A 72,089-nucleotide genomic window follows, 5' to 3' on the forward strand; every position below is an offset into this window, starting at 1 on the left:
ATTTCACACTGTCCTGTGTGAGAAAGTGTAAGAATCACAGCCATTACTGAAGAAAACATGGAATGAGTAAAGACCATTAATATATCAATGCTTCAATACACAGGAGGGAGTCTATCCTATGATGGACATCACTTATACCTATCCATTTGTGTTGCAGCAAATGTGCTCCATCGATAGCCCTATTCTGGTTTACATGATGTGGAGATGTTGGTGTTGGACTGAGGTGGACACAATAAGAAGTCTCACAGCACTAGATTAAAGTCCAACAGGTTGATTTGGTATCATGAGGTTTCAGAGCACTGCTCCTTCCTCAGATGAGTATATATAGACACAGACTCACTTGGAAGATAATGGTTGGAATGCTGGTTGGAAAATCTCTTTAAAACTTCTACTGGTTGAACAGTAAACTATTTTAAATGTGATCCATGCCTTTCCGTGCTGCCACTCCTGAGTAGCAGTTTAATGAACTTATGACACTCTCAGTGTGATGGCCAAAGGATGAAGCTGCATTGAATCCGATGATCTTGCACTTGGGTTAAATTTGAGGAGTCCTCCCTTTTCTGATGGTGGAATGAAAGGCATTTGTTTGAAGCAACGAGTAAGCAACAAATTAGTTTGATTTGAGTACTTGGAGTACTGTGCTCAGTTCTGGTCGCCTCATTACAGGAGGGATGTGGAAGCTATTGAAAGGGTGCAGAGGAGATTTACAAGAATGTTGCCTGGATTGGGTGGCACGCCCTATGAGGATAGGTTGAGAGAGCTCGGTCTTTTCTCCTTGGAGAGACGAAGGATGACAGGTGATCTGATAGAGGTGTATAAGGTGTTGAGAGGTATAGATCAGGTGGATTCTCAGAAGCTTTTTCCCAAGGCTGAAATGGTTGCCACGAGAGGACATAGGTTTAAAGTGCTGGGGAGTAGGTACAGAGGAGATGTCAGTGGTAAGTTTTTCACTCAGAGGGTGGTGAGTGAGTGGAATCGGCTGCCGTCGGTGGTGGTGGAGGCAAATTCGATAGGGTCTTTTAAACACTTCTGGATGAGTCATGGGACTTAATAGGATTGAGGGTTATAGGTAAGCCTAGTAGGTAGGGATATGATCGTGCAACTTGTGGGCCGAAGGGTCTGTTTGTGCTGTAGTTTTTCTATGTTCTATGTTCTAAATATATGATGATTCACATGGCAAGATTCAGCAATTTTCTATCTCTGCTTATATGTAACCATGCTCCTATTGCAAATTAACCATTGAGAGATCCAACTGGAGGTGTCTCCATCATCAAGCAATCTCAACATTTGTGGAGCACAGAATTAGGTCCCTGCAGGATAAGTGAGCAGAATACAAAGCCAGTGCCTTCACCGACCCCTCCAATAGTGGCTTCATCTGGAATACTAGCCATCAGATCTGCCAATCAAGATATAACTTAACATCAAATATGAGATGGCACCAACCTCAACAGCGATCAACAGGTCTCCTTACTAAGCACACACTTGTTGGAGTGACAGGAGAATCCACAATAGTCATCATCTTCATCAGATCAAAATCACAGCTTAACAGCCTGTGAATGAACTGGCACAAATATTTTCTCTCGCAGGTGCTCAGATTTCAGCCTGGAGATTCTCTAAACCTCTGGAGAGTCAGCATAGCTTCGTGAGTGGAAAATCACGTCTCACAAATTTTTTGAGGAGGTAACCAATAAGGTTGATGAGAGCCGTGTAGCTGATGTATTCTACATGGACTTTTGCAAGACCTTTGACAAGGTACTACATGGTAGGTTGTTGTATGAGGTTAAATCTCATGGGATCCATGGTGAGGTAGCCAAATGTATATTAAAATTGGCCTCATGACAAAACATAGAAGGTGGTTGTAGATGATTGTTTTTCAAACTGGAGGCCTGTGACCTGCAGAGTGCCTCAGTTCCTCTGTTATTTGTGATTTATATTAATGATTTGGATGAAAATTGAGTAGGCATGATTAGTAAGTTTGCAGATGAGCCAAGATTGGTGGCATAGTGGACAGTGAAAAGGATTATCTAGGACTGCAACAGGATCTTGATCAATTGGGACAGTGTGCTGACAAATGGCAGATGGAGTTCAATTTAGACAAATGTGAGATGATGTATTTTAGTAGATCAAACCAGGGCAGGACTTACTCAGTTAATGTTAGGGTATTGGGGAGAGTTATAGAATAAAGAGATCTAGGGGTACAGGTTCATAGCTCCTTGAAAGTGGAGTCACAAGTGGACAGAGTGATGAAAAAGGCGTTTGGCATGCTTGATTTCATTGGTCAGAAGATTGGATACAGGAGTTGGGATGTCATATTGAAATTGAACAAGACATTGACAAGGCCACATTTGGAATACTACGTACAGTTCTACTCAGCCTATTATATAATGGATTGTATTAAAGTAAAAAGAATGCAGAAAGGATTTACTCAGATGCTACCGGGACTTGATGGTTTGAGTTATAAGGGGAGGCTGATAGACTGGGACTCCTTTTCTCTGGAGCGTAGAGGATAAGGGGTGATCTTATAGAGGTCTATAAAATAATGAGTAGTATAGATCAGTTAGTCAATATCATTTCCCAAGGTAGGGGAGTTGAAAACAGAAAGGCATAGGTTTAAGGTGAGAGGGGAGAGGTACAAAGGTGTCCAGAGTGGCAATTCTTTCACACAGAGGGTGGTGACTGTCTGGAACAAGCTGCCAGAGGCCGTAGTAGAGGCCGATACAATTTTGTATCTTCAAAAGCGTTTAGACGGTTACATGGGTAAGATGGGTTCAGAGGGATATGGGCCAAATGCTTGCAATTGGGACGAGGTTCGGGGTTAAAGAAAGGGACAAGTTGGGCCAAAGGGACTGTTTCCATGCTGTAAACCTCCAAGACTGTATGACTATGATGATGGAAAGTCAAGTAGTAATGTTTTAATAAATCAGATAGATGGAAATTTCCTTGAAAGAATGATGGGGTTTCACTGTGGTGGTGCAATTATACCAGAAGATTCCGGACCAATCTCTCTTTCAGCCTTCAGTGGACGCATGTCTGTGGGGATTTGCAATGAGTAATGGAGGAAACACCTTCCTTGCAACAAAGGGCAGTGGCCGATTCAATGTCTACATGTGTCATTAATGCTCTGATGCTCTGTGTTACTGACCATCAAAATGGAAGATTATTCATGTACTGGGCAAAGAGAATCCAGATTCCTTGTCCTCATTCCAGAAAGGCCATTTGCAAATCAGTGGTTGGCTGGGTGGAGGGGAAAAGGAAGGTAGTGAAGCTGGAGGATGAAATCATGTTCAGGAGCACTGTTGTGGTTGTCTAAGGAAGAGGTATAGAGGCATGTATGTCTGAACAGTAACTCCTTGTTATAGAACATCAATATATACATATATACAAGATAGTAAGTTTCTTCAGTCCAATCCACAAGCTTCCTCCATTCAAATGCCTACCAGTCTTGTACTAGTCATGTTGTCCCTTTACACCATCATGTGGGCAATACTGTTTCCCATGTTTCTGTCCTGAACACTCAAATATTAGACTTCCCTTCCCCCAAGTCTTTATTCTAATATTTTTACCTTCATATTTACATGCTACCCTCCGCGCCCCCCCCACCACCCCTCCCAACTGTTTGACTGCACTTGAGGTTTCACGAGTCTTCCTGATTGTGTTCTTTTGAAGCTTGGCGGATTGACAATAGGCGACTGCTTACCCCGTTCCACATTAACCCTTTTAGTCTTGGGCATCCTAATTTTGTTTATTCATTTGTGGGACATGGGTGTCGCTGGCTGGCCAGCATTTATTGCCCATCCCTAGTTGTTCTTGAGAAGGTGGTAGTGAGCTGCCTCCTTGAGTCGCTGCGATCCATTTGCGTCTGATTTCATTTTTCTGTTCAGACTTTGTAGCGATTGTTACAACTGAGTGGCTTGCTAGGCCATTTCAGAGGGCAGTTGGGAGTCGATCACATTGCTGTGGCTCTGGAGTCACATGTGGGCCAGACAGGTAAGGACGGCAATTTCCTTCCCTGAAGGACATTAGTGAACCAGATGGGTTTTTCCGACAATTGACAATGGTTTCATGTTCACCAGTAGACTATTAATTCCAGATAATTTTTATTGAATTCAAATTCAACCATGTGCTGTGGTTGGATTCAGACCCAGTTCCCCAGAACATTATCTGTGTTTCTGGATTAATAGTCGAACAATAATACCTCTAGGCCATTGCCTCCCCTGAATGTAACCACAATATGTCATAAGGCACCTTACAGTTATTTAAATACTTTCTTTTGCAGTCCAACACTCTTGTGATGCAAAAAATGTGGCAACGAATTTATGCCATGTGCAAATGCCACAAGGGCAATATGGCAGTGACCTAATCATCTCCTTTAGGAATTGGTTGAAGGGCAAATACTGGCCAGGATGCCATAGAGAATTCCCCGTGCCTTTACAAGATAGAACCATGGACTTTTTTTTATTTTCATTTGCAATGACAGAAGGGGTCTCAGTTTAACACTTCAATATCAGACATCAGCTCGAAGAGTGCAGCACAACAATTACCCTGATTGCTCGTGTCTCCAGATACCAATACACAGACAGTTTCAGGTCTTAGAGAATCCCTGAAATGTACACAGCTCTGAGCTGAGAATTGTCCTTGTTCTCATGACATTGCAAATGGCTTTGGTACAGGTTTTATTCTGCAAAATGAGAAAAAAGTTGTAAAAGAAAATGCCTATCACTAGAAAGGAAATAAAGGAGAGTATTAAATTAAAAGCTGATGCGTTTAGAGTGGCTAAAAGTAGTGGGCGAGTAGGAGATTGGGAGAGGTTTAAAAATCAACAAAGAATGACGAGGAAGTTGATAAAGAAAGGAAGGATAGTTTATGAAGCTAAACTAGCACTAAATATAAAAAAGGACAGTAAGATTTTTTACAAATATATAAAGAACAGGAGGCTGGCTAGAGTGAATGTTGGACCCTTAGAGGATGAGAGGGGGGATTTAGTGGTGGGGAATGAGGAAATGGCTGAGGCCTTAAATAAGTTTTTTGCCTCGGTCTTCACGGAGGAGGACGCGAATAGTTTGCCGGACATTAAAGATAGAAGGATGGTAGAAGTTGAGGGCATGAATGCGATTACTGTCACTAGAACGGTAGTGCTTGATAGACCAACGGGACTGATGGTGGACAAGTCCCCAGAACTGGATGGAATGCATCCCAGGGTTCTGAAGGAAATGGCAGAGGCGATAGTGGATGCCTGAGTGATTATTTACCAAACTTCGCTGGATTCCGGGGAAGTGCCGGAAGATTGGAAAACGGCTAATGTTACGCCGCTGTTTAAAAAAGGTAGCAGGCAAAAGGCAGGGAATTATAGGCCAGTTAGTTTAATGCCTGTAGTTGGAAAAATGCTTGAATCCGTCATCAAAGAAGAAATAACGGGGCACCTAGAAAAGAATGGTTTGATAGAGCAGACGCAGCATGGATTCGTTAAGGGGAAGTCGTGTTTGACAAATTTATTGGATTTCTATGAGGATGTGTCTAGTGCGGTAGACAGAGGGGAACCAGTGGATGTGGTGTTTCTCGATTTTCAAAAGCCGTTTGATAAGGTGTCGCACAAAAGGTTGCTTCAGAAGGTTAAGGGGCATGGGGTTGGGGGTAAGGTGTTAGCGTGGATAGAGGATTGGTTGTCTAATAGGAAGCAGAGAGTTGGTATCAATGGGTGCTATTCTGATTGGCGTTTGGTGATTAGTGGAGCGCCGCAGGGATCGGTGCTGGGGCCTCAGCTATTTACCATTTATATAGATGATCTGGAGGAGGGGGCTGAGTGTAGGGTAACGAAATTTGCTGATGACATGAAGATGAGTGGAAAAGAAAATTGTGCGGAGGGTGTGGAAAGTCTGCAGAGGGATCTGGATAGGCTTAGCGAGTGGGCGAGGACATGGCAGATGGAGTATAATGTTAGCAAGTGTGAGGTTATCCACTTTGGCAGCAATAATAGTAGGAGGGATTACTATTTAAAGGGCGAAAAGCTGCAGCATGCTATGGTGCAGAGGGACCTGGGGGTCCTTGTGCATGAGTCGCAAAAACCCAGTCTGCAGGTGCAGCAGGTGATCAAGAAGGCGAATGGGATGCTGGCCTTTATAGCGAGGGGGATAGAATATAAAAGCAGGGCGGTCTTGCTGCAACTGTACAGGGCACTGGTGAGGCCGCAGCTGGAGTACTGTGTGCAATTTTGGTCGCCGTACTTGCGCAAGGATATTTTGGCCTTGGAGGGAGTGCAGAGGAGGTTCACTAGGCTGACACTGGAGATGAGGGGGTTGGACTATGAAGAGAGACAAAATAGACTGGGTCTGTACTTGTTGGAGTTTAGAAGGATAAGGGGGGATCTTATAGAGACGTTTAAGATAATGAAAGGGATGGATAGGGTAGAGGTAGAGAGATTCTTCCTGCTCAGAAAGGACAGCTGGACTAGAGGGCACAGCCTCAAGACAGAGGAAGTTTAGAATGGAGTTGAGGAGGAACTTCTTCACTCAAAGGGTGGTGAATCTCTGGAATTCTCTGCCCGTTGAAGTGGTGGAGGCTCCCTCGCTAAATATATTTAAGTCACGGGTGGATAGGTTTTTGACAGACAAGGGAATTAAGGGTTATGGGGAGAAAGCAGGAAAGTGGAACTGATCCACTTCAGATCAGCCATGATCTTATTGAATGGCAGGGCAGGCTTGAAGGGCTAGATGGCCTACTCCTGCTCCTATTTCTTATGAAATGAACTGACACACACACACACACACACACACACACACACACACCTGATAGTGCAAACCTGGTGCAGAGATTAAGTTTATTTATTATTGTCACAAGTAGTCTTACATTGAAGTTGAAAATTCCCTAGTCACCACACTCCAGTGCCTGTTCAGGTACGCTGAAGGAGAATTTAGCATGGCTGATATACGTAACCAGGATGTCTTTTGTTCTGTGGGTGGAAACTGGAACACCCGAAGGAAACCCACGCAGACACAGAAAGACAACATGCAGACTCAGCACAGACAGTGACCGAACCGGGAATCGAACCCGTGTCCCTGGCGCTGTGAGTCAGCAGTGCCAATCGCTGAGCCACCATGCCCCCAGAGATGCCGTTAATGCCTGTGATCACATTATGAGCCCTCCAGTGATCATAGAATCTGTACACACGAGTTAGCTGGAAAATTTCACCTGTCGAAGGCAATGAAAATTGGATAATTGCAAAGAATGTATTCCTGAGGCACATAGGCACCATGACAAAACACAGAACAAAATTCGCCAATAGCAAATTGGGTTTCCCACCAATGAACCAGTAACATGCATCATGAAAATTAGATTTACATCATCTAATTATCTTTTGAGAACTTGTTTTTAAGATCACGTGAAATATTTGTGTGTAGTTTGGATGATTGATGGTTGGAACGTGCAGGTGGCAAATTATTTTAATCAAACTAAACAAAGAGAATGCTTCAGGCCCCATGCACTAATTGATGGAATTTGTGAGGCAGTTATTTCATCTTGCTTCTTCTGAGGGTATATAAACCTCAATTCAAACTCCAGTACAACACAACCTGGTCTCAGATAGTTTGTGTCACTGAAGGACCTGAGTTGCCCTTGCGAGGTGAGTAAAATATAACATTTATTCTAACTAATGTGATTGACTGGCAGTAACTCCATTGCAGTGTAAATGTAAGCCTACTTGTGATACTGGTAAATAAATAAACTTAACTGTCATGGCAAATTCAGTGTTAATCATGAGTTTCTGGGATTAATGTATTTACTGACTGGGAACTTTGAGTAAGTCAAATCTGAAGCTAAAGGCAGTTTCGCCTCACCCCAAGTCTACCTTCAGAGTCTACACCAGCCTGGGAACTTGACAGTCCCTGTAACTGTGATCCAAGGTAAGGACATGTTTGGGAATGTGGGACTTGATTATTTTCATGTGCATAATGGGAAGAAGCATTGTAAATTTCACAGGCTTATTCACTCTTCATCCAATGGAATTGGGGCTTTTTTTAACAGTTGTTGATTGAAACAATTAAAAGCTAAATAAGACCATAAGATGTAGGAGCAGAATTAGATCATTTAACCTGTCAAGCCTGCTCCGCCATTCAATCATGGCTGATATGTTTCTCCACCCTATTCTCCCACCTTTTCCCCATAACCCTTGATCCCTTTACCAATCATGAACTTATCCGTCTCTGTCTGAAATATACTCAATGTCCTGGCCTTCGCAGCCTTCAGTGGGAATGAATTCCATAGATTGACCACCTGCTGGCTGAAGGGGGTGACCTCAGCTCCTCGACCTTCTGTGATTCCCTTCAGAAAATGTCTACAGTGGGGGCTATCTATTCTCCAGCCATTCTCCCCGTGCTTAAGCAGAGATGCAATGCCCAGGTATTCAGCTCCTCCTTGTAGGGATTGGGAGCCTTGTTGAAATCTCGACTTCCAAGTTTGACTTTAATGCAAACACACATTAACACAAGAGACATTACCGACATATTGTCTTTATTTACTTGCTAGCATGGGGAGGAGTCTTGACACAATGGACTAGTGACACCACTCCACCAGACAAAGAAAATCATCCTGGTTTATACAGTTCTGCAGCTCACAGTCAGTTGGACACAATCCAACCAAAAGTGTTACAAATGACATACTTTACATATTGATCCAATAGGAAAAAGTACTGAATGATCCTGACCTATAAGATCACAATATCTTGTGGGATACCCCACTGTACCATCCCTAAGCCCGTCCTCTAGTCTCTTAGTCGGATATCATGTCTCTATCTTTGATAGCAGCCTCACAAAGCATCTCACACAGGCATCCTTTAATTGATAAAGGGGGCCTACAGAAGCCATTAGTATTTTATGACCTTGTCAGTGAAGTTAACTGAATCTTTAAGGAATGTGGTTAACTCATCTTGCCTTCAGGATATTTCCCAATTATATCCCTGGTAAGTTTTGTTTATTGCCACATAATGAAACACATGTATATACTGCTTACCAATTCAATGACTGAGCTTTTAATCACCACCTACAGTTTCCAGGGGTATCATTCTGTTACTATTAATTCTTGTCAGTTCCCACTAAGTCCCCTACCATAATTCTTTTGTTAGCTTAGACACTATCTTCCTGTCTCTGTTTTGATTAGAAACTGTGAAGGCAGCTTCGTTAAAACTCACTCTTGTGTCAGTTGTTTCTGATCAGGTGTTTGGTGAGGCTATTAAATCTCCTTTCTGTCCTGTGATTCCAACAGTTGGGTGCTTTAAAGGAACGTATCTAACATCTGTTTGGTATCAACGGGACATTCTGTAACTGTGCATCTAAGTTTCTTTGTTTAAATTCTAAAATGTATAGAAGATATATTTATATGTCTGGACTAAATTAAGGTATTATATGTACCATTAAAACTGCAAAGTATTTAAAACACCTCATTACAATTACTAGCACAATTGCTGTTTATTGATAAAGTGAATTCTGCATCTAAGTTGATTAAACAAAAACCCTAGCAGAGTTTGCCAATCTAATTGTAGCCCTTTTCTATTCTATCTTTCTATATTCCCTCCTCTTGTCCTTCTCAAGGACACAATTTCAATCTAACCGAATCTTGTAATGTCTCTCCATTTCCTTGTCTACTTCATTTTCTGAGAATCCTGAAGTTATTACTGTCATTTTAGTGGCTGCAGTTCCTCGAATAACTGCACTTCCAAGCCATGCACAGCAACGCTTTATCATGGCAAATATCAGACATAGGGTAAAGATAAAGGCCAAAAATATTACCCCGTGTACTAGGAACTTACTTATCGCTCTTAACCAACCCACCCGCTCAACCAAATATTCCCTGAGAATCTGGTTCCTTAAAGTTCTTAACCTCCTTTCGGATATGGTCCACTAAGCTTCCTATTTCCTCAGAATGGTCAGGGACATATGTGCAGCGTTCAAACCCTATCATAGCGCATGTCCCACCTTTTAAAGCAACAAATAATCTCAGGCCATCCTGTTCTGTCAAGTCATTGTTCTTATGGCTGCCATCTCATCACTTAACCCTTTTACAGTTTTTGTTATATCTCTTACCACCACTTCTAGTAATTTAGCTAATTTTTACTATTTTGACTGAGGCAAATCCCACTCCAACAGAGGGATAAAGGATCAAGAGGAATTGTTGTGTTTTTGTAAGGGCTCATTTAGATCTATAAAGGGAGTGATGAGTTAGGGAGGGCAAATGACGGATATAAGGTATTACAGATCCCAGGTAACATGACTCTTCCCAATTTAACGGCAACAAGGGATATGCTTTGTGTCCACACACAAAGAATGTTCCTTTGAACGTTTGTAAACTGATACCATTTCCTTCAGTCACAGTGTTTGCCGATGTAACGATCAATGAATGGTTCCACTTACTTGTTCCTGCGTTCCATCCACCTGTCTGTATACTGACCAGACAAATTGTCCCATTGGGTCTCCCTAGTCCTGATGTGTTAATAAGGAACAAGACAGGGGGCTTCTGAGAGAGGTTATAATTGGGTTGGAACCATCCCTTAAATTTATTCATATTATATCCAGCTGATTCCCAATGTTCCTTGCTATCCCTTAGTCTCTCCTTAAGAAGTACTATTGTTGTTCTGATTTAGGGTGACCTTTTCTGATTCAGCCACCATTCCACTGTTTCTGATTCATTGAAAGGAATTGTTCTTAAAGGAATACCTCCCTTCCAGTGTGTCGGTACTTGTGTACACACCTTACAGCTGGAAGCATTGATATCCTTGACATTATGTGTGTGATGTGTGCATGAAGAAGGTATTTTTGTACAATTCAGACAAAACAGGCATTATACATGTCACAAGAAAATAGAGTCTTAATGTCCAATTTCCTCCATCAGTGAGGCTGATGATTCCTTCTCCTCAGGACCTGGAGTCCTCTTGCAATGAGATCCATGTCAGTCTTTCCTTCACCTTGATCACAGTGTTGGTGGTCAACAAGACTTGTTAGGGGCTCTCAATCTTGGGCAAAGACTATTCTCACTTTTAAACATTAACAAAGTCACCCAGTTCTAAGATGTGGCACTTCCCTTCTCCAGGAATAGTCTGAGCTTCCTTTAGCTGGGAATGGAAACTAGAATTACATTTTGTTAAAGCAATACAAGGTTTAGCATATTTTCTTCCATTCTGTGACCATCCATCTGCTTAACAGTAAGTGGTGCAAAGAAAATGGCAAATGTTCGGAGGTCGTCGCATAACAATTTTGTGTGGTGATAGCCCAGTTGTTCTGTTTGTCACTGTTTTGGAATTGACAAAATACCTGTGTTTTTAAAATATTGTTTGTTGTTCTGTTACCATTAATGCTGGGGGTTACAGTTCAACCCATTTTAGTCCAGTTTCAGCGCATAGTTTTGCCAGCTTGTTCTTCAGCATTCCATTATATCTCTCTACCAGTCCAGGTGACCATGGGTGATAACTGCAGTGAAAATGCTGATTGATTTGCAATGCTCAGCACATTTCTTTCATAACTGTCCCGGTAAAATGTGATCCATTATCACTTGAAAGTGGTAGGGGTATGCCAAATCATGGCACAATTTCTTCTGGCAAATAGTTAGCAATAGTGGTAGCATCATTCTTTTCTCATGGAAAGGCTTCAATCCATCTAGAAAATACATCTACAATTACAAACACATACTTAAAACCCATACATGAGGGTAATTAAATTAAATCCATCAGCAGATTTACAAAGGCTCCTGTTAGATTTGGGTGGGAGGCCGCCTATACATAAGAACATAAGAAATAGGAGCAGGAGTAGGCCATCTAGCCCTTCGAGCCTGCCCCGCCATTCAATAAGATCATGGCTGATCTGTCGTGGCTCAGTTCCACTTTCCCGCCCTCTCCCCATAACCCTTAATCCCCTCTCTTATCAAGAACCCATCAACCCGCTTCTTAAAAATATTTAGCGAGGCAGCCTCCACCACTTCAACGGGCAGAGAATTCCAGAGATTCACCACCCTTTGAGTGAAGAAGTTCCTCCTCAACTCCGTTCTAAACCGCCTCCCTTTTATCTTGAGGCTGTGCCCCCTAGTCCTACTGTCTTTTTTGAGCGGGAAGAGTCTCTCCACCTCTATCCTATCCATCCCATTCATCATCTTATACGTCTCAATGAGATCTCCCCTCATTCTTCTAAACTCTAACGAGTACAAGCCTAGTTTATTCAGCCTCTCCTCATAGCTCAATCCCCTCAACTCCGGTATCAGCCTAGTAAACCTCCTCTGCACTCCCTCCAGGGCCAAAATATCCTTGCGCAGATGCGGCGCCCAAAACTGCACACAGTACTCCAGCTGCGGCCTCACCAATGCCCTATACAGCTGCAGCAAGACCTCCCTACTTTTATATTCAATCCCCCTCGCTATGAAGGCCAGCATCCCATTCGCCTTCCTGACCACCTGCTGCACCTGCAAGCTGGGTTTTTGCGACTCATGCACAAGGATCCCGAGGTCCCTCTGCACCGTCGCATGCTGCAGTTTTTCGCCACGTAAGTAATAGTCCTTCCTACCATTCTTCCTACCAAAGTGGACCACCTCACACTTGCCAACATTAAATTCCATTTGCCAGTTCCTGGCCCATTCGCCCAGCCTATCTAGATCCTTCTGCAGACTCTCCACACCCTCCGCACAATTTGCCTTTCCCCCAATCTTGGTGTCATCAGCAAATTTCGACACCCTGCACTCGGTTCCCTCCTCCAGATCATCTATATAAATGGTAAATAGCTGAGGCCCCAGCACCGACCCCTGGGGCACCCCACTAGTCACCAACCTTTTCTCTTTTTCCCGCATTCATGCTTTGACAGGTAAATACATCTTTCACTAATTTGTTTTGGAATTGACAAAATACCTGTGTTTTTAAAATATTGTCTGCCATCCCCCCCTCTTTTCTGATATCCAATAGCTGACCTTTCTTTTTGGGATCTCTGTTCAAAAGGCATTCTTCCAGACAGATTTTCTCTCGAGGTTGAATGTACCATCAGGTGGGGAAGATTTATTCTTGCCCTTGGTCCATTCTACCCATTTTTCAGGTCACTAATTGGTGACTGACCGCCATTTTAAAATATAAAGTAAGCTGGTGTTCCCTCCTGGGGAATTTTACTCGAACCAGCTCCCGTTCTCATTCCTGGTTGAGTTGGCACAGATTACAGTATCACAGTGCCATTGCTCCAACCGGTGTTCTCTACGCCCATTTCACCTGGCCTTCACGTGACCCGTTTGGGCTCTTAATTCCGGCTCAGTCTGCGTGTCTGAGATATTTGTTGGATACAAGCCACTCGTTTGCCGATCACCCGATGATCACAGAAACTCAATCAGTGAAGGTGATTTATTGTGTAACCCCATTACCTCCCAGTGATTTGATTCCCAGGAGTTTGACAGGAACATAAAGTGCAAAACTCACAACAAATATCACAAACAGTACAAACTTATACTTTAACTAAACATATAAACTATTCTCTGTCTGCATTGTTCACCACTACAGACAGAGCCCTTAACACATTACCTTAAGCTCTAACAGTGCACTTTACTTATTCTCACTTATGATCCTATGACACAACGATCGGTCCTATCAAACCATGATGCTGTCTGTCTCTTTTACCTTTCTCACCCCATCAAACAAGAACTTGTTCCTCTCCCAGAGGGAAGCAGGGATTCTCTCGCTTTATGATGTCTTTCCTTTAGTCTCACTTAGACACTATGCCTGGTCTGTTCAGAGGTGGAATTTCAACAATCTGTCCCTCTTTGTTGTCAAGCTAACAAAGAGGAAACGATTAAAAGAAGTTAACCCATTCCTGAAATAAGTCAAACATCACAGTACACCCTCTGGGACAAACAAACTGCACTTTGAACATCCAAGAGAGGGCCTCTTTAGTGATTAAAATGTCACCTTTTTTTATGTTGGCCAGTTAGAGTCATTCCCTGGAGAGCCACTGTGCTTGCTTACCAGCAAGGAGAAAGCAATCTCGGCGGAACCTCCAAAGACAACTGTCGAAATCTCGACTTCTGAGTTTGATTTTAACACAAACGCACATTAACACAAGAGATTTAACCAATAGATTTTCTTTATTTTACTTGCTAACAAGGGGAGGAGCCTTGACACAATAGACCAATGACACCACTCCACCGGACAAATAAAACCATCCTGGTTTATGCAATTCTGCAGCTCACAGTCAGTTGGACACAATCCAATCAAAGGTGCTACAAAAGATATACTATACATATTGATCCAATGGAAAAAGATACTGAAACACCCTGATCTATGAGATCACGATACCTCGTGGGATGCCCCAATATATCATCCCTAAGCCCGTCCTCTAGTCTCTTAGTCGGATATCATGTCTCTATTTTTGATAGCAGCCTCACAAAGCATCTCACACAGGCATCCTTTAATTGATAAAGGGGGCCTACAGAAGCCATTAGTATTTTATGGCCTTGTTAGTGAAGTTAACTGAATCTTTAAGGAATGTGGTCAACTCATCTTGCCTTCAGGATATTTCCCAATTATATCCCTGGTAAGTTTTGTTTATTGCCACATAATGAAACACACGTATATACTGCCTATCAATTCAATGACTGAGCTTTTAATCACCTCCTACAGTTTCCAGGGGTATCATTCTGTTACCATTAATTCTTGTCTGTTCCCACTAAGTCCCCTACCATAACTCTTTCGTTAGCTCAGGAACTAATATCTTCCTGACTCTGTTTTGATTAGAAACTGTGAAGGCAGCTTCATTAAAACTCACTCTTGATTCAGTTGTTTCTGATCAGGTGTTTGGTGAGGCAATTAAATCTCCTTTCTGTCCTTGTGATTCCAACAGTTGGGTGCTTTAAAGGAACGTATCTAACATCTGTTTGGTATCAACGGGACATTCTGTAACTGTGCATCTAAGTTTCTTTGTTTAATTTCTAAAATGTATAGAAGATATATTTATATATCTGGATTAATTAAAGAGATTACATGTACCATTAAAACTACAAAGTATTTCAAACACCTCATTGCAATTACTGGCAAACTTGCCCATTGATAAAGTGAATACTGCATCTGAGTTGATTAGACAAAAACCCTAGCAGAGTCTGCCAATCTAATAGTAGCCCTTTTCGATTCTATCTTTCTACACTCTCCCCTATGGGGAGCTGTGTCAAATACATAAAGTCTTGAGATTGGTTACAGTCATGTGAACAAAGAACAGTACAGTATGGGAACAGGCCCTTCAGCCCTCCAATGTGCTGGTAAAGGAGATGAAATCCAGAAGAATCAATGACAAGATCATATCAGGAATTTAGATTGTTAACAGGGACTCTGATCAGGCAGGGGACGAGGCTAGCCCATTGCTGGGGGTGTGCTGACACCTGAGGTAGTGACTTGCCTAAGCTCGATAGAGGAAGCTATCAGGGTAGCCAAGGAGGTTAAACCGAATCTTTACCTGATGCATTTTCACAAAACCATCTTGTCTTTTGGCTCAGATAAAGCATCAGATCAAGCCCAGGAGGGGGTGCAATGCTCATCCTGTCAGCTTGGATCTGGTTTCCCCTCACGTGGGAACCATGATTGGACTGAAGTTGAATTGGCTTTATTATTAGAATTAAAGTTTCCAAAGATACCAATTAAAAATACAGGAGCTCTTAATAATGAGGAAAGGACTGTGAGTTTATACACTTACCTCTCCGTGTGCTTCTGATTTTATTGCCCACAGCTTCTCACAAAGCAAACCAGCCCTGTAATAGGTTTGACGGGCTCAACCTTTCACCATGGCATATTTTCTCTTTGTGGTGCACATCCTGACTGTTATCTCCATGGCCGTGACGAAGCCAATCATTGATGAGCAATGGGACACATGGAAGATGACCTATGGGAAGACTTACGCCAGTCTGGTAGGAATCTAGACTGATACTTTAGCAAAGTACTGAAGGAGCATGATATTGTTTTGAACATTTCAATCTGAACTATGACCACACCACCCACCTCAACCTGTTAATGTTGTTCAGTAAACGCCATAATCGAAAAACAAAATATCCTCCCACGGTGATTTAGATATTTAACACCAGCCAGTGACGTGCTAGTTATCGGCCATTTCTTTGATTGAAATTTGTAAGGTTCAAATGATGGCATTTCCCTCCAATTAAATATTGGGAAGACCAAAGCCATTGGCCATGATTTTCCAGCCCCGCCCATCGCCGGGATCTTCCGCTCTCGCCACATTCATCTCAAGGTGGGAGCTGCCACAGAACACCAGGAAAATCCCAGCCATTGTTCTCAGTCCGGCAGTTTAAAGACTCTGTTCTCCAGCTACTTACTCCATTCCCTCTCTCGCTGCTGGCTGAGGCTGAAGCAGACTATTCGTACCCTGAATTGAACTTTTGAGCACATATCTGCTCTTAATGAGACTGCCTCTTTCCACCTCGCCTGACTCCACCCCTGCCTCATTTCATCTGCTGCTGAAACCCTCGTTCATACCTTTACTGCCTCAAGTCTTTGCTGTTGAAATACTCTCCTGGTCAGCCATATTGTACTTTTTGTATAATGGGTGTTATCTAAATCACTGCTGTCTCTATTTCTAACTTGTACCAAGTTGTGTTCAATCATCACCCCAGTGTTCGCTGATCTACTTCCCGCTCTGCATTGACTCCTGCTTAAGTAACGTCTCAATTTTAAAACCTCACCTTTGCTTTCAAATCCCTCCAGAATCTGGGCCCTCCCTATCTCTGTAATCTCCTCCTGCTCCACAACCCTTCTAGATGGCTGTCGCATCCAATTCTGGACTGTTGCACTTTCCCAATTTTATTTGACAAAACCTTGATGGGCGTGTCTTCAGTTGCCTCGGCTTGGCATCCTGGAATTCCCTCCCCAAACCTTGCTGGCTCTCTACCGCTCTTTTCTCTTTTCAGATGCCCATCAAAACCCACCTCTTTCACCTATTTTTTGACCTCCCGCCCAAATAGCACCGAATGCTTTAAAGCTCCTACGATGCGATGAGTGGTGTTTCATCACATCAGACCTACAACATGAATACATATTGTTGCTGTCCATTGGGAAGCAGTGGGACCTAACAAATTAAGATGCTTCAAAATCCTCAAGAGCATAAATTTAGATTTCACCAGGCAGCCTGAGGATATTGGAATTTCGAATCTGCAACCTCGAGTCTGTCAAGGGCAAGAATGGGGTTCTGGGACATCCCTCACCTCCTCTCCTGATGCTTCAGGATCAGAGAGAGCTCCATGAATTGCTATGTGGATGGTAGATTCCCACACCACTAGGGGTGCATTTGTGGTGCCTGTTCATGTAACTCTTGCCTGCCATCGTGACTTGGCTTCGCCGAGTGTCTATTGCATATCTCACATACCGTGTGGGAAATAAATGTGGTACAATATAAAGCCTTCCTTCAGATTTGAGAAGCTGTATTCATCTCCTGGCTTCTTGGCCCCCTGTTTAAAATCCCCAAATTATCCCTATCTTGTTGAAATGAGTCATAACCATTATTTTACTTCCCCCGTGGTGTTTATTTTCTAATTAATTCCAAAACCATCTCATAGAATCTCTACAGTGCAGACAGAGGCCATTCGGTCCATTGTGTCTGCACCGACAACAATCCCACCCAGGCACTATTCCCAAAACCTCACATATTTACCTTGATACTAAGGGGCAATTTAGCACAGCCAGTTAACCTAACCTGCAGATTGTTGGACTGTGGGAGGAAACCGGAGCACCCGGAGGAAACCCACACAAACACAGGGAGAAAATACAAACTCCACACAGACAGTCACCCAAAGCTAGAATTGAACCTGGGTCCCTGGTGCTATGAGGCAGCAGTACTAACCCCTGTGCCACCATGCCGCCCAGTAATGGATGTTATCCAAATCGCTGCTGCCTCTTTCTCTCTGGTTTCTCCTTTCCCTCCTTCACTGCTGACAGTTCTGATGCTGGCTCTGACCTAAAGAGAAATATTGGCCGGAATTCTCTGATCTCATTTGCTCCCCCACCAGCAAGAACGGAGAATTTGGCGCTCAGCCAAAACTTCATTCACTGCAGCAGGACTGGAGAATCCCAGGTGCAGGCGAGGTTGGAGAATTCTGGTCATTATTTCCTCTCCTCCAAATTTAATCTTGATAGTCTTGGCAAAAATGTCCTTCTGCTTCTTAGTTAACGGCAAGTGGTTCAACCTCCACTTGAACATTTAGCTGTCTTCATTCACGGAAGAAACACGTCACTTGCAATTTTGATATCTTCCTTTTACTTGGTGACAAGCAGTAACAAAAGATGTTGGATGCTATTGATATTAGAGGACAATAACCCAATTATCCTTGTGTAGGAGGAAGAACTAACCAGGAAAGGAATTTGGCTGGAGAACCTGAAGAATATAGGATATCACAATGATAAGTTTGACAAAGGACATACTATGTTTGAAATGACCATGAATCAATTTGGAGACTTGGTGAGTTATGCTAGAGCGTAAGAGTTGCTGGTTTGATACCGGTTGTAATGGGGAATAACTTTATCCTGGTTCAGCAAACCCACCTTCCGGGGGCAGGGTTATAACAGCTTGAATGCTTGCTGTGTACATTGGTCGAGTTGTCATCTTCAACGGTATAACTAACTTCATGCAAACAAATCATTCCCATGAAGCAACAATGGCTCAATGTCACTACGCACAACTCCTGGCCTGAGACAATTCCCACCTCTTTACCCTGGAATTATCCCTCTCTCCATTCACACTGTCCGTACCTGCAAAGACTTGATTACCTGCAAAGACTCGCATTCCAAATATTCTTCACATTCCCATCTGTAACTATCTTGCAAATGTGTCTTTGCCTATACGAGCCGCATTTGCGAACCTGCCTCTTCACACACCTGATGAAAGAGCAGCATTCTGAAAGCTCGTGATGCCAAATAAAGTTGTTGGACTCTAACCTGGTGTTGTGAGACTTCTTACTGTTCTACCTTGGTTATTTCTGAATATCCGATTCAACTGTGCCTCTGATTACAGGGGTTTATGGCTAACTGTCCCATGTAGCAGTCCAATTTGTGTCCAAAACCATGTTCTCATTGTAAAAGCCCTTATAAAGATTCCCAAATCTATTCCTGTTAAGTTGAAGCTATCCATGACGGTTGCAGCCGTTCGTGTACACGTTTCCCTTATTTGGCCTCAAATTTCTTGATCCAGTCTCCGCTTCTGACCTGAAGATACGCAACAGATGTCAGTATTTTATTTCCTTTTACTCATGCCTCTTGCCTCTATGGCTTCCATTTTATGTACATTTAGACCAGAAAGCTCCAGCCCTAAATTCAACAATCGTAGCTGCAATTTATTCACTTAATGACATAAGGTGGAGCGACAACAGCACAAACAAGTAGATTTTTAAAAAGGTTTGTTGATTAGTGTCACAAGTAGGCTGACATCAACACTGCAATGAAGTTACTTTGAAAATCCCTGAGTTGCTCACACGGCAACTGAGGGAGAATTTTAGCATGGCCAATGCCGCTAATCGTAGAATCCCTCCAGTGCAGAAGGAGGCCATTCAGCCCATTGAATCTGCAGTGACAACAATCCCATCCAGCCCCTATCCCCATCACTCACCTTATTTACCCCGTTAATCTCTCCTGACCTATGCATCCAAGGACACCAAGTGTTAATTTAGCATGGCCAATCAGTCTACCACTCAAATCTGCGGAATCTTTCAAACTGTGGGAAGAAACTAGAGCATCCAGAGGAAAAGCATGCAGATTCCACACAAGTGACCAAAGCCGGGAATCGAGCCCAGGTCCCTGGTGCTATGAGGTATTTGTGATAACCACTGGGCCAATGTGCCATCTTTTTGCCTTTCCATATCTTGTAATGTGCCTTTAAGGGATTATAAGAACATAAGAACATAAGAAATAGGAGCAGGAGTAGGCCATCTAGCCCCTCGAGCCTGCCCCGCCATTCAATAAGATCATGGCTGATCTGTCATGGCTCAGTTCCACATTCCTGCCCTCTCCCCATAAGCCTTAATCCCCTCGCTTATCAAAAACCCATCAACCCGCGTCTTAAAAATATTTAGCGAGGCAGCCTCCACCACCTCAATGGGCAGACAATTCCAGAGATTCACCACCCTTTGAGTGAAGAAGTTCCTCCTGAACTCCATTCTAAACCGCCCCCCCCTTCATCCTGAGGCTGTGCTCTCTAGTCCTACTGTCCTTTCTGAGCGGGAAGAGCCTCTCCACCTCTATCTTATCCATCCCATTCAACATCTTATACGTCTCAATGAGATCTCCCCTCATCCTTCTAAACTCTAACGAGTACAAGCCTAGTTTATTCAGCCTCTCCTCATAGTTCAACCTCTTCAACTCCGGAATCAGCCTAGTAAACCTCCTCTGCACTCCCTCCAAGGCCAAAATATCCTTGCATATGTGCGGCGCCCAAAACTGCACACAGTACTCCAGCTGCGGCCTCACCAATGCCCTATACAGCTGCAGCCAGACCTCCCTACTTTTATATTCAATCCCCCTCGCTATGAAGGCCAGCATCCCATTTGCCTTCCTGACCACCTGCTGCACCTGCAGGCTGGGTTTTTGCGACTCATGCACAAGGACCCCGAGGTCCCTCTGCACCGTTGCATGCTGCAGTTTTTCGCCATGTTAGTAATAGTCCTTCCTACCATTATTCCTACCAAAATGGACAACCTCACATTTGCCAACATTAAATTCCATTTGCCATTTCCTGGCCCATTCGCCCAGCCTATCTAGATCCTTCTGCGGACTCTCCACACCCTCCGCACAATTTGCCGTTCCACCAATCTTGGTGTCATCAGCAAATTTCGACACCATACACTCGGTTCCCTCCTCCAGGTCATCTATATAAATGGTGAATAGCTGAGGCCCCAGCACCGACCCCTGGGGCACTCCACTAGTCACCATTATAGCATGACCAACCTCTCGCCAGTGATGTCATGCTGCAATCTGTTTCACTTTTGATGTTGAACTGAGCACACAGCAGTTGACTCTGCTGCTCTGGTGTTGCCAAGCTTTGTATTATTGGATACATATTCCTATGTGCCTTGCCTTCATAAATTAACCCATAACATGTTTACCCAATCCCTCTTGAGTGATTAGTGCTTTTATATCTTTACAACCACACGGGCAAGTCTCATAGTTAACATGCAATCCTTTCTACCAGACACGAAAGGAGTTTGCTGATTTGTACATGGGTACACTGATGTCTGGAAGGGAAGCTCCGAGAGACGAGGCGTTGTCGGATGTTGAATTGGAGAAACTGGAAGAAATGATTGAAAAGGGTAGTATTCCCCGAGAGGTGGACTGGCGTGACTACAACTACGTTGGTAGGGTCAGGGACCAGGTAGGTTCCGAGTACCTGAAAGCATGTCTGTTCAATGCAAGACAGCTAATATGGGGCAACATTGCCAATCTGGTGTTGGCTGAGCGGCAACTCTAACTCTGTCGCTTCTCGGCCTTTTGGCTAAGATCAAGCGTAGTATCGATATGCTGCACTTGGTTGAAGTCATTAGGTTACATTTCAGCTTCATTTGAAGCAATTTTTTAAAGCGGCATCTCGGCCTTTTGGCTAAGATGCAAATAAGATCAAGCCCTGGAGGAGGAGCTACACCTACTCCAATCAGCTTGGATCATGTAGGTCAAGCCCAAGACAGGAGGTGAGAGCCCTGTCTTGTCAGCTTGGATCGGGAATGTCCCAACTTGTTGGGACTCTGAATTGGGTTTAATTTGACTTGATTGGATTGGAATAAAGTTTAAAAAAAATAATAAGACAGCTAATATGCATGATCACAGCAATGTGTTGAGTAATAAAAGTGGCTGAGGAACTTCTCTGATGCAGCTTCTCAGCCTTTTGGCTAAGATCAAGTGTAGTATCAACATGCTGCACTTGGTTGAAGTCATTAGGTTATAATTCAGCTTCATTTGAAGCAATTTTTTAAAGTGGCATCTTGGCCTTTGGGCTAAGATGCAAATGAGATCAAACCTTAGAGGAGGAGCTACACCTACTCCAATCAGCTTGGATCATGTAGATCAAGCCCAAAGACGGGAGGTGAGAGCCCTGTCTTGTCAGCTTGGATCGGGAATGTCCCAACTTGTTGGGACTTTGAATTGGCTTTAATTTGGTTTGATTGGATTGGAATAAAGTAAACAAAAAAAAGTCAGCTGATTTGAAAATGTTTTTATTCTGCACTGTTTGCAATTTTTAGACATAGTTTAATTGAGATTTTTATGAATAAAGTATATTTTGAAATAAAAAAAAGTCAGCTGATTTGATTGACTTTGTTGGGGCTGTAGAATGATTCCTGTTCAGTTCTTTTGGACTCCACCAATTATTCATTTCTGCCATAACAAACTTGGAACATTTTTGATGTTTTGTGGGAGGGAGCTGTGGGAAATAGCAAGAGGAAGAATTTGTGGGTGCTGTCCCTCTAAGAGCCAAAAGGTGGAGATACTGAGCACAGCAGCAGGCAATTGGGATTTTCAGGATTCAGACAGGGAACAGGGAAACATATATTTTAGATATTAATAAAGATACATTCAGGAGCTTCTGAATTTTCCAATGCCAATGTTCTGATCCAACACTTTGGATGCCTGGCAGATTGTCAGATGTTTAGACGGGGGAATAAAATAATCAAAGCTGATTTACAATTTGACTTTTTAATACCTCGAAGTAATGAAATCATGTGGTCAATGGTATTGTGGTCAAAGTTCAATGATAAAGGGCAAGAGAGTTCTTATGTGAAGCATGGAACCTCAATGGAGTGTGGATGAATTTTGCCAAGGCTCAGGGTGGGAGTGGATGTTGGCTGGATGGGGTGGGGATGAGTATTTCTTGCCCCCTTGGGAGAAAAGTTGTTTAAAACCCACTTAGTTTAAATAAGGCTGCCCGGAAATGATGACGGGCTGCCAATGGCTTTAATAAGCAGAGAGTGGGAGGTGTCCCTACCTACTCCTCAATGAAGAAAGAGAAGTACAGTCCTTCGGCCCTCCAAGCCCGTGCCAATCATGATGCCCTAACGCAATTAAAAAAACCTTCTGCCCTTACCCGGTCCGTCTATTCCCTCCCCATTCCTGCACCCATCCAGATGCCTCTTAAATGTTGCTAATGTGCCTACTTCCACCACCTCCTCAGGCACCACGTTCCAGGCACCACCACTCTCTGCGTGAAAAACTCCCCCCCGCAGATCACCCTTAAACTTTCCCCCTCATGCCTTGAACCTGCGCCCCCTTGTAACTGACACTTGCACCCTGGGGAAAAAAGCCTCTGACTATCCACAATGTCTATGCCTCTCACAATTTTGTGGATCTTGATTGTAGTTGAAGGATCCACCCTTGATAGCTGCCAGCCAATTAGACTGGCTCTTGCACTGTCAGAAGAGAGGGTTGCAGTTGTTGGAACTCCAGCAAGAAGTGTCATGGACACTGCACAAGCTGATTCCAGGATTGTTTTGTTAGGGAGGAATTGGACAACAGCTCCAACCACTCTTTCACTAGCTTTGAAAAGACAGCCATCCCAATCTCACTTGCCTTCTAACCCCCAATGGGTGCTTGATTGAGGTTTTAATTGCCACTTAATTGGGTAACTAAAGGCCTCAATAGGCCTAGAAGCAGTGACTAGTGGCTGCCTGTATTGTGGAGAACAGGTTGGGGATAGGCAGTAGACTAGCTGTACATTATGCTTCATGTGCCCTGCCCCAGTCTTGTCAAAAAAAAAGCCAGTTATTACTGTGCCCTGCACTGTTGTTTACTTGTGACAATTTCTCCAGAGGACAAGGTTAGTCAGATTTTCATGGGAATTAATTCTTGGATTCAGCAGGGATTGGGGCTCTGGGATGGTAGGAACAATTGGAATTGAAGCCTGGAATCCCATAAGCATGTTGTGGCTTTCCAAATGTCATCATATTTCTGAAGTTGCAAAAGTACAGGGTGTGTGGGTAGGGGGAGAGGGTGCAGGGGAATGGATGAACACCTTGTGATTGTTACAATCCTTGGCCACTTTTGCTTTCCCCTCCTCACCTGCACAATGTTACCTGGTTCCTGAGCCTCAAGCTATGCTGCTGTCTGCAAATCATGGTGAAAGCGAGGGGACTGGACTGTTGTGTTATGTCACTTAGGCAGGAGATGGACAATGAGTTCAAGCTTGGGCACCTCTAAGTGAATGGATAGTGGGGAAAGGACAGTAGTCTGGAATGGAATATTCTGCAACAGAATATTGGGCAGAACAGATTTCAAGTCAATTCTCTCCCTGGGGTGCAAGGCACAGGTATTGTCAACTACACAAAATCTCTATTAGATTTTGGTCATGATGGTGAAAATGATTAAGAAAAAGCTTGAAGATGTTAACATTTGCCAATTGATCTGTTTACTCCTCAGGGACTCTGTTCATGCTGCTATGCGATGGCTGCAATTGGAGCTCTGGAAGGCCAATTAGCCAAGAAAAGGGGCCATTTCGAAGAGCTGAGCGTACAAAACATTGTTGACTGCACCCGTGACTATAGCAACAATGGATGCCATGGAGGCTTCCCATATCATGCCTTCGAATACGTACGAGACTATGGCATTGAAAGTGAAGAAACGTATCCCTACTTAGAAAAGGTACAATTACTACACACCGTACACCCACTGTCCTTCAGTTCACATGGGGCTGTCAGATATAAGCTCTGAGAGATATTCTGGTTTAAGGCACAGCTTCACTTAACTTTTCCAAAATGTGTTTACAGAAGTTCCTGAATCTGAGAATCCTCAGGCACAGTGGCACAGAACAGGATTTGACAGGGTAGACACAGGAAGAGTGTTCCCGAAGGTGGGGGAGTCCAAAACCAGGCACCACACTCTTTGGGATACTGGGTAATCCATTTAGGACTGAGATGAGGAGACATTTTTTTACCCAGAGAGTGGGAAGCCTGTGGGATTCTCAAGCACAGAAAATAATTGAGGCAATCATTGAGAAAATAATTGGGTGAGATTTTCCAGTTGATGGCACGCTCCCACTGTGAGTTTCCCAGTGGTGGGAGGGCGGCGGGGGTGGCATGGGGGTGCAGAGGATCCCACTGCCGGCCGATGATGGATCATCTCCCGCCACCAAGAAACATGCTGTGGGGGAGGGGCTGGTGTTGGAGAGAGGGTGCGGCAGAGAATCCCAGCCTGTACGTTTTCAAGAAGGAGGCAGATATAACTCTTGAGACTCAAGGGACCAAAAGGTATGAAGTGGGGGTGGGGCGTGTGGAGGGGAGCAGGAACAGGTTACTGAATTGGATGATCAGCCATGATCATAATGAATGGTGGAGTAGGTACGAAGGGCCGAATGGCCTATTCCTGCTCCTATTTTCTATGTTTCAAATGATATTTTGAATATCAACGGGAAGAACAAAGAACAAGGAAAATTACAGCACAGGAACAGGCCCTTCAGCCTTCCAAGCCCACACCTACCATGCTGCCCATCTGAACTAAAACCCTCCACCTTTCCAGGGACCATATCTGTCTATTCCCATCCTATTCATGTAAATTGTCCAAATGCCCCTTAAAAGTCACTGTCGTCTTTGCTTCCACTACCTCTTTTACCCTCCCTGTGTAAAAACCTTGCCTCATACATCCCCTTTAAACCGTGCCCCTTGCACTTTAAACCTTTGCCCCCTGGTAATTGACTCTTCCACCCCGTGAAAAAGCTTCTGACTATCCACTCTGTCCATGTCCCTCAGAAACTTGTAGACTTCTATCCGGTTGCCCCTCAACCTCCGTCGTTCCAGTGAGAAAAAAAATGTTTCTCCAATCTCTCCTCATAGCTAATGCCCTCAATATCAGGCAATACCAGGCAACATCCTAGTAAATCTTTTCTGTACCCGCTCCAAAGCTTCCACATCTTTCTGGTAGTTTAGCGACCTGAATTGAACACTATATTCCAAGTGCGGCCTGACTAAGGTTCTATAAAGCTGCAAAATGGTTTGACAATTTTTAAACTCAGTGCCCCAGCCGATGAAGGCAAGCACACTGTATGCCTTCTTGACTACCTTCTCCACCTGTGTTGCCACTTTCAGTGACCTGTTTACCTGTACACCCAGATCCCTTTGCCTATCAATACTCTTAAGGGTTCTGCCATTTACTGTATATTTCCGATCTGTATCAGACCTTCCAAAATGCATTACATCATATTTGCCCACATTAAGATCCACCTTTCTCTGCCCAAGCCTCCAACCAATCTGTATCCTGCTGTATCCTCTGATGGTCCTCGTCATTATCCACAAATCCACCAATCTTTGTGTTGTTCATAAACTTACTAATCAAAGCACTTACGTTTTCCTCCAAATCATTCATATGTATTACAAACAGCAAAGGTCCCAGCACTGATCCCTGAGGAACGTTACCTGTCACAGCCCTCTAATCAGAAACAAATCCTTCCACTGCCACCCTGTGTCTTCTATGACTGAACCTGTTCAGTATCCATCTTGCCAGCTCACCTCTGATCCCATGCAACTTCACTTTCTGTACCAATCTGCCATGAGGGACTTTGTCAAAGGCCTTCCTGAAGCCCATGTAGACAAAATCCGCTGCCCTACACTCATCAATCATCTTCGGCACTGTCTCGAAAAACTTGATCAAGCTAGTGAGACACGAACTCCACTTCACAAATCCATGTTGCCTCCCACTAATACGCCCACTTATTTCCAAGTGGGAGTTAATCCTGTCTCGAAGGATCCTCTGCAATAATTTCCCTAACAATAACGTAAGGTTCACTGGCCTATAATTACCTGGATTACCTTTGCTACTGGGTAGCAAAGAATGTTGTTCCATTCTCTTAATGGAACAACACTGGCTTTTTGCCAATCCTCTGGGTCCTCCCCTATAGTAAGAAGTCTCACAACACCACGTTAAAGTCCAACAAGTTTATTTGATAGTAAACCCACAAGCTTTCAGGGTTCGCCCCTTTGTCAGGTGAGACTCAAAGAACAAAGAACAACACAGCACAGGAAACAGGCCCTTCGGCCCAACGAGCCCGCACTGCCATTTTAACATTATGAGTGCCCTCCTCTATCTATGACCTTTGTCTACGCCTATTGGGGAAGATTGAAGAAATAACACCTATTTGTTATTTGGTGTAACAAATAGGGACAATTTGTTATACCAATCAGCCTAAGAGCACGTTTTTGGGGTGTGGGAGGAAACCAGAGCACCCGGAGAAAATCCACGCAATCACGGGGAGAACGTGCAAACTCCCACAGACACCGGCCCAAATCCATGTAATCTGCACAGCAAACAGTGATAGTCACTGAGCTGTCAGGTTGCCCGTCAGATGGTCCAGTTTAAGCATACACTAACGATATGAAGCACTAGGCAACTCTTGAAGCAACATCTAAGAGCAGCCTTCACACAACCCACCGCATGTGTGCCCCTTGTTGGACAACAAGGCAGACCGAATCACCTGTGAAGTAAAAGAAAAGACATCGATAAACATGCAAAACTTAGACAAACATTTATGGAATCCCCAGAAGCTCAGAAGTAAGACAAGTGAGCCGTGAAATATGTTGGAAGGTCCGTAGGAATCAATTGATTTTTTTTCCCAAAATATACTTTATTCATAAAAATCTCAAATAAACCATTGCAAATCTACATGTCTTTGAATTGCAAACAGTGAAGAATTAAAACTTTTTACAGTTCTATACAAATTACAGTCATAATATTTCAAAACTTAAAACTATATACATGCCTCAAAAATTACTGTGTGCCGTTATTGCTCAGATTGGCACACAGTTACACAGGTCGCGGGTGTTCTGCAGTTCCTGGGCCCTCGGTCTGCCTCCGTTAAAAGGCCTTACAGTGCGGCCTTTCCCCATTGTGCCTTTGCGGCTGCTGCCCCAAGCTTCAGCGCGTCCCTCAGCACGTAATCCTGGACCTTGGAATGTGCCAGTCTGCAGGGACATCCCAAGGCTCTTGATCTTTATTTAGAACAGTTTCCTGTATCCCTCCATCTCTAGTCCGCTCATGTGCCTATCTAAGTAAGCCTTAAACAACTCTAGCGTGCCTGCCTCCACCACCCCACTTGGCAGTGCATTCCAGGCCCCCACCACCCTCTGTGTGATAAACCTCCCTCTAACATCTGGATTATACCTCGCCCCCCCCCTCACCCTAAGCCCGTGGCCCCTCATAATTTTTGTATCCAACCTAGGAAAAAGCTTACCTCCGTTCACTCTATCCATACCCTTCATAATCTTGTACCCCTCTATTAGTTCTTCCTTCATTCTCCGCCTTTCTAAGGAGAACAGCCCCAATTTGCCCAATCTCTCCTCATAGCTCAGTCCTTCCATACCAGGCAGCATCCTGGTAAACCTCACCTGACAAAGGGGCAAACCCCGAAAGCTTTTGGGTTTACTATCAAATAAACTTGTTGGACTTTAACCTGGTGTTGTGAGACTTTTTACTGTGTTTACCCCAGTCCAACACCGGCATCTCCACATCATGGCCCCCCCTATAGCCAGTGAGGATACAAAGATTTCTCAAAAGGCCCCAGCAATTTCCTCCCTTGCCTCTCTCAGTATTCTGGGGTATATCCCATCAGGCCCTGGGGACTTGTCTACCTTAATGTTTCTCAAGACCCTCAATATCTCCTCCTTTTTGATTTCAACATGACTCAAACTATCTACATATCCTTCCACAGACTCATCATCCACCAAGTCTTCTCTTAGGTGAATACGGATGCAAAATACTCATTTAATATCTCGCCCATTTCCTCTGGCTCCACGCACAGATTCCCTTCCCTGTCCTTGAGTAGGCCAATTCTCTCCCTGACTGCCACTTGCTCTTTATATATGCATAAAAAGCCTTGGATTTTCCTTAATCCTGCTGGCCAATGACTTCTTGTGACCCCTTTTAGCCCTCCTTATCCTTACTTAAGTTTCTTTCCACTTACCTTGTATTTCACACTTGCTTTGTGTGTTCCCAACCTCCTAGTCTTGACAAGTGCTTCCTTTTCCTGTCTGACTAGGCTCACACTATCTCTCATTATCCAAGGTTCCTGAAACTTGCCATACTTATCCTTCATCCTTACAGGAATGTGCCTGTCCTGAATTCCTATCAACTTGCACTTGAAAGTCTCCCACATGCCAGATGTTGATTTGCCCTGAGACATCTGCCCCCAATCTACCTTCTACAGGATGTCTTTCGTTCTTAAAGTGTATCATTGAATTCATTAGTCCATCGTCCTTCCCAACAGATCTACTCTCTCCCCAGTGACCATTGCTGAATCGCAATACCTTTCAGTGACGTGTCACTCTTTGATGAATCAAGGGTCAGTGGAAGTATTCACTCGGAAGAGTCAAACTTGTTTGAAAGAAACATTGGTCTAGTGTCAAGCCTTGATTATGAGAGGCCTCAAAGACATCACATGCTTTCCCCATTCAATACCATTGCAAAATATATCTTCCAGGAGGGATTGTGGATAATCATCAGGAGTGAAAGCACTGAATTAATTTCCAGTCGCTATACTGGGCACTGAGGCAAACTGCAGCCTCACAAAGAACTATCCAAGCTAAGGTCAAATAACTCAACACATTGTGGAGAGATTTTTGCCTTGTGCAGCGAAGAGAGAGAGGGGGAGTAATCATAGAATCCCTCCATTTGGCCCATCGAGCCTGCACCAATAACAATCCCACCCACGTCCCATCCCTGTAACCCCACATATTTACAATCCTAATCCCCCCCGACAAGGGGCAATTTAGCACAGCCAATCAATTTGGAGTGTGGGAGGATACGCACGCAGACACAGGGAGAATGTGAAAACACCACACAGACAGTCACCCGAGGCTGGAATTGAACCTGGGTCCCTGGCGCCGTGAGGCAGCGGTGCCAACCACGGTGCCACCGTGCCGCTCACAAGAAGACGAGAGATAGTGAGAGTCAACACAAGGTTTGGGTCCAGATGGGTCTGACACTTCTCAATGAGGGGCAGGGGAATACAGAGGTCAAGTGATGGATGATTTGCTTAAGAATTTTAGGCTGCAGTGGTGTGAAGGGTTTGGGACGAGTAAGGCTTTGAGGAAGGTGAGGAATTTGGCATTGATATGTTGACGGAATAAACGATCGGGGAAGAGAAGGAGGCCTAGGGATGATAGTCGACTGGGATTTTCCATGTGGAAGTTGAAGTTTAAGGAAATTATTACCGGAAAAGTTTCCAACAGATTCCTATTTGTAATTACAGGAGAACAGGAGATGCTTATTCGACAGGTCGAAGAGTGTCACCAGAGTTAGAGGGTTCAAAAGGCTTCAGCACATTAGTGAGAGGACGTTAGCAGCAGCATTGGCAAGCATTGGACCCCTTTCTATACATATCCATTCATCAGTTGATTCCTGGGCATTTTACAAGTCAGGTAAACAAAATTCTAAACTTCTTTTAATTCATCGTGGTTCAGATTCTATCTCACAACCTTACCGTGCAAGATGGGGTAACATAGAAACACACAGTGCAGAAGGAGTCCATTTGGCCCATTGAGTCTGCATCAACCACAATCCCACTCAGGACCTATCCCCACAACTCCATGCATTTACCCTAGCTAGCCCCCCTTGATACTTATGGGGCAATTTAGCGTGGCCAATCCGCCTAACCTGCACATCTTTGGATTATGGGAAGGAACTGGAGCACCCAGAGGAAACCCACAGAAACACGGAGGCGAACGTACAAACTCTACACAGCGAGCGACCCAAGCCAGGAATCGAGCCTGGGTCCCTGCTGCTGCGAGGCAGCAGTGCTAACTACTGTGCTACTGTAACACTCCACATTCAGGGATATTCTGCAGTCCTGTCACACCTCCTCTCATTCTTCACTTTGCTACTTCTCTCCATTGAAGTTCTTTATTGAAATTTCCTTCTTTAACCAGGTCCGTCCTAACTGCCTCCTGTTTGGATGACCTTTGGGATGAGTTGCTCAGTGAAAGATGATAGATGAACACAAAATGTTGTAGTTCTGACCTTCCTGATCTGATATAACGTGCTATGAATTTGGAATTCTCTGCATCTAAAATACTATCCTCCATTTTACAGGGATTCTTGATGACTTTAACTGCAACAGTACGGTAATTGACCATGGAGTGCTCTTGGTAGGATACGTGGACAGAGGATCAGAAAGCTATTGGATCATTAAGAACAGGCAAGTAATAGGAACCAATTAAGAGCATCAGGTACATTGGAGTGAAGTGAGTTACTCGCCACAGTACTCCTAGTCTCCAATCTGCTCTTGCAGCCATTGTGTTTATGTGGTGAGTCCAGTTGAGTTTTTGGTCAATGGTAAGCCCAAGGATGTTGGCGATGTCTAAGGAGACCTGGAAATAAATGATCTGATGAAGAGGAAGAAGTAAAGAACATGGGCTTGAGTTTGGCCCTCCTGAAAGCTTATTGGAGGCCGGAACTTTCTGGCTGTACTCGTCCCAAAACCAGGACGGGAAAATTCCCCCCATTGTCTCAAAACTAATCTGAAATGTGAGAGTGCACAAATGTGTTGTCTCTTTCATTTAGTATTTCATCTAATTATCCAGAGACTTTTTCTTAATGGATTGTGTGTCTATGGAAGTAAACTCCTTGTAAAGTAAATCTGATATCTTGCTGATAATGTCAGCTAAATGAAACCAAATGAAAAGATGGCAAATATTACCAAAGCAAACTTGTAAAGCACCCCTACATTGGGCACTGCTGTTTTTGTGGTGCAGGCTCGAAGGGCCAAATGGCCTATTCCTGCACCTGTGTTCGATGCTCCATTTCTCCCTGTTAACTCTGTTAATTTTGGATCTGATGCAATTGGTGTCAGATATTGACACGTAACCTTCTTTTCTAGCTGGGGATCATACTGGGGTGAAGGAGGCTACATGCGCATAGTTATGGGCAAGAACATGTGTGGCATTACCCATTGTGCTGCGTACCCCATCATCTGAAGAATTTCAACTTCAATAACAAAAAGAAAATCATTCTGAAGAAATTATTTTCGACGACAAAGTGTATTCAGCAAGAAATTCTGATGTTGTAGCTACACTGCCAGTTTCTAGACTGTAATAAAGACTCCGTAGACCGGAGGTGCAGCAAGAAGTATGGTCACGCAGTCTTCATGTACATTTATGATAAACTTTGCAATGTGAACTGTATTCTGCTGTCATGGTTTTGGGTTCTTAGAATAGTACTTCCTATGATTAATAAAAGCAAGTTTCAAATAATGCGATTGTCATTGTTTACTTTCAGTGTTGGTGGGGGTGGAAAGCAGGGGTTGCGGGGGGCGGGGGAGGTGGGGATGGGGTTGGGGGAGGGGGCTGCGGGAATAAGGTAGATGCCTGAAAAAGAGAATTGTTACGAGTATAGTTACTGATAAGTTGGGTGTACATTAGATGGCGCAAGTTATCTTGGTGGGCCAGATGGCCTATTTTGGGTTGTAACATTTGCTAATTCTGCAACTTTCTGAGTCACCTTGCTCCACCTTACCTTTCTCAATGGGCGGCACAGTAGATAGCACTGCTGCCTCACAGCACCAGGGACCTGGGTTCGATTCCTGGCTTGGGTCACTGTCCATGCGGAGTCTGCATATATTTTCTCCGGGTGCTCCAATTTCTTCCCACAATCCCAAAAACATGCTGTTTAGGTGCATTGTCCGTGCTAAGTTCTCCCTCAGTGTACCTGTACAGGCACCGGAGTGTGGCGACTAGGGGATTTTCACAGTAACTTCACTGCAGTGTTAATGTGAGCCTACTTGTGAGCCTAAACTCAAAGCAATGAACAGGATGAGAACAGTGTTGGTTATGTCACAGTACTGCCAATCCTTAATTGTTTGGAGTTTATTTATCAGAGACACAAGTAGGCTTCTGTTAACATTGCAATGAAGTTGCCATCAGATTCTTTTTAAGCTGTAGTCCTTATAGCTATGGTGCTGTGATGATGATTTTCAAGGTGATCTCCAGCATTTTGACCCAGCAATGATGATGACATGGTTCCGTCAGGGCCATCCAGCTCCTGACCTCATTACAGCCTTGATCCAAATATGGAAAAAGAGCTGACTGCCAGAGGTGAGGTGCGAGTGACTGCCTTTGACGTCAGGGCAGCATTTGACTGATTTTGACATCAAGGAGCTCAAACAAAACTGGAGTCACTGGGAATCAAACTCAGAGCAAACTGTCTGCTGGTTGGAGACATACCTAGCTCAAAGGAAGGTGGCTATGGTTGTTGGATGTCAATCATCTCAGTCCCAGGACTGGAGTTCCTCATGTTAGGACAAGATTAAGGCTTTGACTGACAAATGGCAAGTAATATTCATGCCGTACAATTGCAGGTCAATGGCCATCACCAACAAGAAATAATCTCTCCTTGACATTCAATGATGTCATCATCACTTCAACACCACTCTCAACATCCTGGAGGTTACCATTGATCTGGGATTGGCCATTCACATACTGTGGCGACAAGAGCATGTCAGAGGCTGGGAATTCTGCAGAGAGTAACTGGCCACCTGACTCCCCAAACTCTGTCCACCATTTACAAAACACAACTCAGGAGTGTGATGGAATACTCTCCACTTGCCTGGATGAGTGCAGCTCCAACAACACTCAAGAAACTCAACAAATTCCAGGACTGCTTGACTGACCCCCCTATTCACAACCTTCAATATTCACTCCCTCCACCATCGGGATACCAAAGGCAACAGTGTGTACCACCCTCAGAATCTTTGAGAACAGCTTCCAAAATCACAATCTCTACTACCTGGAAGGACAAGGGCAGCAGATGCATGGAAATGTCATCACCAGTGAGCTTTCCTTTCAGCAAGGTTCAAGGAGGCAGCTCAGTACCACCTTCACACAGAGGGTTGTGGGGGTATGGAATGCTCTGCCAAGCAAGGTGGTGGAGGCAGGCACGCTGGAGTTGTTTAAGAGATAATTAGATAGGCACACGAGCAGGATGGAGATGGAGGGATATAGGAGACTGTTTTAAATAAGGATCAGCAGCCTTGGGACATCCCTGGGAATCAATTGATTCCTATGGACATTCCAACATATTTTCTGGCTCACTTGTTTTACTTTTGAGCTTCTGGAGATTCCCTTGAATGTTTGCTTAAGATGTGAATGTTATTGATGTTTTTCTCTTCTAATCCACAGGTGCTTCGGTCCGCCTTGTTGTCCAACAAGGGGCATACACGCGGTGGGTCGTGCGAGGGCTGCTCTTGGATGTTTCGAGAGTAGCCTAGTGCTTCGCGTCATTAGCGTACGCTTAAACTGGACCAGATGCTGGCCAACACGGCAGCTCAGTGACCATCACTGTTTGCTGTGCAGATACATGGATCTGGGCCAGTGTCTGTGGGAGTTTACGCACTCTCCTCATGCTTGCGTGGGTTTTCTTCGGGTGCTCCGGTTTCCTCCCACACCCCAAAGATGTGTTCTTAGGCTGATTGGTGTAACTAATTGTCCCTAAATTAGTCTCCCCTCAATCTGGTTTCCAATGTGGAGTGCCATAAGCATAGACAAGGGTCATGAGTGGAAAGGGGACTCACTATGTTTGAAATGGCGGCGTGGGCTCGTTGGGCCGAAGGGCCTGTTTCCCATGCTGTGTTGTTCTTTGTTCTCCAGTGAGGTGACTTTAATCCTCACTGGGCAATGCTGCATTTAAGATGCAGTGGAATTTAGCTGTCTCTGTAAATGTCCAGAGTTCCTGAAACACTGACAACAACAACTTTGCAGAGGGGGGAGGAACGGCTACAACAATGACTTTAACAACGATAACGGCAATTGTGACTTCAAAATGCCGGTTCTGGCTGAGAGTTATGCATGCTGGGATTTTTGGTCAACTTATAAGTCAAACCATATGCAGTTTGTAAAGTTACTCTGGTCTGAAACTTCCTGTGTTGACTAAATGGTAAAACTTGTTTACTTCCGAGCAGACATAGGGGCTTCAAATTTTATTGCTGCTATGTGTGGGATATGCAGTCTGAACTGAGTGAAATAGCACTGTTTGCAGGTAACTTCACTGGTTGTTTGAGAAATGTGATTTGTTTCTAGTTACGCTGGATGGCAGAGTCTTCCGGAAGCAAGTGAAGGATTTGTAGATAAAAGACATGCGCAGTCCTTTGTTTGCTAATGACAACTCTGTAGAGATTAACCTTTTTAAGAAGTATGCCCTGAAGGAATTTTCCTCAGAGAAGACGACGAAAATAGATTCTACATCAGAAAGGATTTGGCCAATTCTTCTCTAAACCTGGCGGTGTCGATTTTCAGTTAAATAGTAAAGTCAATGTTCAGTTAAAGATTGAAATTCGGTAAAGTTGATGTTCAGTTACATAAGAACATAAGAAATAGGAGCAGGAGTAGGCCATCCAGCCCTTGGAGCCTGCCCCGCCATTCAATAAGATCATGGCTGATCTGAAGTGGATCAGTTCCACTTTCTCGCTCTCTCCCCATAACCCTTAATTCCCTTGTCTGTCAAAAACCTATCTACCCGTGTCATAAACATATTTAGCAAGGTAGCCTCCACCACTTCAACGGGCAGAGAATTCCAGAGATTCACCACACTTTGAGTGAAGAAGTTCCTCCTCAACTCCGTTCTAAACTGCTCCCCCCCCTTATCTTGAGGCTGTGCCCTCTAGTCCTGCTATCCTTTCTAAGCGGGAAGAATCTCTCTACCTCTACCCTATCCATCTCCTTCATTATCTTATACGTCTCTATAAGATCCTCCCTCATCCTTCTAAACTCCGAGCACAAACCCAGTCTATTTAGTCTCTCTTCATAGTCCCACCCCCTCATCTCCGGTATCAGCCTAGTGAATCTCCTCTGCACTCCCTCCAAGGCCAAAATATCCTTGCGCAAGTGCGGCAACCAAAACTGCACACAGTACTCCAGCTGCGGCCTCACCAGTACCCTGTACAGTTGCAACAAGACCTCCCTGTTTTTATATTCTATCCCCCTCGCTATAAAGGCCAGCATATCATTCGTCTTCTTGATCACCTGCTGCACCTGCAGACTGGGTTTTTGCGACTCATGACAAGGACCCCCAGGTCCCTCTGCACCGTAGCATGCTGCAGCTTTTCTCCCTTTAAATAGTAATCCCTCCTACTATTATTGCTGCCAAAGTGGATAGCCTCACACTTGCTAACATTATACTCCATCTGCCAGGTCCTCACCCACCTGCTCAGCCTAACCAGATCCCTCTGCAGACTTTCCACACCCTCTGCTCAATTTGCTTTTCCACTCATCTTCGTGTCATCAGCAAATTTCGTCACCCTACACTCAGCCCCCTCCTCCAGATCATCTATATAAATGGTAAATAGCTGAGGCCCCAGCACCGATCCCTGCGGCGCTCCACTAATCACCAACTGCCAACCGGAATAGCACCCACTGATACCAACTCTCTGCCTCCTATTAGACAACCAATCCTCTGTCCACGCTAACACCTTACCCCCAACTCTGTGCACCCTAACCTTCTGAAGCAACCTTTTGTGAGGCACCTTATCAAACGCCTTTTGAAAATCTAGAAACACCACATCCACCGGTTCCCTTCTGTCTACTGCACTAGTCACATCCACATTCGTCAAACACGACTTCCCCTTAACGAATCCATGCTGCGTCTGCTCTATCAAACCATTAAGAGTTAAGAGTTAAAGTTCAGTAAAAGAGTTGATGAGTTCCAACTGTTTAAATTTGAGAGTTGGTACCAGAAGTGTTAAATAAATAAAAAAAATTGTTGAATGAATTGGATGTCAGAAGTTGCAGCGTGACATAGATAGGATGCAAGACTGGGTGGAGAAGTGGCAGATGGACTTCAACGCGGATAAATGTGTCGTGGTCCATTTTGGCAGGACCAATGGGATGAAGGAGTACAACATCAAGGGTAGGAGTCTTAGCAGTGTTGAGGAGCAGAAGGACCTTGGGGTCTGGGTCCATAGAACTCTTAAATCGGCCTCGCAGGTGGAGGATGTGGTCAAGAAGGTGTATGGTGTACTGGCCTTCATTAATCGAGGGATTGAGTTTAGGAGTCAGGAGGTAATGCTGCAACTTTATAAGACCCTTGTCAGACCCCACTTGGAGTACTGTGCGCAGTTCTGGTCGCCTCACTACAGGGAGGATGTGGAAGCTTTTGAGAGGGTGCAGAGGAGATTTACAAGGATGTTGCCTGGATTGGGAGGCATGCCTTATGAAGATAGGTTGAGGGAGCTAGGTCTCTTCTCCCTGGAGAGACGAAGGTTGAGAGGCGACCTGATAGAGGTTTATAAAATGTTGAGAGGAATAGATAGGGTGGATTCTCGGAGGCTATTTCCCAGGGCTGAAATGGTCGCTATGAGAGGACACAGGTTTAAGGCGCTGGGGAGCAGGAGGAGATGTTAGGGGTAAGTTTTTCACTCAGAGGGTGGTGAGTGAGTGGAATCGGCTGCCGTCGGCAGTGGTAGAGGCGAACTCACTGGGGTCTTTTAAAAGACTTCTGGATGAGTACATGGGATTTAATAGGATTGGGAGTTACAGATAGTTCTATGGCCTGGTAGGTATGGATATGATCAGCGCAACTTATGGGCCGAAGGGTCTATTTGTGCTGTAGTGTTCTATGTTCTATGAATTAACGAGTTGACTACTGTTCTTGCTTGTGTCATTAACGTGGGATGCTTGGAAGGTGTTTAAATTAAAAGCTGAATAACAACTTGTAACAAACGTTAATTTATTCACTAGATCAGCAACTACTCGCTTTTCCTTCCCTATCACCGCCTCCCCCCCACCCCCACCCTTTGTCCTGCGGTATCCCATGATGGAATACTCCCCACTTGCCTTGTTGCATCTCCAGCAACACTCAAGTAGCTTGACACCATCCAGGACATAGCAGCCAGTTTTACTGGCACGACATCTACAAATATTTAATCTCTTCACCACCGATGCTGCGTAGCAGCAGTGTGTACTGTCTACAAGATACAATGCAGCAATTCACCAAAGATCCTTAGACAGCACCTTCCAAACCCATGACCATTTCCAGCTAGAAGGACAAGGGCAACAGATACATGGGAATACCACCACCTACAACTTCTCCTCCAAGCCACTCACCACCATGATTTGGAAATATATCGCCGTTCCTTTGCAGTCACTGGGTCAAAATCCTGGAATTCCCTCCCAAACAGCAGTGTGGGTCAACCCACAGCACGTGGGCTGCAGCGATTCAAGAAGGCAGCTCACCACTACCTTCTCAAGGGTAACTAGGGATGGGCAATAAATGCTGGCCAGCCCATGTCCCACAAATGAATAAAAAACAATCTGTTGGTGCCGCTTCCAAAACCTGTAGGAGGTGACAGTGCTTGCATACATAATGGGCACCATCTAAGGCTGACTGTAGCTACATGCAGCCTGGAACCTGACCATGTGACCGGGTGTTAGCGGGCTGACTGAGTGGGCATCTGGAACTTGTGCATGTTGCTTCTCAGTTGGCATTGAATAAGGGCATCATTCACCATGACTTCAGGTTTTGGCGACAGCAGAGCCTTAGGAGCAGGAATCGTGGACCAGTTGTGTCTGGAAAAGAGTCATTGTGCTGATGAGGGCAGGCCCACTGTGAGAGATTTCACAGGCTAAGGAACGCAGCATTAGTGATCTGTGTGATTCCGTGCACATTTCTCTGGAAGATGCTTAACTGAGTGAACCACCTGTTCCATCAGGCCATTGGATTGTGGGCATGGGGGCTGCTCCTGATGTACTCAAAGTCCCATTTCTACTGCAAGTTTTGAAATTCAGTGACAAATAGGTGCGTGCTGTCTGCCACGAACTATTGCAGGATGCTGAGTGTGACAAACTGTCTCTTGAGCTTGATGATGACTGAGTTACTCGTTATGTTTGGCATGTATTCGAGTTCAAACTAATTGGAATAAGAATCAACCAAGACTAGATGCTGTTTAACATTCCATTAGAAGATGGACAGACCCCAGCCTCTCCGATCTGTGTAATTCAAGTTCCTCAGTCCCCGTTGTCAAAATGAGTTACCCACATCCTCAACCTGGCCAACTTCCACCAGTCGGATATCTGACTCCTCATCCCCTGCACCACTTGTTAGATCCCCAACTCTGAACAAAATCACACAAAACTGCACAGGGGTGGCACGTTGGCACAGTGGTTAGCACTGCTGCCTCACAGTGCCAGGCACCTGCATTCGATTCCCAGCTTGGGACCGTGCCTGTGCAGAGTTTGCACGTTGTCTGCGTGGGTTTCCTCCAGGTGCTCCGGTTTCCTCCCACAATCTGAAAGATGTGCTGTTTAGGTGCATTGGCCATGCTAAATTCTCCCTCAGTGTACCCGAACAGGCAGTGGAGTGTGGAAAGAAACTGGAGCACCCGGGGGAAACCCGCACAGAACGTGCAAACTCCACACAACCACCCAAGGCTGAAATCAAACCCAGGTCCCTGGTGCTGCGAGGCAGCTGTGCCAACCATTGTGCCACCATACTGCCCAACATCAGTTAACACTGAGCCCTGCACATTCTAAAATTTGTAGAATTCAAATCCTGCCACCTCCGCTCCCCATAAAATGAGCTAGATCCACCCCACACTTCTCTTCACTGCATGTCCCACCTCATGCTCTCTGTCCACCTTCCTCTCTCCCCCTAAGAATCACGCCCCTCATTTTTTTCATGATGGCAATTTTCTCTTGTCCTGGACTGGACATCTCCTCCTAAACCTCTCTGCCTTCATTTTCCTCTTCCCACTTTCAACATTTCTTTCTTCAACCGCACATACAGTCACCCCTCATCTGTCCACTCTGGGACAATTAGGCGAACATTTTCACTGGTGCATCTGGAATGTGTTTTTTTTTTAATAAGGTTATCATTCCAAGGTTTCTCTTTCAAAGGGAAACAAGCCCAACTCCATTACCTTATGTCATGGTCAGATTAGCAAGGATGGATGTCTTTCACTCATTGAAATCCCAAGAATCCCAAGATTCTTCCACTGAAATTCCATGAAGTTACCTGTTTTTAATGATACAGTATTTAGCATCAACCTTGTTATTATAACTTACCACTGCCATGGCATGGTTAAGCTGTTCTTTGCATTCAGGCTCATCAAAGATACCTGCTAAAAGATCAAGTAAGAAGTCTCACAACATCAGGTTAAAGTCCAACAGGTTTATTTGGTATCATGAGCTTTTGGAGCGCTGCTCCTTCATCAGGTGATGCTGATCACAACGAGATCACAGTGTGACCACAACATTTCAACCCCAAATTTAAGAGTGAATCACACTTTCACTCAAATCCTTCCATTTTCAGTCATGTGTAATTTGCGATTGTTCAGAATTTAAATTTCCATTAGAAAAGAATTACTTATTAATGGTATTTCATCTCATTCAAAGAAAAAAATTACAGCACAGGAACAGGCCCTCCAAGCCTGTGCCGATCACTAAACTAAAAAAAAAACTGCCCTTACTCGGTCCTTATCCCTTTGTTCCCTCCCTATTCACGTACCCATCTAGATGCTTCTTAAATGTTGCTAATGTGCCTCTGTTTCCATCACCTCCTCTGGCAGTGGGTTCTAGGTACCCACCATTCTCTGCTGAATATGCCTGGTGGGACAGTGTTGAGGGGGTTTTACACCCAAACTTGTAAAGGCATTGATTTGTTTAAAGTTTATTTATTAGTATCACAAGTGGGCTTACATTAACACTGCAGTGAAGTTACTGTGAAAATCCTCTAGTCGCCACACTCTGGTACCTGTTCGGGCACACTGACAGAGACTTTAGCACCTCACCAGCACGGCTTTTGGGCTGTGGGAGGAAACCGGAGCACCCGGAGGAAACCCATGTAGGCACGGGAAGAACATGCAGACTCCACACAGACAGTGACACAAGTTGGGAATCGAACACAATCCCCCGCGCTGTGAGGCAGCAGTGTTAACCATTGCGCTGCCCCGCGGCAGATTTGTGTGCAAAGAGTGTGGATGCCACTATTTAAATTTAGACAAAATGATTTGTTTGGTTTGAGTGGAGTCTGTTAAATGATGCCCAGTGCAACAGATTGCAAGATGCAATCTTACGTGCAGTTTGAAGAGACAGACAGTAATTAACTTACCACCGCTGTACTTCATGAACTTTTACCTGTAGACATAGACAACAACTGATCCAACGTTTTGCAACTGCCTTCATTATTTCTGATTCAGTTGCATTCTTAAGTACAACATAACGTGAGGGAGGGAGGGAACCAACACAATCAGCTGGAGTGAATGAGCATTTGTCCTTCTGAGGTTGGGGAAGAAAAATGAATTGAACATAAGAACATAAGAAATAGGAGCAGGAGTAGGCCATCTAGCCCTTCGAGCCTGCCCCGCCATTCAATAAGATCATGGCTGATCTGTCGTGGCTCAGTTCCACTTTCCTGCCCTCTCCCCATAACCCCTAATCCCCTCGCTTATCAGGGCCAATGCAGTTAAATTGCAGAAAGTCAACAGATCTTTAAAGGGCAAATCACGTTTAATTAGCTTGCTGCAGTGTTTTGGTGAGGTAACGGGCTAGGTTGACGAGTGTTAGTTGTTGATGTCCATGGAGTTCCAGAAGACATTTGATAAAGTCCTGCACAACAGACTTACGGGCAATATTATATCTCATGGAATAAAAGGGATGGTTGCCACTGGATACAAAATTGACTGAGTTGACAGGAAACAGAGATTGGTGATTCATGGATATTTTTCAGACTGGAGGAGTTCCCTACAGGTTGCTGTCAGGGCACTTGCTTTTCCTGATATATATTCACAGCTTAGACTTTGGTACACAGGATATAACTAAGTTCACACATTGCCTCTTCATTGTCTCAAATTGAACCAAACTGTTTTCAATCTTGCATCTTCTGAATGACCTTATGTTAAACTTCCAACCCTCTTAGTTACTCCTTTGAAAAGACCATCTCTTTACACCTCTGTAACAAGATCCCTTTTTGTCCATCAGTTTCTGAAATCCTTGTCCATGTTTTTCATACCTTTGGATTTGACTATCCCAATGCTTTCCTGTCATCTCTCCTACTTTTTACCCTCCATAAACTTAAACTCAATCAAAATTCTGGTTCACCCATAATCTTCATTGCATCAGGACCCTCCCCTCACTGATCTACATTGGCTGATAATGTTTCAAATTGAAAATGATCAGATTAGTGTTCAAATTCCTCTGTGCCAACTCTCTGTAACCTGTCCCAGCCTTACAATCTTACCCGATAATTGCGGATCTCTGCACACCTTTTTACATGCCCAGCTCTGTTTGTCTAGCTGTTGATAGCTATGCTTTCAGCATTGGAAATTCCCTTCCTAAACTCCTCTGTCTCTCCAGCTCCCATTTCTTTTCTAAGGTACACCATAAAGATACTATTTTATTTTACAAGCATCTTTAAAACCTATCTATTTGACCAAGCATCTTCTCACCAAACTAATATCCCCTACCTTAACTCAGTGTTAGCTTTTATCTGTTTTATGCTCCTGTGAAGCACCTTGAGATGGTTTCCCAAGTTAAAAACACTATATAAATGCAAGTTGTTGTGTGGGACCATATAACCATGGACAGAACAAAGCTATGCAGCTTAGGTGGATTGGCCATGCTATAAATGCCGCTTAGTGCCTCTAGAAGTGTGGGTTAGGTGGATTAGCCATGGTAAATGTGCGAGGTCACGGAAATAGGATGGGGGTGGGGATGCTGGGTAAGATGGTCTGTTGGAGACTCGGTGCAGACTCAATGGGCTGAATGGTGTCCTTCTGCACTGTAGGGATTCTATGAATTTTATGGTTCTAACCTCTCTGCCTGAAACAAATAATTCTAATTCCCCTTTGAGGATAGGGTAATATCAGCCACATATTGCAAACTATGATACTTACTTCAGACCATAAGATATAGGAGCAGAATTAGGCCGTTTGGCCCATTGAGTCTGCTCTGCCATTCAATCAGGGCTGGTAAGTTTCCCAACCCCATTCTCCTGCCCTTTCCCCTAAACTCACCAGACAAGAACCTATCTATCCCTATCTTAAAAACACTCCTCCACAGCCTTTTGTGGCAATGTATTTTATTGATTCTCCACCCTCTGGCTGAAGAAATTCCTCCTTATCTCAGTTTTAAAAGATCGTCCTTTACCCTGAGGCTGCACCCTCACATCCTAGTCTCTCCTACTAATTGAAACATCTTCCCCATGTCCACTCTACCCAGGCCTTTCAGTATCCTCTTAGGTTCAATGGGGACCTCCCCCCCCCCCCATATCTTTCTAAACTCCATCAACTACAGACCCAGAGTCCTCAAATGCCCCTCACCACCTATCTTTGATTTGTTTGGCACGAATACTGAGACTAGTTGAAAAAGCTCTGCATCTCCAAGGGCACTCATTGGTTCTGGGGTGTCCGTAATTCTCCATCTGCAGAGTTAAACCCTCTCCCATCCATCTCCACAAAATCCCACCATCACTTTTGATGGGCTTAACATCATGATGAAAAATGTCTTCCTGTTTATTCATGTTTAAGCCACATTAAGCTAATTTTCCTGAACTGCACAGTAAGCTTTACTATGTGCTTACAAAATCACTAACCCTTGACACTATGATAGGATTGATACCATGGATTAATCTACCTCAGGCAACCATAACTAAACTGAAATATACTTCTAATTCCACTGTTTATCTATTAAATAAGGATCAATGAGTCCCAGGCAGGATGGCAATAACCCACGATGTGTGTCGGGGGCTTGTGGGGGCCAGCGATGTCTCTGTGGGGTGTTGTGGAGAACACAGTAAGAAGTCTGACAACACCAGGTTTAAGTCCAACTGATTTATTTGATAGTAAAGTCACAAGCTTTCGGGGTTTGCCCCTTCGTCGGGTGAATGGAGAGTTCTGGCCTCAGACAGAGCATATAACAGCACAGCCAGTTTACAGATTACTGATTAGAATGCGAGTCTTTACAACTATACAGCATGGCCCAAACTATATAATCTGCCCCAAAGATTGCAGTGCTGCTCCTGCCTCTTGATGTCTGTTCTAGGCAGAGGAATGTTAGTGAAATGCTTGAAGTGTTACACTATCTCAACTCTGCACACAAAACCCTGTGTTACAGCTATCACTCTATAACAGAGAGGTCACATACTGCAGAGGCTGCCTTACCATCCATGTCAATTAAATTTAAGCTTATTAGTGTCACAAGTAGGTTTACATTAACACAGCAATTAAGTTACTGTGAAAATCCCGTTGTCACAGAAATAAACACAAAATACTGCGGATGCTGGAATCTGAAACAAAAATAGAAAAATGCTGGAAAATCTCAGCAGGTCTGACAGTATCTGTGGAGAGAGAATATAACCAATGTTTCGAGTCTAGATGACCCTTTGTCCGAGCTCTGAACAAAGACTTAGGCCCTTCTATATGTGTGATTTCCAGGAGAATTGCTACACACTCTGCTCCATCCACGATGGATTTGTGCTTGTCTTTGCACAATCAAATGCATGAATGGACAGAAAGCAGCCATGTTCACTGTCCAGTCGCAAAGTATCTGCGCAGCCTGTAGTTTGCTTCCATCACAGTCACTCCATCCCAGACACCACAATCCTTGAGTGGCCTTTGACCATTCCTAATATTCTCCATGAGATTCACAGAATCCCTACAGTGCAGAAGGAGGCCATTCAACTCACCGTGTCTGTACCAACTGGCTGGCCAAGTATCTTACCCTCATCTCTCCTGCCTTATCCTGGAAGCCCCACATATTTGCCACGGCTAATCCATTAAACTTACACATCTTGAGACACTAAGGGGCAATTCTTCTTTTAAACCATGGCTAATCCATCTAACCCGCACACCTATGGAGGAAACCGAGCACTCAGAGGAAAGCCACACAGACATGGGGAGAACATGCAAATTCCACCCAAGCCGGGAATCGAACCCGGGTCCCTGGTGCTGTGAAGCAGCAGTGGTAAGCACTATGCCACTGTGCTGCCCTAATCATGGGCTGCACATCACACTGAGGATGACTTACACAGGACTGCCATGCCTTTTCCTTCATGGAACCATCATAGGCACACCCCTCTAAATGGTCGTACAGATCCACAGAACTATCTGACTTTCTGCCTCTTGCCTGAACTGTCTATGCTTTTTGGCCCTTATTAACCACCAATGCCACCTCCACCTCCCCGTCCCAAGTGATGTGTTCCTGAACTCTCTCCCAGCCATTCCCCCTCTCCTAGTCATATCTATGGACCTTGGTCGAGTGTTTGAAAAGCAGCAGCACTCAAACAGCTATAACTACATTATTACAACTGGTAAGTCTAGTGTAGATTTTATTCTTTCTAACCTTAATTCTCTCTAATCTCCCTATTTAGTGGAGGCATTTTTAACAGTAACCCAATCCAATTGCTAAAATTCAGTTTTAATTTGAAAGCAGGTCCACACTGTGGTTATAATGTTACCATGTGCACTCATCATCAAATCCTTCCATCACCACCTCCCTTCCCACCAACCATCCCACTCAAGCTTTCCCTTGTATTCTTCCATGCTGGCAGAGGCTTAGGCTTTCTTTCCAGCAGCAGGAAGCTCTCCCGCTCTTACCACCCGTCGCTGTCCTGTGTTGGAAGGTTGTTGATAATCAGCCCGTTTGCCTATGTAACAAAAACACCTTCCTTGTTCGCTGAACCCCGAGCTGGGACCTTGGCGTCTGGCTTTCAGGTAGTGACACCACCTATTGCACCCTCAGGAGTGTCCGGTACTGCAAAACGGGATTGAATCGATGGTACAAAGGCCCTATCTCTGTGCTTTAGCATTAAATTCAGTTGTTCAGCCTGAAGTTGATCAAAAGCAGCGGTTGACACTGCTGCCTCTCAGTGCCAGGAACCCGGGTTCAATCCCTGGCTTGGGTCACTGTCTGTGTGGAGTTTGCATGTTCTCCCTGTATCTGCGTGGGTTTCCTCCAGGTGCTGAGGTTTCCTCCCACAGTCCAAAAGACCATAAGGCATCAGAGCAGAAATAGGCCGCTCGGCCCATCGATCCTGTTCTGTCATTCAATCATGGCTGATATTTTATAAGACACGCTGGTCAGGTGCATTGGCCATGCTAAAATTCTCCCTCAGTGTACCTGAACAGGCACCAGAGTGTGGTGACTAGGGGATTTTCACAGTAACTTCATTTCAATGTTAACGTAAGCCTACTTGTGACACTAATTAAATAAATTTTTCAGCAACTCGGGAATGGATAAAACAAACTCTAAAGGCTTGCAATGCATTGGGTGGAAAGGAAGTTTGGTTGGGTGTTTGAAAAGCAACAGCACTCAAACAGCTATGACTGTACATTATTACAACTGGTAAGTCTAGTGGAGATTTTGTTCTTTCTAATCTCCCTATTTAGCAGAGGCAATTTTTAACAGTAATGGCATCCAATTGATAAAGTTCAGTGTTAATTTGAAAGCAGGTTCACATTGTGGTTATATCTGCTAATAAGGTGCCCAAACATTAAATATCATCTACTTTGGAAGACACTTTACCAGCCTGTTATGTTGCATTGCTGGACACTTGTCAGCAACATAAGATTGGCTCAGATTTGCCTTCCGATCCTAATGATCCCCAATCCTACTGAAGGAAAGAACAGGTACAGAAGCTGTGAGATTTTCAGCTTGTTCCTGGAGACGCCTTCGCACTTTCCTGCTGATGTTTGTTTGGAACGAGTGCAACTAATTTCACTAAACTGTGACCTGGCAGATAGCATCCCGCAACCCACCTGCTGTTCGTGACTGACAGCTGGCAGCTTTAAATCCTGCCACTGCTCAGCCAGTCACGTCTGCAAGGATGATGAAGTTTCAGGGTGACCAACTAACAGAGGAGATTTTAAGGTGTCTTGGCATCAGAGGGAAATATCTAGGGTGGGGGGCATTGAGTGCAGTGGGGAGGTGCGGAGCTGGGGTGAGGGGGTGGAGGGGCGCTTGAGCTGTCAGAGTGGATGAGGAATTGGGAGCTGTCTTCCATAGCTGTGTGTGAGAGCAGAGAGTTATACAAAGATTAAAACATAGAAACTAGAAGGAGGAGTGGACCATTTGGCCCTTTGAGCCTGCCCTGCCATTCTCTGTGATCATCATGATAAGAATCCCACCCAGGCCCTATCCCCTGTAAGCCCCCGTGTTTACCCTGCTAATCCCCTTGGCACTATCAACCGAAGGAAACCCATGCAGACATGGGGAGAACGTGCAAACTCTACACAGACAGTGACCCAAACTGGGAATTGAACCAGGGTCCCTGGAGCTGAGAACCTACAGTGCAAACCACTGTGCCATAGGAGTCAGGTGGGTGGAGGGGGCAGATTGCAGGGGGGGGTGGTGGGGGGGGGGGTTGCAGAGAGATGAGGCGAGGTGCCAGAGTTCTTGGAGCTGGGTGGTGGTGAGGGAGGCGGAGTGGTGGGGCAGATGGTGGAGGGAGGGTACAGGTCTCATGAAACTTAAACATGCACAGATCTGTACTGTACAAAGCTCAAACATCGCAAAAACAGGAGACACAACATTCCAGCCAGAAACAACCCAGGAAACAGGTCAACCGGCTCAACTAGGGGACAGTCCTGGAAAATCTGTGGTTAACACTGCTGCCTCACAGTGCCATGGACACGGGTTCAATTTTGGACTTGGGTCACTGTCTGTGTGGAATTTACACATTCTCTCCGTGTCTGCATGGGTTTCCTTCAGGTGCTCCGGTTTCCTCCCATACTCCAAAGATGTGTGGGTTAGGTTGATTGGCTATGCTCAATTGCTCCTTAATATCCAAAGATGTTTATATTAGGTGGATTAGCCACGATAAATGTGCAGGGTTATGAGGATAGGCTGGGGGTGGGATGTGTGTCTGAGTAAGGTGCTCTTTCAGAGAGTTGTTGCAGACTCATTGGGTTGAATGCCCTACTCCTGCACCATAGGGATTCTATTAGTCATCCCGGTGTAGCCCCACTGTCGATATCATCTATTCTCTTCCTAAGAGTAAGACCTTTTCATATCCTGGGGAAAACAATGCCATCCGAGATGCTGGAATAAACATCTTCATTACCTCCATAACCCTGGCAATCATGACCTCTCAGAATGGTCAAACTTCATTCAAAACAAAACAAACAGCACTTTGAGTGTGACGACCATGTAATGTCATTGCAGTGTTAATCTAAGCCTTCTCGTGACAATAATAAATAAACTGAAATGTAAACTTCTCCGGGCAACAAGATAATAAATAACCAAAATGGTTTCAAGATTGGTTCAAGAAGGAATGTTGAGAAGGACTCAGGGGAACTCTTTCTACACTGAATAACACCATGGAACCTTTTCCATCCTCCTGAATATCAGAACCTCAAATTACAGTCTTGTCAATAACACAACACCTCATTGTACCTAAGGGTCAGTTTGATCATGTGCTCACACCTATAATAAAACCTGGCACCCACAAGCTTCTCACTCATGGACAGACCTGCTGCCAACTGAACTAAGCTGATGTTTCACCTTCCTTTTGCTTTTCTTACTGTTTTCAATTCCAATTTGGATTGTAGCTGGAGGGAACAGAAGCTGGCTTTATCGGGAAAATTAAATTGGCAAGGTATTCTTGTGTGGGCTGCTGATACATGAAGTCCATTTAATTTGAAAACTGCATTTTACACCAACATAAGAGGACGCATACAAAGTTAATTGTATTCACGACAATCACAACTGGAATGAAGAATGCCCATTTAAATAAAGATAAATTGCACGTTGTAAGCACAAATATTTTGGATATTTTTGCCAGTGTCTGCAGACATGAATAATTCACAAAGCAAAAGTGATTCAGAGTTCATAATAAAGGGAATTAGCATTGTAAATAACTGCTGTCAGCATACAGCAAAGACCGTATGGGCCATTATAACACTTGTTAAGTCTTGGAGGTGGGGGTGAGGTTCTTTGTACAGAGCTTCAACAGAGAGAAATACATATCTGCCAATTAACACATTAGTTCCTACATCTAATTTATTAGCCTTCTTTTTATTAATGCATGGGACATTGTCGGTGCTGGCTGGCCAGCATTTATTGCCCATCCCTATTTGCCCTTGAACTGAATGGCTTGCTTGGCCATTTCAGAGGGCATTTGAGAGTCAACAACATTGCTGTGACTCTGGAGTAAAATGTAGGCCAGATCAGGTAAGGATGGCAGATTTCCTTCCAAAAGGACATGAGTGAACCAGATAAGGTTTTTCCGACTATCGTTTCAGGGACATCAGTAGATTCTTAATTCCAGATTTTTTTTATTGAATTGAAATTTCACCACCTGCCATGGCAGGATTCGAACTTGGGTCCCAGACATTAGCTGAGTTTCTGAATTAACAGTCTAGCAACAATACCACTAGGCCATTGCCTCCCCTATAGATTCCCAACCCTCTCTACTTTCCAAGAATGAAATATTAATCTCAAAGGGGCACAGGAACCCATTGTAAGTTAACACTTTGGTTGACCAGTTATTTAAGTATCAGGTGAGTGGCAGGCTAGTGGAGACTGCTCGACTGGCAATTAAAAATCATCCAGTTGGATAACGGAACCTCTATTCGCTTACCAATTGTTCTGGGAAGGTTTTGCACCTCAAAATATGGGCCTGTTAGCCAACCAATTGCAGGAATGTGGGGGCAAGAAGGGGGAGGCAGCAGGTCCTGTGATAGTACTTCAAGGCATATATCTAAGTAGAACATAGAACGTAGAACTGTCTCGCACAGCAACAGGCCCTTTGACCCACAATGTACTGAACATGATGCCAAGTTAAACTATTGCCTTCTGCCAGACCTTGGTTCATACCCCTCTATTCCTTGCATGTTCATGTGCTTATTTAAAAGCCCTTTAATTGCCCCCTATCGTATCTGCCTCCACCACCACCCCTGGCAGCTTGTTCCCGGCACCTAAAGTTTAAAGTTAATTTATTAACGTTACAATTAGGCTTACCTTAACACTGCAATGAAGTTACTGTGAAAATTCCCTAGTCATCACACTCTGAGCCTGTTCGAGTACGCTGAGGGAAAATTTAGCACGGCCAATCCACCTAACCAGCATGTCTTTTTTGGACCATGGGACGAAACTGGAGCACCCGGAGGAAACCCACACAGACATGGGGAGAACGTGCAGACTCCACACAGTGACCCAAGCTGGGAATCGAACCCAGGCCCCCTGCACTGTGAGGCAGCAGTGCTAACCATTGTGCCACCATGCTGCCCATCTACCACTCTCTGTGTAAAAAACGTGCCCCTCACATCTCCTTTGAAATTTTCCCCTCTCACTTTATGTGCCTGCTCCCTAGTATTAGACATTTCAACTCAGGGAAAAAGATTCTGACTCTTAACTTTCATAATTTTATAGGCTTCTACCAGGTCTCCCCTCAATCTCCACTGCTCCAGAGAAAACAACATTAGTTTGTCCAGAGTTAGAAATCCTTTATCTATGCCATTTTTTGAATGGCTTTCCTGCTGCACTGACACTGTGTTTGCCACATTGGTACCAGACTTGGGGCTGAGGTGACTTAAAGCTGGAGTGTGAATGGGCCCTTTGACAACATTGAGAGCAACCAGATGGGGCTACCATTCCCCATGGCAGGTGGGATGGGAAAATCCCAGCCTTCGTCTTTTCCATGAATACAGCACTTGACCAGTGCTGTGCAGATGTGCGAACCAAGACTTAAGTCACAAAGTGGAGTCTTAATAATGTAAATCTCTGACTGGTAGGTGAATCACGACCAACTGAATTAACTTGACTCCGAAGTTAACTAATCCACAGATAAAAGCAGTGAGATAATGCAGCAGGAATGCAGGCATTGGTGAGCAGATTACTCGGTTTGGGCCATCAGAATGTGAACATGGTGGTTAGCACCAATCCCCCTACCCAACCCATCTTGGGACACTAAGGGGCAATTTAGCATGACCAATCCACCTAACCTGCACATCTTTGGGGTGTGGGAGGAAACCGGAGCACCCGGAGGAAACCCACGCAGATATGAGGAGAATGTGCAAACTCTGCACAGACAGTCACCTAAGCCAGGAATCGAACCCAGGTCCCTGGCACTGTGTGGCAGCAGTGCTAACTACTGTGCCACCACAGAGTCACCTTCGAGGTTATAACATCACCTTTGCTGAGCATAGCTTTTCAATTCAGATTTATTAATTGAATTTAAATACCACTCCTCCACTCCCCCTCCCCCAGTAGTTGCTTTGATGCAAGTTGACCCCTTTTCCCCAGAACATTATCCTGGGTTTACTGGGTTACTAGTTACCAACATCTTGTCATTGCTGGAGCTATTCTCCTAAATCCTATCAACACCATCTCTCAGGCTTTTCTCACACAGTGATGCCCGGAGCCAAGATTCACTCCATCTCCTTGCTTTTCTAGTGACCTACACTGGTAGTTACGTGGCAATAATTGATTCAATTTATATTTTTACCTGCGCGTGACACATTTATATCAGGATCTCTTCACATAACTTAGCATTCTGAATTGATTGGACCTGTGGGGCATTGTAGACAAAGTCAGCACGCATCTAGATTTTATTTTCTTTCCATGATATCAGCACTCTTTAAATAGTCTGTTACATTCTTTATCGACTCGTTTTATTATTTTCCAAGGATTTATAATGTCAGTAAACAGATCATCTATGATTCAATGTCTTCTGGAGAAGTGAGAAAGGCAGATTGATGAGTTTGTTTTCAATGATGAAGCAACACATCGTAAGAACCCAGTCATGGGATCAGTCACAATTGTAGATACTTATCAGCAGTGTGGAACACTGATATACAGCGCCGTTGGGTAAAGGTGAGTGAACAAACTCAACTTCCTTTCCTTATGACTCGGAGGTGTTGAGAATTTTGACATTCTAAAATTCAAACTTCTGCAAACTGTAGCTTTATAACTCATTCCTGCCTCGGAGCCAAAGGCTGGGGGATCAAATCCTCGCTCTGCATTCAAAACCAAACTTGAGCTAGCTGTTAAATCTCTTAGTACTGAGGTGTCCCTTCAAGAACTCACTCCACAACCAGGTGTCAGGGAACACAGATCTTTATTCAGTCAGTCGCTCCACAGTCCCCCCGCAACCCCCCACATCACCCACAGACATCAGGACCCCACCCAAGCATCAAGGAACGTCTGCCTCTCTCTCCCCTACCAAAATGCAAAGGTCAGGGCACCACTGGGATACGGGGTGACCAGGCCCACCCCGAATGCTCTTGGCATTGGGGCATTTCCACCACCCCCCACTCCCTGAAAGACATCGGGACAGTCCCCCTTCCACATCACTGGCATCACAAACCCATCTCCCATCACAATATCCGGGTGCACTTGCACGCACCTATAAAATCCAAACAGGACTAATCAGGGTAGATGCAGGAAAGGTGTTCCCAATGGTGTGGGTATCCAGTACCAGGGGTCACCATCTAAGGATACCTTTTAGGACAGAGGTGAGGAGAAATTTCTTCACCCAGAGAATGGTGAGCCTGTGGAATTCACTACCATAGAAAGTAATTCAGGTCAAAATTGTTTTCAAGTAGCAGTCAGGTATAGATCTTGAGGTGAAGGGGATCAAAGGATATGAGGGGAAGACTGGATCAGGCTATTGAGTTGGATGATCAGCCATGATCATAAATAATGGTGGAGCAGGCTTGAAGGGCTGAATGGCCTCCTCCTGTTCCTATTTTCTATGCTTCAACACCCACCCACCCACACACACACACACCCATGTCTCATTAGCACATTTAGCATTAAACCCCTTTACTATATTTCCCCCCAGTCTCTGATTCCACCCATGATACATTTCCCCACAATTACACCACATTACATCCCCCACCCCTCTTCCTCACTTCACACCAAGGGTGGGATTTCCTGGCCACACTCCCTCCCCAAAACTGGAAAACCCTGCCTGAGATCACCGGGCCTTTCCATGGTCCGTCCCTCACCCGCTACGATTTCCGTGGTGGGCGGAAGGGGAAAATTCATCCCCAAGTTTTTGACATCAATTTTTTTTTAAACTAGGGGCTGGTTAGAAAATAGCATCAGCAGGCACCTGGGTACAAGTTCCTCACACAACGGGGGACCGAGGAGAAGGACCTAAACATGGGGGAGAGAATGAACAAAAACAGGCAAAACATTCTAAAAGAATTTGTTCATTTCTACTGTGTGTGGACCATTTATAGGTTTTAATATTCAGTTAACATTCATAGGACAAACATTGTCAAATTCTCAAATATCAATTTGATGTTAATTGTAGCATCCACAGGGTTAATGGATCAATGCTAGAAAATCTCATCATGCCTCTACCCTTTACTTCTTTATTGTCTTTATTTTTCTTTCCCCCCTTCACTCTTCCCCCTTATTTTATCACCCCTTTCCTGAACTTTCTCCCCCTATTTCTCCATTTTATCTTCCTTCTATCCACCTCCTCCAACTCTTCACCCATCACAGTTTACCCTCTAATTTCTCTGCTGTTTGGCCATTCACACCTTCTCTCTATGGACTGCCATTAGCAGCCTTTTCCCCTGGTTTTTGTGGCTATGACTCAGTTTTCATTCCCTCCCTCTGCAGTATAAATATCTCCTACTTACTATGCCTTTTAGCTTTGACAAAGGGTCATCGGGACTCGAAACGTCAGCACTTTTCTCTCTTTACAGCTGCTGCCAGACCGGCTGAGGTTTTCCAGCAATTCCTCTTTTGGTTTCAGATTCCAGCATCCGCAGTAACTTGCTTTCATCCAGAGTTAATGGATCACTTTGGCTCAAAGTTGTACCCACTCATTTCTGGCACAGAATGGCATTGCACATAATCTATATTCAGGATCTAACTCAGGGACACTGTCTATCTCATCTAGGGCTAGTGAGTTGGGTAGACAGCATTTAAAAGTGGCACAACATGAGATGAGAAATAAAGCGGATAAGACATCAAAAATGTGTAGTTTTGCTGGTGGGGATAACATATTAATATTATTACCAGTGGTCCGTGAACCTTTAAAAGCAAGGTTTAGTGTGCCTTAACAAATCATTAGAAAATTGAGTGAAGTGAATTTATTTATTATTGTCGCAAGTAGGCTTACATTAACACTGCAATGAAGCTTCTGTGAGAATCCCTTAGTCGCCACACTCCGGCGCCTGTTCGGGTACACTGAAGGAGAATTTAGCACGGCTAATGCACCTAACCAGCGTGTCTTTTGGACTATGGAAGGAAACCGGAGCACCCGGAGGAAACCCACACAGACAGTGACCCAAGCTGGGAATTGAACCCGGGTCCCTGGTGCTGTGAGGTAGCAGTGCTAACCACTGTGTACCACCTTATTTGCTAAGAACGTCAAATAGAAGGAAAACTCACAGAGCGCATCAGGTGAACATGCTCAAACAGTATTTAAACGGGGAAGGAAAGCAGAAGGAGGATGCGTTCGGTTTTACAACTCGGGATGAAGGAACCAATCCAGATGATTCTGAATTTGACGTTCCTCAAATTAGATTGGATAATGAGGAAGTAATCAGGAATTATTGAGTTACCTTCTAGGAGAAAATCAAAATGACCTGGAAGAGTTACTGAAATCCCATGCACATATGTGTGGGAATGAACTGGGAAGTACTAAAGTTATTGTGCATGATGTAGATGTAGAAAATGCTGTTCCAATTGAGCAATATTTATATCAACTCAATCCACAAATGTTGGCACAGGTTCTGAAGGAGAAGCTGGTGTTTATTCAATCTAAGATGCAGCAGCTGAAAGTCTCGATCCAGCTGTACAAAGAGCTGTTGGATAGTTACATATCTCAGATAGTAAAGACAAGAATGGAGACAGATGAGTGTAAAGTGAAACTGGTGAAGGTGGAGAAGGAGAACCAGTTGCTGGATAATGATGTGAAGAAGGAAAGTGAGACAGATGCAAGAAAAGTTGACTGATTTGGAAGCTGTTCCGAGTTGTTGAAATTAACTGAACATAAACTGCAGGACTGTCAAAACCAGCTTATTATCGATGAGAAAAAAAGAGTAGATCAGTCAGCAGTCATACACGATCTCACGATGGAGATTGAGGAGCAGAAATATTTTACTACTGCCGACAAAAGAAAATGATAATGTGAAGTGATGAAACTGTGTCATCATTTGCAATGAATTGCTGGAATAATGAATCGATACAGCTTGCACAGACATGGATACCCAAAGAAACAGTGCTATTCATAACTGGTGTTTGAATAACTTATGACTGTTTTTGCAGCAGAATGCCTGCCACAATAAAGAAAAGTACAGCACAGGAACAGGCCCTTCGGCCCTCCAAACCTGCGCCGATTATGTTACCTGCCTAAACTAAAACTGTATGCACTTACGGAGTCCGTACCCTTCCATTCCCATCCTATTCATGTATTTGTCCAGTTGCCCTTTAAATGCTGCTGTTGTACTTGCTCCCACCATCTCTCTGGGCAGCGCATTCCAGACATTCACCACCCTCTGTCTCAATCTTGCCTCGCACACCTCCTCAAAACTTTTCCCCACGCACCTTAAACCTATGTCCCCTTGTACTTAACCTTTCTACCCTAGGAAAGGGCGTTTGACTATCCACCCTGTCCATGCCACACAATCTTGTAAACCTCCATCAGGTCACCCCTCAACTTCCAGTGAGTACAAACCGAGTTTATCCACCTTCTCCTCATGGCTGATACCCTCCAGCCCAGGAAAAATCCTGGTAAACCGCTTCTGTACCCTCTCCAGGACATCCATATCCTTCTGGTAGCGTGATCACTAAAACCATAACATCAAATCCTGACAGCAAATAAGCCAATCTGCCATGTATATTTGCCAAATAACATGCAAATATAACAGTAGTCCACTTCGTTTCTTTTCTTCCAACGTTGAACACTTCTTATTCCTTTATCAAAGTTGTGATAAAGCATCGATAATCACTTCCGCCCTCCCTTCCTTTTCCTCTTTCTTTTCAAAGACTTCCTTCTGCTTTCGATCCTGCTTTAATTCCAAGTCCAAGCCCAGTTTTTTTCTCATGACTGGAAGTTATTTCTGGTAATGTCCTCAGAGAGCTGGGGCAGGATTAGGAGGGTAAAACCTTACCTTGAAACCACTTTGGATTTGCTTTTTAATTTCCTTCGCTGAGTCCCAACAGTTGATTTTCAGAATCCCGAAACATCAAAACAAAGCAATTTTCTCCCAGGAAGTTGAGCTGCTCATAGACTTTGTCAACAAGAACCTGTCCCTTTGCTTGATTTCTCAACTTGACGCGCATGATCAGGAAAATCAGTTTATCTCTGCCCCCTTTCTTATTAACTAGCTTTAGTTCCACTGTCAGGTAATCTAATATTTCCTCCTGGTGCAAAATGTTTGAGCAACATTCTTTCCAGTTTCTCCAATTGTATATTTTTCGGTTCTAAGGTAGTTTATTAATTCTTTCATTTGTTCTGGATCTTTATCATTCTTAAGTGCGGCCTCACTAATGCTTTGTACAGCAGCAGCAGCAGCACCTCAATACGTTTATATTCTATTCCTTTAGCAATAAATGCCAAGATTCCATTTGCCTTCCTTATTCCCTGCTCTACCAGCACACTAGTTTTCCGTGATCCATGCACAAGGACATCCTGATCCCTCTGCACCAAGGCACTACGAAATTTCTCTCCATTTAGCCACTCTGGCTTTAGTCACTCCGGGTTTAATCACTCTTAGTCACTCTGCCTTATGCGCTGTGGCTACAGTTCGCTCTCTCTGTTTAGTCACTCTGGTTTTAGCCATTTTTAGTTACTCTGGCTTTAGTCTCCTAATTCTGTATAGACGGGAATAGAAACCCAGGGGCATTCTGACCTGTTGGGATAAAAACAACAATGCTTTCATCAGCAAGGCTCCCAAGACACCATAGGATGGCATCTTTATTCTTTCATCAGATGTGAGTGTTGTAGAAGAGGGCACGATTTTTTGCCCAGTTCTGGTTAACCTCAGTGGTGGTGAGCCACCTTCTTGCACTATTTTGCAATCTATCTACTGTAGGTCCACCCACAGTGCTGTTTGGAAAGGCGTATGAAGGAACAGCAACATAGTCCCAAGTCAGGGTGTGGCTTACCCAGCAGCTGTTGATCCCTTTTCTCCTTCCAGATGTGGCTTTGGCACCTTGTAGATGGTGCACTCTCTCCATTAGTGGTGGAGGGGGTGTATGCTTAAGTGGTGCCAATCACAAAGGCTGCTTTTTTTTGTTTATTCATTTGTGGGACATGGGCATCGCTGGCTGGCCAGCATTCACTGTGGATATGCTGGCGTTGGACTGGGGTAAACACAGTAAAAAGTCTAAACTAAAAATTTTGGTGTTGGGATTTTGGTGTTAAGACTTTTTACAGCTTTCACTGCCCAACCCTGGTTGCCCCGAGGACAGTTGAGAGTCACCCACATTGCTGTGACTCGGGAGTAGCCCAGACCAGGTAAGGACAGCAAATTTTCTTCCTTAAAGGGACATTAGTGAACCAGATAAGTTTTTCTGACAATGATTTCATGGTCATCAGTAGATTCTTAATTCCAGATTTTCTTTTAATTGAATTCAAATTCCACCATCTGCCATGGTGGGATTCGAGTTTCTGGATTAATAGTCTAGCGATAATACCACTAGGCCATCACCTCCCCAGAGGCGGGTCTTGGATGGTGTTAAGCTTATTGATTGTTGGAGGTGCACACATTCAGGAAAGTGGAGAATATTCCATCACACTTAACACGGATATAAATGATGTATTTGTCATTGGCTGGATTGGACTTACTACAGGTAACCCAGGCACCGGATAGAACATTTCCCAACATGCACTGACTTAACTTGTATTTCTTGTTTCTGTGTCAGGAATTTTGTGGGTAAAGCTCCTGTTACGGATTTTCACACATGACCTAGGCTGACAATTCTGTCTGAGAGAAAGATCTACATTGTTCAAGATGCTGGACAGGATTCTACAGCGTTGCCAGATGCTGGTGGGAAGCCCAATGCCCTGCTGAGGGGGGCGTTGGGTAAAGGGTCGGGATTCACACCGGAAGTGACGGCAACCCAATTCTTATTCAATACCCCTGTTTTAAATCTCGTTAGTGGGCTTGAAGCCCTATTCGATGCCCTTCCACCATTCACCCACCTCCCAGTGGGATTTACGCCAGGCAGGCTTTGGCGCTGGTATTGACCAGCGTGGTCCTGGGGTGCTGGACCCTGAAGGAGGTCAGGGAACTGGGTTTCACGGTCATTTGTCTCTCTGCTACTGGAGACTGCAGAGAGAGGATCCCCCAAGTGTCCTGAGGAGGCTTGAAAGGGCTTAGTACTGTGCCTCGGGATAGGGGACCCCCCTAGCTGAACTGGACCTGCCGTCCCTGACATACCTGAAGCTCATTCCTGGCATGGGGATTCCAGGCAGCTCTTTGATTGGTATCTTCATTCCTGCCTGTCAGCTGTGAAAACTTTGAAGTGGCCTGGTCACTTTAACCTCCATGCCCCACACCACAGCAGTCCATTCAGCAGCAGAGCTCATTACGCCCTGTCAGAAGCTGCAGGTATGAGTGGACCCCTTTGAAGTCCAGAGCATCTGAAGGAAACCCATGCAGACAGGGGAGATGTTTTAATCCAGAAACTCAGCTAATGTTCTGAGAACCTGGATTCGAATCCCACCACAGCAGATGGTGGAAGATGAATTCAGTAAGAAAAAAATCTGGAATTAAGAATCTACGGAGGACCACAAAACCATTGACGCTTGTTGAAAAAACCCAACTGGTTCACTAATGTCCCTTAGGGAAGGAAATCTGCCGTCCTTACCCGATCTGGCCTACATGTGACTCCAGAGCCACAGCAATGTAGTTGACTCTCAAATGCCTTCGGGCAACTAGGGATGGGCAATAAATGCTGGTTCAACCAGCATTGCCCATGTCCCACGAACGAATGAACATACAGAGAACAGAGACAGTCACCCAAGGTTGGGATTGAACCTAGGTCCCTGGTGCTATGAAACGGCCGTGCTAACCAATATGCCACCATGCTGCCCGTGGTACAATTAAATGAGGATGTTTCCTCCTCCACCCTCCCCCCATCGCCCATTCTGATACAAAAAAATGAAGAGACTTTTCAACACATTGTGGGATCTTGCTGTGTGGAAATCGACTTCCGCCTTTGGCTCTTTAAATACTTCCAGAGCTGTGAAGATTAGGATATCTCTGGGAAGTTGATATCTTTCCTTATCAACTTTTAGATGAGTGAGAGCTAATAGGGACTGGAAATGTGAGTTTAGCTCGACAGGGAAACGGATTGGACAATGAGGATAGGGTGAGATGGGATTCTGAGAAACTGAGACCAAAAAAACCGATACTCAGAAAGGGGGAAGGCTGCTGGAATCAGCGACCAAGCCTATTCACAACTGATTAGAGTGAGCTTTCTGCCTAATTACCAGGGAAAAGCTGGCAGGAACATCTTTACCCAAAACGTGATAAGAATGTGGAACGCATTACTATGTCGAATAGTCGAGGTGAATGTATTTAAAGGCAAGTTAGATGAGTGGGAGAAGGGAATAGAAGGACATGTCAATGGAAATGAACCAACAGAGTTGGAGGAGACTTGTGTGAAGCATAAACACCAGCATGGATCAGTTGGACTGAAGGATGAGATGTTGTGTTGAAGGCTTGTTATAATTCTATGTATTGGAACCCCCAATGTCTAAAGGAAACTCATGTTGGGCAGCACAGCAACACAGGTTAGCACTGCTTCCTCTCAGCACCTGGGTTCGATTCCAGCTTTGGGTAACTGTGGGTGGAGTTTGCACATTCGCCCCATGTCTGTGTGGGTTTCCTCTGGTGCTCCAGTTTCATCTCATAGTCTGAAAGACGTGTTGGTTAGGTGAATTGGCCATACTAAATTCTCCCTCAGTGCACCCAAACAGGTGCCGGAGTGTGGCAACTAGGGGATTTTCATAGTAACTTCATTGCAGTGTTAATGCAAGCCTAATTGTGACACTAATACTTAAACTTAGCGGCTAGGGGGCAATCACCATGCAACTAAGAACATACGAACATCGAACAGAAGAACAAGGAGCAGGAGGGACCATTCAGCATCTCGGGCCTGCTCCGAATTCTCAACTCCCAAAACCAGAAAGCCAATATCAGGCCTGCCAGCCCAGAAGGAGCAGCTGCTCCACCTCCACCCATCCTCTCAGCTTTTTTAAGACTTTTACATTAAAAAGAAATGGCCAGAGAGGTTGGATTGGGTTGTTTTCGCTGGAGCAGAGGAGACTGAGGGGTGACCTGATCGAGGTGTACACGATTATGAGGAGCATAGACAGAATGGAGCTGCTGTTCTCCTTAAAGAGTCATTCATGAGGGGGACACAGGTTCAAGGTGAGGGGCAGGAGGTTTGTGGGGGGATGTGAGGAAAAACCTTTTTACTCAGAGAGTGGTGACGGCCTGGAATGGGCTGTCTGGGAGGATGGTTCAATGGACGAGCGCTTGGCACATTATACAATCAGGGCTCTGGGCCAAGTGCTGGGAGATGGGATTAGGTGAGAGTTTAGGTGTTTCAAATGTGTGAGTGTGGACCCGATGGGCTGAAGGGCCTCTTCTGCGCTGTATGATTCTATGAGATGGACTTCACAGGGCAGCATGTGACCTCAGACACAGTTGGGTTGATTCCGAAGTGCCCTTCAGTGTCGGGGGGGTGAACATATTGGATAATAGGGAAAGGGCCTGGGTGGGATTGGTGTTGGTGCAGGTTTGAATGGTCTCGTTCTGCACCTCAGGGATTTTACGAATAGGAACAAAACCTGAAATTTTTATCAACAGTAGCGACAGTCCTGTCTACCCAACCCCGACCTGTTGCCTGATGGATAAGCACACTCACTCTGCACCCTCAGCACTGACCACACTGCGCCCATTATAGATAAGGGACTAAACTGATGGCTGGCAGTGCTCAAGTTAGCATCAAGTACAGCTGAGACTCTTCATTAACCTGGCCCACTTTCTCCCCACTGCCTGACGTACACGGAGAGAAGCACATTATCCTGTTGCGATTAAATCGTGGTTGTAGACTGCTGCTTGCTTGGAGGGGGTGTGGGGGAGATGGTGTGGTGGCGGGGCGGGTGGGGAGGGGAGAATAGCGTTCAACAGCACTGATAGTGTGATAAGTAGATTAGAAAGATCCATAGCAACAGCAGGCACGGTGTGACGGGAATTAGAAGCAGAGTTAATGAGTAGCGGAAACAAGCTCGTACAGCGTTCCCGAGATTGCCAGATAAATATGGATGAGGCAGATTGCTGGATCCACGTTAGTATCACCAGCTACAATAATCCCTGGATTCGTCCATTGCAGTTTGGTTGCTAAAACAAAGGGGATGGGATTTATATTCAACTTCCGTCTCACACTTACTGGGGTGGGGAGACTGACATCAGATTGAACTCGTTGGCAGTGGACTGTAAGTCGAAGAGGGCGAAAATATAACAGCGGACACCGTGGGCTGTATCTTACACTGTGGATCAGAACGCAGAGGCGGGGCTGGCGAAACGCAGACATATTCGCCAACTCGTTGCTCCCAACCCAGAAACTAGCAAACATCTCCCCTGCTCTCGCTCCCCACCCCCCCGCACTGACCAAACCCTCCCCCCCCGACCCCGACACATCAACCCACCCCGGCTGTTCGATAATCAGCTAGATTACAGTCAGCACAGCACCGTCAAAGCCCTGTTGCAGAGCAGGGAAAGGTGCCGCCCGGATTGTGCACAGCAAGATCCCACAAGCAGCAACAAGGAGATGAATGGCCGGTGGTGTCGGTCGAGCTTGAAGGATGCCACGCCCACTGGCCACGCCCATCTGGCAATGGTGGACACTGAAGAATGGGGGAGACATTGAAGGCAGTTCAGAACTTCCTGGAGGGGTGAAATGGAGGGAGGGTTCTGGACACGGGGAGCGGGCAGGGGGGTTCTGGACACGGGGAGTGAGCAGGGGGGTTCTGGACACGGGGAGTGGGCAGGGGGGTTCTGGACACGGGGAGTGGGCAGGGGGGTTCTGGACATGGAGATTGGATGGAGAGTTCTGGACATGGAGAATGGACAGAGAGTCCTTGAGACAGGGAGCAGAATGATCGTGGAAATCATTTTTTTTTACACTCCATCAGTTAATTCTGTTCTGAAATAGTTGCGTGTCTCATTCAGGCACAAGTCCTCCTCACGTAACAGACTATACTGTATGTAATGTTTCATAATCACCAGCAGATGGCAGCCAACTTCCATCTTAGAAATGGCCCATTGCTCCAAGCAGGTAATCTGTGTTTATGTCTTATGGTAGTAGTGATGTAACTAAAAGTGATGGTCGGAGTTCGCTCACAAAGCAAGGCCATGAGTAGAATTTATGTGCAGTTTACCAGCTTACTGAAGCAGAAAATAGTCGGGGATCTGCATGTCAGTCCAATAAAGTGCAACTCAAATTAATCTCAGTGCAATTTGCTGACACAGGTTCGGTACATAATTAAACAATCCTCAAAACTGTGGCTTCAGATGAAAGCAATCCAGCAAAACACTTTGTTCCCATCACCCAGTAAATAATATTTACAGGATGCAAAGCAATGTCGGAGACAAGGCCTCAGGCCTGTAGTAGAGGACTGTAGGACAGATGCTTGCACTGGTTATGTTTTTGGACAGGTAAAGGGTGGTAAAGTAACACTTTAAAGATCCTTCTGTGGCTGTAAAACACTTCGGTGAATTCAAGATCTTTAGAACTCGCAGGCCTGAATCGCCTGAGGGAATTTTACAGATGATGAGACGGTGGGTCAAGTTTTATATGCACCCCACTTCCTCCCACAGGTATCCACCCATCCCTGAGTTCACGTCCATTATAAAGGGGGGGGGTGGGGGTCAGGCAGGTACCAAATTCAACAGCCAATCCTCCATATTTAAATAGGCACTCAGAGGTCGGTTAGGGTTTGACTTTGGGGCAGCACCGTGGTTAGCACTGCTGCCCCATAGCGCCAAAGACCCGGGTTCAATTCTGGCCTCGGGTCACATGTCTGTGCGGAGTTTGCACATTCTCCCCATGTCTGCGTGGGTTTCCTCCGGGTGCTCCGGTTTCTCCCCAAAGTCCAAAGATGTGTGGGTTAGGTTTATCGGCCGTGCTAAATTGCCCCTTAGTGTCAGGGAGATGAGCAGGATAAATAAGTGGGGATTGGTCCCGGATGGGATTGTGGTCAGTGCAGACCCGATGGGCCGAATGGTCTCCTTCTGCACTGTAACGATCCTATGGTTTGCTGCATGGGCAGTCAGACGGCGGTGGGCAATCCGATCTTTTGGATGCGATCTTCAAAGGGCGGGAAGGAAGTGGGGGAGGTTCAACCAATGAGGCAGAGCCCATTGTGGATTGGAGGGGGGGGTGGGGGTGACTCGTGTAAGATCGAACCCTTCCTTTCATCCTAATCCTCTGCGACCTTCAATTGAACTCTCTTCATCCCTAATCCCTCGCAACCGCCACCCTCTCCCTGCTCTGCCGATCCCCTCCCAGCCCAAGACCTCACTCCGAGTGGAGCTTTGGGTCTTCGCACCCTGTGTCTTGCAATGCCAGCAGCACCCGAGGCACTGCTGGGACGGACGGAGCTGACTGCCAGTCCAGTTGGCCAACAGTCACAGAGGGCAGGTCCTCCTACCCTAGTGAAAGGGTGGGCAGAGAGGAAGGGTCCAACCCAGTCATTGTTAAGCTCATCGGCGTGGTATGGGTGGGCTCCATGCCAACTGCGGGCCCTGGGTGGGGTGGGGAGGGGGTGAGCCATCGACCCCAACATTTTTGTCATCCTGATATCTCCCCTTGAGGGAGAAACCAGAACCAGGGGACACTATTTTAACATAAACGGCTCTCCCACTTAAGGTGGAGATAAGGAGAGTTGTTTCTCTTTGAGGTTCGTGTGTCTGTAGAACTCTCTTCCCCAGATAGCAGTAGAAGCAGGGTCACGGAATATTTCCAAGGCCGTGTTCGATGGAGCGCTGCCTAAATAAAATCCTGGGCATCATGTGGAGAGTCAGCAAGAACGGCTACAGAGAACTGGTCAGGGAAGCTGAGGGAAAGCATGAAAGAAATGGCTGACAAGGCAGATATTTTGCCTCCTGGACACACTCCAGGTGGAAGAGTTTGGTGGGACAGGCAGAAGAAGACCTTACAAAATATACTGAGGGAGAACCTTCAAAAACAGGATACCACCTGGGTTGGGGTAGCAGGGTAAGATGCTCTTTTGGATGGCTGGTGCAGACTCAATGGGCCAAATGGCCTCCTTCTACACTGTAGGGATTCTTTGATCCTCGATGAATAAGGAGTCAAAGGTTAAAGGGAATAGGCAGGAAAGGGGCAGTGAGACCACAATCAGAACAGCCCTGGCTGAATGACGGAGCAGTTTCAAAGGGCTGAATGGCCTCCTCCTAATTTATGCATATGTACGTACGTCAGATTATACAAACCTGACTTTGCGACACCCATTCTTAAAGGAACTGCTGCAAACTACAACCAACAAAAGAAACATTAAAGACTTACCAGAATTAGAGGTGAGCACAGCATCAGCCCCTCCCCAACCACCCCCCCCCCCCCCAAGATTCAAACCAAGCTAACCTCCACTCGACACCACTCTCCCTCCAGCCTCCCTGATCACCCTCCTTCCTGCTCACTCTTATTTCCCCGTTGACCTCTGTTGGTGTCACAATCGGCCCGGGCCTCCTCCCTGGCGCGCCGCCTGGGGACATCCACTAGGTGGCTGCAAACACCGGCTCGATGACAACGAGGCCCAGTGTCAGTGCACGCCCCAAACCTCACCAGTCAAATACAGGCTGTACCCCGTGCGTTGGCGAATTTTGCTCAGTTGCCCCTTAGTGTCCTGGGATGAGTAGGTCAGAGGGATTTGCAGGGTAAACATGTGGGGTTGTGGGGATGGGGCCTACATGGGATTGTTGCCGGTACAAATTCGATGGGCCGAATGGCCTCCTTCTGCACAGTAGGGTTTCCAAGATGTGTGGGTTAGGTGGATTGGCGATGGTAAATTACCCCTAGTGTGTAGGTTAGTGGAGGTTGCGGAGATGGGGCAGAGGGGTGGACCTGAGTGGGATGCTCTTCAGAGGGTCAGTGTAGAATCAATGGGCTGAATGGCCTCCTTCTGCACTGGAGAGATTCTACGATTTATGATCGAGTACTTTTGGAAGTGCAGTTGCTGTCGTAACGTAGGGAAAGTGAGAGTCAGTTTGTGCACAGCAAGATGTCACAATGTTGGAATAATGACTGGATAATGTGTTGGTTTTGTTTTGATGAATACATTTGGTCAGGGATAACACTGGGAGATAGCATCATGGATTCATGGAATAGTTGGAGGGAATTGTCAGCTCATTTTTTGGAAGAGGCGTAGATACACTATCCAAACTGAATCCCCTTCAGCTGCTTATCTCTCTAGTGTGCATTGGTACAGACCAAGGCAAAACTGGGATTGCTATGTAAATGGCATTTTGATATGAATACAACTGGCGTAAATATGATTGATTATTGTAATCTAATCTTAATAGTTCCCAAAAGACATGGAGATCGGAGCATTACAAACTAAATCTTGTTGATGGATCCATGGAATTAAAGGACACATGGCCAAAGGGAAACGGAGAGAAACTCAAACAACATACTGCTATTGAGCAGCATTAACTGTGTGGATGGATTAAATGGCCAGCCTGTAATATTTCACAGGATTTGTACGTTTTCAATAGAATTCTGTCTTTTCCTGCAGGATACAGTCCAAGCTGGGACTCTAATACCTCCTGTAAATATACCTGCTTTGCAGAGTTCAGTGTTAACTGCTTCTCAGCACAACCAAGGCCCATCCCACCCACATCCTGTATCTCACACAGCCATTCCCATATCCAGTATCTCACACGGCCATTCCCATATCTAGTATCTCACACGGCCATTCCCACATCTAGTATCTCACACGGCCATTCCCACATCTAGTATCTCACACGGCCATTCCCTTTCCACATCTGATATCTCACACTGCCATCCCCATGCATATCCAGTATCTCTCACAGCCATTCCAACCCATATCCAGTATCTCACACGGTCATTCCCACTCCGTATCTGATATCTCACACGGCCATCCCCACATATATCCAGTATCTCACACAGCCAATCCAATATCCAGTATCTCTCACAGCCATTCCTACCCGTATCCAGTATCTCACAGGGCCATTCCTACCCGTATCCAGTATCTCACAGGGCCATTCCTACCCATATCCAGTATCTCACAGGGCCATTCCTACCCGTATCCAGTATCTCACAGGGCCATTCCTACCCGTATCCAGTATCTCACAGGGCCATTCCTACCCATATCCAGTATCTCACAGGGCCATTCCTACTCGTATCCAGTATCTCATGGCCATTCCTACCCATATCCAGTATCTCACATGGCCATTCCTACCCATATCCAGTATCTCACACGGCCATTCCTACCCATATCCAGTATCTCACTTTCCCATTATTTGTCAAGAGTATCAGGATTTTCCTCTACTTAGTCCAAGGGAATAAATCGTTTTTTTCTGAATGTCTATCAGGACTCTAAGCTGTGTGAAAAAGGAGGAATCTGATTACATCATATACAGCAGCGTTCAGTATAGTTTTTGCTAACACAAAGCCTATCATCCATCTCTGGCTTGGACACTCTGTCTCACTCCTGTTGCCACGTGGTCACAGAATCCTGACCATACAGAAGGAGGCCATTTGGCTCATCGAGTCTGTGCTGACCACAATCCCACCCTATTCCCGTAACCCCATGTATTTACTCTGCTAATCCCCCTAACACTAAGAGTTAATTTAGCATGGCCAATCAACCTAACCCACACATCTTTGGACAGGGGAAGGAAACTGGAGCACCCAGAGGAAACGCAGGCAGACACGGGGTGAACAGTGACCTGAGGCTGGAATTGATGGTGGGTCCTTGGCACTGTGAAGCAGCAGTGCCACCATGCTACTCTAAAGAGATTTATGGTTAAGGAACTATCTTTAATTTCTGGATGAAGACTGATATGCAATAGTAACACTTGATGAAGTTGGAATCAATACTCATATTAATGACCCAGTGACTTTCAGAAAGTCCAACTTGACCATAATCTCGGTTGAACGGGCTGCAAGTTGGTGTCCAGCATGCTGTCACTAACCTGAGCCACCCTGGGGCCACTTATCATTCCCTAAATACCAACACAGCAGAATCAACAAGCTCGCAATGACTGCGTTCTCTTTTATGTCCTCTCCTATAGGTGGCTTTTAGACTGTCAACACCACCTTCAAAGCAAGGGACAAAGAGACCTCTTGTTGTTAAATTCATTTATGGGGTGACAGCATCACTGGCTGGTCTGGTCAGCATTTATTGCCCATCTCTAGTGGCCTGAGGGCAGTTAAGAGTCAACCGCATTGCTGTGCCTCTGGAGTCACACAGAGACCAGACCAGGTCAAGGTGGCAGATTTCCCACCCTAAAGAACAAGCTGATTCCCTTGTGCCAATACATCAATGTTTCATCGACAAAAGGCCTGTCGTTTTTATACCAAATACATCTTTCTGTATCCAGAATGTCTTCGAGAGGTTGTGCAGATCAAATCAGTGGAGGATGTAATCTGTTTAGCAATAGGGAGCACCTTTGGTGTTTGAACTGATGTTTCTGTTAACAAATCCTAGAAACGAGTGACATAATAAAAATGACAGTGGGTAAACCCATCTTGCTGTGAGAGAGAGACTCGCAGATTAAGCTGCTTGACAAGTGTTGATGCTTTGTGGGTTTATGACAAACGACTTGGATTCCAGTCACTAAATTTGATTCAGAATTTTATCCTGTTAAGTCTGTACATGAAATATTGACATTCCACCTTTTAAAGGATTTTCTTCCCCTGCATCTATTATTTTTGACTCATCTCCTGTTCTGTATTTCAGCTGACAGCCATCCTCTGCTGTCAGGCACACACACACAAAAAAAACTTACTGTTTTGACCAGAGACTGCCGAACTGTTTCCAATCTCACGCTGAAGCCATTGGTCAATGGTTTACAGCCAAGGTTAATGGAATGAGATGATATAAAAGGATAGTTGAGGAGGGATGAGCAGATCGCTGGTATTTGGTTTGATAAACTAGGGCTTGTGAGTGACGTGACAAGATGAATCGTAGGGGATCGGATTGCAAGATACTTGACAAGATGCAGGAAGTGAATGCTGAACCAGGCTGTAGCACATCTCAAAGATAAGTTCCTAACTTGAGAAAGGATATACTGGCACTGGAGGGGTTGCAGATGACATTCACTCGGTTGATTCCAGAGTTGAGACTGTTGGCTTATGAGGAGAGATTGAGTAGACTGGGGCTATACTCATTGGAATTCAGAAGAGATCTTACAGAAACATATAAGATTATGAAGTGAATCGACGCAGTAGAAGCAGGGAGGTTTTACTTCCTGCGTCTTGTCAAGTATCTTGCAATCTGATCCCCTACGAAACATCTCGTCATGTTGCTCACAAGCCCCAGTTTATCAAACCAAACACCAGCAATCTGCTCACCCCTCCTCGACTACCCTTTTGTATTATCTCATCTCTGCTCATATCTTTGGAGAGCGGCAGGAGTCCGGTGCATCCGGAGGAAACCCATGCGGATATAGGGAGGATGTGCAAACTCCACACAGTCAACCAAGGCAAAATCAAACCCAAGTCCCTGGCGCTTTAAGGCAGCAATGCTAACCATTGTGCCACTGTACCCTCCATATTATAACATCGGTTTCTAAGTATGCACTAGGTTTATTTTGATGTTTTATAATCTCTGCAATCACAGAATGCCTACACCACACTTATCTGTCCTAGCTTCTCATAGCTTCAAGGTCTTTCCCTGTGTACTCAAGCTTTGAGTAATCACCAAGGCTTAACCAATGAAGCACAGCAAGCATAGATCATTTACCAGACTCACATAATCAAACACAGAACAATTGAATGCTGAAGAAAGTACCTTGTCTTAATATATCATCTGAAAGGCAGCAGCTCCAACAGTGCAGGGCTAGTGCTCGAGTGTGGGTCTTGAACCCACAGTCTTGTGAATTGGAAGCAAGAATGCTACTTAACTGAGCCACAGCTAACACACAAGCTGAGTCCCTGTTGGGTTCTCATGGATCTCATTGTGAAGAAGAGCAGGTCAAGTTCTCCCCAGTTCCCTGGCTGATATTCATCCCTCAACAAATGTCACAAAATTCTCTCAAATCCGAGATAGATTAGCTGAGCTGTAATGTTTCTATGGTTCTATTTCCCTGGAGTGTAGAAGAATGGGAGGAGATTTGATAGAGGTGTATAAGATTTCGATGGGCATAGATAGAGTGAATGCAAGCAGGCTTTTTCCACTGAGACCCGGGGAGAAAAAAACCAGAGGGCATGGGTTAAGGGTGAAAGGAGAAAAGTTTAAAGGGAATATTAGGGGGGACTTCTTCACACAGAGAGTGGTGGGAGTGTGGAATGAGCTGCCGGATAAAGTGGTAAATGCGGGGTCACTTTTAACGTTTAAGAAAAACTTGGATGGGTTCATGGATGAGAGGGGTGTGGAGGGATATGGTCCCAGTGCAGGGCAATAGACTAGGCAAAAAATGGTTTGGCACAGACAAGAGGGACCAAAAGGCCTGTTTCTGAGCTGTAAATTTTCTATGGTTCTTGCACATTGGTGTTGGCAGGAGCTTGCTGTGAGCAAATTGGCTGCCACGTTTCTGCCATTAAAACAATGATGACTGTTCAAATATTGTTAAGCACTTTGGGACATCCTATGTTCCTGAAAGGTGCTGGATCAATGTGAATTCTTCCTTTTCTCTTGATGGAATGGCAATTACTGCTCGACAAATGTAACTCATTTTGATTTGATTTGTTATTGTCACATGTACTGGGATACAGTGAAAAGTATTGTCTCTTGCGCACTATACAGACAAAAGTATGCCATTCATAGAGTATACAATGGAGAAGGAAAGGAAAGGGTGCAGAATATAGTGTTACAGTCATAGCTGGGGTATAGAGAAAGATCAACCTAATATAAGGGAGGTCCATTGAAAAGTCTCATTGCACGTGATGCTCAGATATTCCTCAGAGTTGTGGCAAGGTGCGAGATAAATGCAAGTCCCATCTTCTTAATTAGAAATCCAGACTTCTTAGAAGAAAATCATAGAATCCCTACACAAGGAGGCCATCAAACTTCTGAATGAAACTTTGCATTAAGTTGATCTTTCTCTGACTGTAACACTACATTCTGCACTCTCCTTTCCTTCTCTATGTACGGTACGTTTTGTCTATGGCATACAAAAAACAATACTTTTCACTGTATGTTTATACATGTGACAATAATAAATCAAATCAAATCACCCAGTCCCTATCCCCCTAACTCCATCTACTTATCTTACTAATCCCCATGACACTAAGGGTTAATGTAGCATGACTAATCAATCTTACCAGAAACCGGAGCAAACCCCCGCAGACACGGGGAGAATGTACAAACTCCACACACTCATCCGAGGCTGGAATTGAACCTGGGTCCCTGGCACCGTGAGGCAGCAGTGCTAATCACTGTGTCACCCTGCTGCCCCTATTGTTGTCTATTGGTGGATTTATACATTAACTGTGTACAGCTGACATCAGCGAACAAGTTGGAAGGTGGGGTTTTCCACGGAAGGTTCACTCCTGGGCTGTACGTCTACTGGAACTGCAGGATGTTAAACTTCAGTGTGGGATGTTTGGAGGGAGAGACTCTGTGGCAGTTGCTGAAACAGTTTGGGGTGAAGTTCTGATGATGGTGGTTGGCTGTTGCACTTAATTTCCTGTCTGTGCCGTGTCAGCAATGCTGCATTCTCAGATTAAATTCTCCGCACTGCAATTGTTTTACGTGTGGCATTTTTTTTTAATACATCTGAGATATTCAAATTAATATTAATTTCTTTGCAGCTCAGATTGTAGCCTGAGGGAAGGCAGAGGAGACGTAGGTATTCGAAACATTGCAACTTGTAATACAGAGTGTGTGGAGTGAGGGAAAAGTCAGAAGAGACATAAGGAGGATTGAATATAAAGAAACCACCCGTCTGATACATCACCAGTGGCCATGACCTCTACCCCGCCCCTTCCTACGAATGCCCCAACTGTCCCTTTGATGGGGAACAAGGTGTGATAATGTATAGATCCCTCACAGGCGTTGTGGGGACGCAACCTGCAGTCGGATCCCATTCTCCAGCTCCTCCCTGCTAGAAAGAGGGATGTGTGCTAGCGAGAATCTTACAAGGTATCCGGGGAGTGTGACCGAATGTCATAGCCGTATAGCCAATGCTCCTGGGTGCGGTGTGTGAGGGCGAATAGAAGTATGTATGTGCTGTGTGTGATGTGGTGCGTGAGGATATGGGCGGCACGGTGGTTAACGCTGTTGCCTCACAGCGCCAGGGACTCGGGTTCAATTCCAGCCTCGGGCCACTGTCCGTGTGGAGTTTGCACATTTCCCCCGTGCCTGCACGAGTTTCCTCCAGGTGCTCGAATTTCCTCCCAGTGTTGTGCGGTTTAGGTGGAATGGCCATGCTAAATTGCCCCTTAGAGTCGGGGGTAAACACATGGGGTTATGGGGATAGAGCCTGGGTGGGATTGTTGTTGGTGTCGGGGTTCAAGACAGTGAGGGATTATGTAAGTGGTGTTTGTAATGGTGTGCGGGTGGGTGTATGTGTGAGGGGTTCTCTCACTATGTGTGAGTGTTGTGAGGGTGTATGTTGGGGGCTGTGAGGAGTGCATGTGAGGGTTGGTTGTGTGGAAGTGTTTATCTAAGGAGGGGTGGGTGCAGGAGAATGTGTGTTGAGGGTGTTGTGTTGGTTTGTGAGGAAGTTTTTGTGTTGGTTTTGTCATGCTATAATGATATAAAGTCCCCAATCACTCCTAGGGCTCATTTATTTTAAACTCAGTACTTCAAAACATACTCACAAGGATAGAAAACTTAAATACATCAGCAGCAGAGTTGTGTACGCTGTGTTCCGCTCACAGGCCAACTGTGAAACTGAGGCTGGATCACATGATGCACTTCCCTTCTTGTGATGGTGTGCTGCTATCCCTTAAAGGCATATTACAACAGATTTGTGAGCGAGCTTGTCTGTTGGTTTATGAGGGAGTGTTAGCTTGTGCTGAGGGGTGATACCACC

At 45.0% G+C, this 72,089-nt stretch overlaps 1 protein-coding gene, 1 non-coding gene and 1 pseudogene across 2 annotated transcripts; all 3 read left to right on the plus strand.

Annotated features, from left to right (window-relative positions):
- Positions 1-15,771: 15,771 nt before the first annotated feature.
- LOC145358644 (cathepsin K-like) lies at positions 15,772-31,920 on the plus strand. The gene is made up of 7 exons (XM_080212862.1): positions 15,772-15,894; positions 18,330-18,452; positions 21,174-21,353; positions 24,383-24,604; positions 30,198-30,366; positions 31,037-31,142; positions 31,824-31,920. The coding sequence occupies exons 1-7, from the start codon at positions 15,772-15,774 to the stop codon at positions 31,918-31,920; spliced, it is 1,020 nt and encodes a 339-aa protein (XP_080068988.1).
- On the plus strand, positions 21,454-21,645 carry LOC145358948 (U2 spliceosomal RNA). Its single transcript, XR_013889537.1, has one exon. It is a non-coding gene; the product is annotated as a U2 spliceosomal RNA (small nuclear RNA).
- On the plus strand, positions 21,845-21,996 carry LOC145358938 (U2 spliceosomal RNA; annotated as a pseudogene).
- Positions 31,921-72,089: the final 40,169 nt, after the last annotated feature.

This window comes from Carcharhinus amblyrhynchos, chromosome 26, assembly GCF_965287045.1.
Source record: "Carcharhinus amblyrhynchos chromosome 26, sCarAmb.v2.hapA, whole genome shotgun sequence".
NCBI classification, from domain to species: Eukaryota; Metazoa; Chordata; class Chondrichthyes; order Carcharhiniformes; family Carcharhinidae; genus Carcharhinus; species Carcharhinus amblyrhynchos.

What these genes read in the sequence shown, in the direction of transcription:
- LOC145358644 (XM_080212862.1), top strand. Translation starts at nt 15,772, where the DNA reads ATGGCATATTTTCTCTTTGTGGTGCACATCCTGACTGTTATCTCCATG. An exon ending in TGAATCAATTTGGAGACTTG is followed by an intron (nt 18,453 to 21,173) that starts GTGAGTTATGCT and finishes CCTTTCTACCAG; the next exon opens with ACACGAAAGGAGTTTGCTGA. An exon ending in TATTGGATCATTAAGAACAG is followed by an intron (nt 31,143 to 31,823) that starts GCAAGTAATAGG and finishes CTTCTTTTCTAG; the next exon opens with CTGGGGATCATACTGGGGTG.